Here is a 51,485-nt window from a genome sequence, read left to right as displayed (position 1 = left end):
TGGTGATTTTAAAGCAGTTATAGAGTGTAATGGCTGTGATATGGGAAAACTGAGGATTGATCAACAATATTGGAGTTACTCCACAATAATAACCTAATTGACAGAGTGAAAAGAAGGAAACCTCTACAGAATAAATTATTCCAAAACATGCATCCTGTTTGCAACAAGGCACCAAAGTAATATTGCCAAAAATGTGGCAAAGCAATTTACTTTTTGTCCTGAATACAAAGTGTTATGTTTGGGACAAATCCAATACAACACATTACTGTGTACCACTCTCCAGATTTTCAAACATAGTAGTGGCTGCATCATGTTATGTGTATGCTTGTAGTTGTTAAGGACTGGTGAGTTTTTCAGGATAAAAAAATTAACGGAATGGAACAAAGCACAGGCAAAATCCTAGAGGAAAACCTGGTTCAGTGTGCTTTCCACCAGACACTAGAAGATGAATTCACCTTTCAGCAGGACAATAACCTAAAACACAAGGCGAAATCTACACTGGAGTTGCTTACCAGAAAGACAGTGAATTTTCCTGAATGGCCGATTTACAGTTTTGACTAAAAAATGCTTGAAAATCTATGCAAAACTTGAAAATGGCTGTCTAGCAATGATCAAAAACCAAATTGACAGAGCTTCAAGAAATTTGAAAAGAATAATCAGCAAATATTGTGTGAATACTTTCTGATTGTCATGTTTAGAAGTTTAGTCGAGTTGGTTGAAACTAATCTTTTCCCACCCACTATGTGATCATTTGCCTTGAACAGAAGAGGTGCCATAGAAAGTGAATCTATCATAGAGATGAAGGATCATAATCTAGAATCCTGTCCCCCTTTGTCTTTTTAACCAGGCAAGTCAGTTAAGAACAAATTCTTATTTTCAATTACTTCAGTCGGTTAACTGCCTTGTTCAGGGGCAGAACAACAGATTTTTACCTTGTCAGCTCGGGGATTCAACCTTGCAGCCTTTCAGTTACTAGTCCAACACTAACCACTAAGCTACCTGCCACCCCTAGTCTTACATTGTGTCTCATTTGATAAAATTATCATCAATAAATTAATTTGTCAAAAACTGTCATATAAATAATTACATTTGAGATAACATATAAACAACACGGAGTATTTTTTTATTTGAAAAAAACCATCACATTTTACAAACAAGGTTAAACCCTTGAACACACATACAAACAGAGTAAAAATGTTCACTTCTAAAAAAAATGAACTGTTAAAAGATAAGACATAATAATGACAGCCATGCGTTAGGATTTTGATATGTTACAACAGAACAATGTTCATTCCTATAGCGGAGGTGTATAAAGATGGCGGCCCCCATGCACTTACAGTACCACACGTTCCTCATTTTGCTACATTTGCCATATTGTACATTGCTCTCTGTAATTTTTGTTGTGAGCAGAGCATACTATACATCATCTCAATCCCAGCATCAAAACATCGGCAATTTGAAAAACCAAAAATTTGTGCTGATTTATTGATTAATTGAACCATATCAAGCGCGGTAGTTAAAAAAACTCAGTTGACAGAGTGGTGTGTACTCATGGATGCCAAGGGAAGACAAGCTTCCCCAAAACACTTACCAATAAACATTTTACGTCTTTTGTCTCTCTGTGTTTCAGAATTTTCCTTCAATTTCGGAAGAGGCTGAATGAATCTCACGAAAGCATCTGAGAGAGTGAAACAGCTCCCCTCTTTCTTTAGTAGGTGTAGCCCAGCTGATGCTGTCTGGTCAAAAAGAGTATGACATTGTTGCCGCCTGTAGCATTGAACGCAAGGGAAGCCAGCAAGCATTTGGCCTCCCTTGATACATATTTAAAAATAAATTATAACCAATCTTCGTTGAGATAAACGAGCTCAACTGTGAATGGTCCTGGTGTACCAAAAAATGATTATAACAGTGATCCAGATCCAACCATAAATTCATACATTGTGCGTCTGGTCTGATAGGAAGTTCAATATGTAGCTAGATGTAGTAGGCCAACGTTAACTAGTTACCTATGAACGGAAGTTAGGCTAGCGAGCAAGAATTTTAGCCAGGTAGCCTAGGACAACAAAAACTAAAAGCGTGTACTGTATGACAGAGTCATAGAGCGTTTAGGCAACATGATAGAGAGGAGGATGTCATTGGCGTTTCTTGTTTTTGAAATCTTGTTTTTGAAATCTTTTAGAAATCTTTTAGTTGTCACTGTATTAAACTAAGCGGAGGTGATTTGATGATGTTGAAATGGTGCTGGAATAGTGGAGGCAGCTCCTGTTTTCTTTGCGACTTGCAGTAACTCTCTGTGGTTCTAAATCAATAGTTGTTAAGCAGTCCGAAAATGTGGGAAACATTAACTTGCTTGACCGTGCTGTAGGTCACGTAACTGTTTGTCACATGCAATATGCTTCGTGGACTCCGCCTTCGGCCTATATTGTCTCTGCCTATATATCATGGTGGGAAGGCATATAACTAACAGGTTATTGAGCAACCAACGCAATTATCACAAAACATAGGCTGTAATATGGCTTTTCCCCCCCTGGCTTGGCTTCCCCGGTGATTTTACCCACGCACCACTACCGAGTGGATAGTGCTGAAACAATGATGTAATATCTGAACCCTGTCACCGTTATGCACGTTTGTCACATCTTGAGTTATAAGATTTGTAGAACTACCTCAGGATTTCACTCAATTTACTGTAAGTGCTGCTTAACAAAATGAACGTTGTAAGTGCTGCTTAACAAAATGAACGTTGTAAGTGCTGCTTAACAAAATGAACGTTGTATGTGCTGCTTAACAAAATGAACGTTGTAAGTGCTGCTTAACAAAATGAACGTTGTAAGTGCTTCTTAACAAAATGAACGTTGTAAGTGCTGCTTAACAAAATGAACGTTGTAAGTGCTGCTTAACAAAATAACGTTATAAGTGCTGCTTAACAAAAATAACGTTTTAGAATCGATGCTCAGTCACTAGCATGAATGTTCACTACAAATGTAGTGGTCCCTTTTCCAGTTGTTGCACAACGACTCCGTCTGTTTATCTCAGCGTGACATCATTCGAACAAATTCTGTGAAAAGAGAGCGAAAGTGACAGAAAGAGGAAAAGGAAAAGGTATTATCCTATACACAAACCATCAAAAAAGCTGAAGCCACTGTTTCTGACAAACATAACTCAGTACTGAAACTTCACACACACACGCAAGCACACACACACACGCAAGCACACACACACGCGCGCATACACGCACACGCACGCATATGGGGATTTTAGGTCCCCACAAGGATAGAGGAATCAACCCACACACACCCTCAAAGTTGACCAGTCCATCCCCGTTGAGGTCCACATCCCGGAGGATCTCATCAATCTCTCTGTTTGTCAGCTGTTCTCCCATCAGTTTCTTCATGGCCTCCCTAAGCTCCATTATACTGATCTGACCATCGCCGTTAGTATCGAACTGAGAGAGGGAAAGAGAGAGACAGAGACAGAGAGACAGAGAAAGAGACAGAGACAGAGAGACAGAGAAAGAGACAGAAGAACAAAGAAAGAGAGAGAGCGCGAGAGAGAGAGAGAGAGAGAGAGAGAGAAAGAGACAAAGACAAAGAGAGAGACAGAGAAAGGGAGAGAGGAGAGAGGAGAGAGGATATAGTGACAGTTACTCACATTGAGAGAGACCGCGACCATTTCTGTCAGCTTTGAGCCCACACAATCTGAGAGAGAAAGACTGACCTCCTTGAATGCGTCTCGCAGTTCTTTCACTCCGATCATATCTGCTGTCTCTGCCAGCATCTTTGGGCCCATCAGCTCCACAAAGTCCTCAAAGTCTAGTTTGCCCCCACCTACAGACCAGAAGAAAAAAATATATGTATATATATTTTTTTTACATTTCTTTGAAATTTCTTAAACTTTTATTTAACTTGGCAAGTCAGTTAAAAACAAATTCTTATTTACAATGACGGCCTACACCAGCCAAACCTGGACGACGCTGGGCCAATTGTGCGCCGCCCTATGGGACTCCCAATCACAGCCGGATGTGATACAGCCTGGATTCGAACCAGGTACAGTATTGATGCCTCTTGCACTGAGATGCAGTGCCTTAGACCGCTGCGCCACTCGGGAGCCCTCGGGAACATGACTACTATTACTCACAGTTACATTATGGATACGGCTAATGTCTTTCTTTACTGACTCCGTGCTTCCTGGGTCCATCATTCGTTGTAATAACACCACTCTAGAGTTTCAGATATTCTATGATTCTGTGGCGTTTCCCCCGTCTCATGTTGATGATGACGTCAGACTCACAGATGGACTGGCCAAGCTCGATGAGCTCCATCTCTGTGGGCATGTAGCCCATGGTCCTCATGCACTCTCCTAGGTCCTTGTAGCTGATGTAGCCATTCTTCTTCTTATCAAACTCCAGAAACGCCTCGCGGAGCTCTGCGCGCGCACACAGGCACAGACATACAAGCGCACACACAGGGTAAGAATTGGATCATCTACACTGAAACACGTGTAGTGGTTTATGATTATGACTATGTCAGATAGAGGGGTGTAATCTACCTTCAATCTCCTCGGGTCGTAGGTCTCTGTCCTGTCGGAGGTAGCAGAGGGACACACATAAACAGACTGGTAGTTGCACATGAACACACACACACACACACACCACACCACACACTCACACATGTACATCACAAACACACAAGACTTATGACAACAGCACAGTCTGTTTACACACGTACCCACGATCAGACCAACGTACGCCGCATGCCTCTACGTTGACACAAACACCGCAGTCAAATGCACAGATGAAAATCTAAAGGTCGACAAAAGCACAAATGTCCAACCACTGATATCCTGAAATGCACAACGCACTTCAATCACAAAGACAATGGGAGCCAATTGGCCAAAGGCAGCAGGAGGATGAGAGGAAAGCCGGGGTAGAGAGACAGAAGGTCTGCCGTTTGGTTTCCTTTGATGAAAGAGAAGACTTTTTAAGGCAGGGCCGTACATGTGATTTGTAGCGGGCCAGTAGACACACATTAGTAGAAAGAGTAAACCAGGATGCTCTGCAAAGTCAGACTAAATACGATATCTATCTGGGACATTACGTCGAAAGGATGGGATATATCTGAATCTAAATGTATACAGATGACATTGTGAGAGACATTTGTTTGTGTTATGGAACGGGTAAAAAAATACTTTTACGTCTACGTAAATCACCATAGGGAGGGTTGCCCCTGGCAACAGCTGGAGATGAGGAGATTTGGGAGGTTTAGTATGAGTGAGTCCCTTGTACACATAATGTGCATTGTCGGTGCAACCACACACACACTGTAGGGGGTGCCTGTTCTGGTGTGGTACAGTGGAAGAGAAAATCCCTGTAGTTCTATTTTTCTTTATAGCCTTTACTACTGATGTTCGTCTTGGAGTCTCCCTGTATATGATCTGCTCTGTGTGTACAAAACATTAGGAACACCAGCTCTTTCCATGACATAGACTGACCAGGTAAATCCATGTGAAAGCTATGATCCCTTACTGATGTCACTTGTTAAATCCACTTCAATCAGTGTAGATGAAGGGGAGGAGATTTTTGTATTTTTAAGCCTTGAGACAAGTGAGACATGGATTGTGTGTGTGCCATTCAGAGGGTGAATGGGTAACACAAAATATTTAAGGGTCTTTGAACAGGGTATGGTAGTAGGTACCAGGCGCACCGGGTTGAGTGTGTTAACAACTGCAAAGCTGCTGGGTTTTTCACGCTCCACAGTTTACCCTGTGTTTCAAGAATGGTCCACCACTCAAAGGACATCCAGCCAACTTGACACAACTGTAGGAAGCACTGGAGTCAACATCGGCCAGCATCCCTGTGGAACGCTTTCGACACCTGGTAGAGTCCACGCCCCGACGAATTGAATATGTTCTGAGGGCAAAAGGGGGTACAATTCAATAGTAGGAAGGTGTTCCTAATGTTTTGTACACTCGGTGTACACAGTGTGCCAACACATCAAGGTTTGGTTCGCCTCCTCTCAGAATATTTTACACTATATCATTTATATAGCAAGTTTGATTGGTTGTCCCATGATGGTTATGAAAGTGAAATGACAACTTCATTGTGGAGAGAATATCACGTGGTGAAAATGAAGTGACATAACGATGATGACGTGTGTGTGTGTGTGTGTTAGTGGCGTTGTGTGCGTGAATGATTTAGTATGCATTTGTAAGTGTGTATGTGTGCGTGTGATGAGTGTGTCCGTGTTCACTAGTGCGTGTACGTACGATCTGGCTGCTTGCAAAGCCCTGTTTGAGGAAGATGCAGGCAGGGCCCACGATGCTGTGTAACACGGTGCAGTTCTGGACCAGCGCAGACAGGGGTGCCTTAAAATCCTTGTCTTCGCCCGATTCCTCCTCGCCCTCCGACCGTGGCCCCTCCTGGCCCCCTGTTCCCCGCTTGTCCCCCCGGGGCTCGACGGCCCCCTTAGAACCAGAATCATGCAGAACTAGTGAACCCAACAGTCGTTGGTTTCACACTCTGTTTCATTCTCTGTCTGCTGGGGTCTGACAGCCAGCTGTCCACAGCACTAGTCCTCAGGGAGATCAGATGTTGAAACAGCACACAGTACAGGAAAGGATTGGCAATCTCTTCTCTTTTAGGAAGTTTTACTCTGCCTGTCTACATGGTAAACCCTGTCAGCCAGTGGCTCATCAGCCTAATAAGTAGAACTCTCTGTCTGTTTACATGGCGGTATGTGTATTGGTTACAAGAAGCCATGCTTCCCGTCTCTCTCACTCTCTGTCCCGGTCCCTGTCGCTCTTCCTCTCTCTCTCGGTCCCGGTCCCTGTCTCTCTTCCTCTCTCTCTCTCTCTCTCTCTCTCTCTCTCTCTCTCTCTCTCTCTTTCTCTCTCTCTCTCTCTCTCTCTGTCCCGGTCCCTGTCTCCATTCTCTCTCTCTCTGTCCCGGTCCCTGTCTCTCTTCTCTCTCTCTCTCTCTCTCTCTGTCCCGGCCCCTGTCTCTCTTCCTCTCTCTCTCTCTCTCTCGCTCTCTCTCTCCCTCTCTCTCTCTGTCCCGGCCCCTGTCTCTCTTCCTCTCTCTCTCTCTCTCTCTCTCTCTCTCTCTCTCTCTCTCTCTGTGTGTGTCCTGGTCCCTGTCTCTCTTCCCCTCTCTCTCTCTCTGTCCCGGTCCCTGTCTCTCTTCCTCCCTCTCTCTCTCTCTCTCTCTGTCCCGGTCCCTGTCTCTCTTCCTCTCTCTCTCTCTCTCTGTGTCCCGGTCCCTGTCTCTCTTCCTCTCTCGCTCTGTTTTTCAAGGCTCAGTCTTGGCTCAGTGTTGGATTGGGGTGTTCATTCTGCTAAGTGTTCAGGCCACAGACACTCAGCTCACCTCAGGGACTTAGCACAATGTTACATAACACACTTACAGAGTACGTCTAGTCAATAACTACTCTACGCGTGACTTGAGTATTAAGTTGATAAAACCAGATACCATTGATCTGGTTCCCGGGGCCTGCCCTTTCAGGAAACACAAGTATAAAGAACTAATCAAAGAAAGGTCTCCACCGTACTAATACTGCCGATGCAGAAACAATATGCAGACAGGTGAAAAAGAAGTGTCATGGATTGCCTCTGCTGGAGTTGTTCAGAAGAATTACGTTAGATTGTTTCAGATCAATGTTGTGACAGTCCTTTAGATCAATAGCAAAGTTGTTTAGAAGCACACAGGACCTGTTCTGAATTGAGAACAAATATAGAGCAACTACATGTGGCCAATATCTTCATGATACTCCATGCATTAACACATAGGCAAGGAAATAGCAAGCAAGCAGAAGCTTCTCTCGTCCCATATCTTTGGAAAAGCAAAAGCAAATGGAACTGCTCTTACCTTTTTCGTTTTGTTTTTCATGGATGGCTTGGTACAATTCCCCATCCCCTATCCTCGAAGTGAAGTAACACTCTATCCTCCCTCTCTCGTCCCTCCCTCTCGCTTCTGTTTTCCTTCTTGCTCTATTTTCTGTCTTTCTCTCTCGCTCCACCCCTGTCGGTGGAGTTTTAAAGGTCCCACCCAACGTTGGAGCTCTGAGGTGGGGTCCAGGGCATCCTATCACCCATCGTGGTCTGAAGTGTGATGTTCATATCAGAGATGAAACTCCTGATGTGTGTTTTTCTTTTTTTTTTTACTAGGGTTGCCTATAAACAAACATAAACCTAGCCCACTTCTATGTCCGTACAGAAAAGAGCTGCATGACATTTTGTCCATGTGTGCATTACTCTGTCTCTCTCTCTCTCTCTCCTACCCTCAATTTTACCCCGTCTTTTAATCCCTTATCTCTCTCTCTCTCTCTCTCTCTCTCTCTCTCTCTCCCTCTCTGTCTCTCCCCCTATCTCTCCCCCTCTCTCTCTCCCTGGAGCAAGGCTTGTTATACCATAGAAATGACTACATATATGTAGGGTGATGAGAGGCAGACAGAGAGAGAGAGAGAGGGAGAGACAGAGAGAATTAGAGGAGGCAAACGCAAGGGATTTAATCCCTTTCCCTGCATTTTAGATTAAAGGGAGAGATGGAGGGGTAAGAAGAGAAACGGATAGAGTAAGGAGATTGAGGGGAAGAAGAAATTGAGTCCAGGGTGGAGAGAGGGGTGATGCAAGATGAAAAGAGATGGTGAGAAGGTAAAAGTGGAGGACTGATGGAGAGACAAGGATGGACTTTTCCCCAAGTGACAAGGAAAGAGGAAATGAAACTGGCCAAGGGATGAAAAGCAATGAGAAAGCCATAAGAGGACAAAACAGAGAGAAAGCAAAAGAAAGAGAAAATGAATGAGGAAGAAAAGAACCAAGAGTGAAACAGATGCTCAAACAGCCTGGGAGCTGCGGTCTTGGGCTACCATTGGATGAGTGTGTGTGTCTGTGTTAGAATTACACACACACACCTTTAACTGCATGTGTGTGTGTCTGTGTTAACCCTATCCAAACTAAATACACGCATTACAGTAGGCTGTTCTGATTGGTCTGTTTTAGCATTGATAAAGGCTTCAGAGGCTATCATTGGATGTCAAATGCAGTATTATCTCTGATTGGTGCACGATAACAACACTACAGAGCCTCTAATGCTCTAAATATAATATCAGACAAGCCAGGACAAGACCTCAACTGGGTTTCTGTGCCACAACACTGACTAAATACATACTATGACAAGTGATGGGAATGACATGCTGTATAAAGAAAGAGAGAGAGAGAGAGAGAGAGAGAGAGAGAGAGAGAGAGAGAGAGAGAGAGAGAGAGAGAGAGAGAGAGAGAGAGAGAGAGAGAGAGAGAGAGACCTATTGGATGTCTGTGTTGTCAGATGTTTAACATACTGTAGCTTGCCTTTGTACATCTTAAAACAAATGCATACTGTTCTATGCCATTGTCCTTCTGATGAACCTCAGGTTTTGGGTAGAAGGCTAAGGCAAGGGTCCATAGACGCTGGTTTAAGGTCAGATTTGTGTTTCACCCCCATATGGCTAAGCTTAGGACTAGCAAAAGGTAAGCCAGATCTATGCCCATTGGTGCTTACCGGGACCCAACCACTATCCAGAGAGTTCCATACCCTCAGAGGTCAGGGCAGAGGTCAACAGAGGGGTGAACTCTAGGATAGGCCTGGTCCTCCAGCTGGGACTTGGTATGACGCACAGCTGTGAACTAAGTACTTTGGCAACTTCCAGGCTATTTGGTAACGTGTGTATGTGCATGTGTTTTACAACAGATATACATTGTGTGACATTCCGTGAACACTCGAAGACGAGGATTATCCGATTGTAACTTGGCTTCAAATTCTGCCAAATATTCATTCAATATTTGGTTATACAGTACTGTAGATTGGTAATGTTCCTTTTTACTCCCTATGACCCTCTCCCTCTCTCTCGCTCTCTCTTCCACGGCCACACAAACCCGGACGTATGGCAATAGTAGTAGAAAAGAAGTCAGAGTGCTAAGATTGACTGGGTGACAGATGTCTGTTACGAGATCAACTGACCACAGTTCCTCTGTACTTTTGGGGACAGATTTGAGCTTAGACCAAGTGAACATTTTGGATAAATCCTCAGCAAGTACTAGTGTCTAACTCTAACAAGTATATGTCTTGTATCCAAGTATTGCTTTGTTTTGTTTTTGTTTTTTGCGCTGACACACTAACTCTAATTACAATGAAATGTACCAATCAATCAAATGTATTTCTACGTGAGCAGTGACAGGGTGCCTAGTCAGGGGCATGTTGAGGTCAGTTATATGCTGCAGTGTCAGTTTATTACCACTAGAGGGCAGCTTCTGCAGGGCAGTACTTATCCCTTAAGTATTTGGCAGAATTTAAAGCCAAATTAAAGCTGGTAATCCCCTCATCTTTAAGTGTTCATGGGGAATATATCCTGCTAAGAATGCTATTTATATACCCCCCTCACACACACACACACACATCAAAGATTATGCTAATATGGTGCTTCATTCAAACTCTTAGCCGGCCTAGTTAGTAAACATCATTTGGTCCCGGTTCAAGTGATGAGTCGCTCTCATTGGACAGAGACCAGTGGTTGCAGAAGGACCCGTAACTGCATCTATCTCCTAGACATGATAAGAGTTATTGCCGAAGAGGTTGGGTCTAGTACTGAAGGTTAATCAGGTCTAGGCCCAGGGCTAAATCCCAGGATTACTGTTATTCATTATTCACTGTGTATTATTCCTCGTGTCACTATTTCTATTTTCATTATATTTTTTATATTTCACTCTGCATTTGTTGGGAAAGGACCTGTGAGTAAAAATTTCACTGTTAGTCTATACCTGTTGTTTACAACGCACGTGACAAATCAAATTTGGGGACTAGTCACTGATACAACCAATGCCCAAGACTGATTATCTATCTAGTTGTTATTTAAGTATTGATAGTGTCAATTAATCATGTGACTGTTGGGGTTTCTGGTTCTGTGTGTTCTCAACATGATCTGATCTCAATCAGGTGTCTCACACGCACGCATGCACGCACACACGCACGCACGGACACACACATACACACACACACACACACACACACACACACACACACACACACACACACACACACACACACACACACACACACACACACACACACACACACACACACACACACACACACACACACACACACACATACATTGTGACAGACTCAGGTAGACATGCGTCATGCAACATTACTCTAATCCTTAACTGGAAGTAAGACTCTGGTCACTATGGCGATATGCGTGTAGGAGCCGGTAATTATGTTGAGCTATTGTGTTCTGATCAGGTCTTAGATACTGACACTAGTATCCAGTAACTCAAGCTGTCTATCAGAAATTGAGAAAGAGAAAGAGTGGAAAAGTGAGGAAGGAGAGGGAGTGAAAGACTGAGAGGGAGGATGGAGAGGGAGTGAAAGACAGAGGAAGGATGGAGAGGGAGTGAAAGACTGAGAGGGGGATGGAGAGGGAGTGAAAGACTGAGAGGGAGGATGGAGAGGGAGTGAAAGACTGAGGGAGGATGGAGAGGGAGTGAAAGACTGAGGGAGGATGGAGAGGGAGTGAAAGACTGAGAGGGAGGATGGAGAGGGAGTGAAAGACAGAGGAAGGATGGAGAGGGAGTGAAAGACTGAGAGGGGGATGGAGAGGGAGTGAAAGACTGAGAGGGAGGATGGAGAGGGAGTGAAAGTCAGAGGAAGGATGGAGAGGGAGTGAAAGACAGAGAGGGGGATGGAGAGGGAGTGAAAGACTGAGAGGGAGGATGGAGAGGGAGTGAAAGACTGAGGGAGGATGGAGAGGGAGTGAAAGACTGAGGGAGGATGGAGAGGGAGTGAAAGACAGAGGGAGGATGGAGAGGGAGTGAAAGACAGAGAGGGAGGATGGAGAGGGAGTGAAAGACAGAGGGAGGATGGAGAGGGAGTGAAAGACAGAGGGAGGATGGAGAGGAAGTGAAAGACTGAGAGGGAGGATGGAGAGGGAGTGAAAGACTGAGAGGGAGGATGGAGAGGGAGTTAAAGACAGAGGGAGGAAGGAGAGGGAGTTAGACTGAGAGGGAGGATGGAGAGGGAGTGAAAGACTGAGAGGGAGGATGGAGAGGGAGTGAAAGACAGAGGGAGGAAGGAGAGGGAGTTAGACTGAGAGGGAGGATGGAGAGGGAGTGAAAGACTGAGAGGGAGGATGAAGAGGGAGGGAGTGAAAGTCAGAGGGAGGATGGAGAGGGAGTGAAAGACTGAGAGGGAGGATGGAGAGGGAGTGAAAGACAGAGGGAGGATGGATAGGGAGGGAGTGAAAGTCAAAGGGAGGATGGAGAGGGAGTGAAAGACAGAGGGAGGATGGAGAGGGAGGGAGTGAAAGACAGAGGGAGGATGGAGAGGGAGGGATTGAAAGACAGAGGGAGGGAGTGAAATCCAGAGGGGGTATGGAGAGGGAGGGAGTGAAAGACAGAGGGGGTATGGAGAGGGAGGGAGTGAACGACAGAGGGAGGATGGAGAGGGAGGGAGTGAACGACAGAGGGAGGATGGAGAGGGAGGGAGTGAAAGACTGAGGGAGGATGGAGAGGGAGGGAGTGAAAGACTGAGAGGGAGGATGGAGAGGGAGTGAAAGACTGACGGAGGATGGAGAGGGAGTGAAAGACTGGGGGAGGATGGAGAGGGAGTGAAAGACAGAGAGGGAGGATGGAGAGGGAGTGAAAGACAGAGGGAGGATGGAGAGGAAGTGAAAGACTGAGAGGGAGGATGGAGAGGGAGTGAAAGACTGAGAGGGAGAATGGAGAGGGAGGGAGTGAAAGTCAGAGGGAGGATGGAGAGGGAGTGAAAGACAGAGGGAGGATGGAGAGGGAGTGAAAGACTGAGAGGGAGGATGGAGAGGGAGGGTGTGAAAGTCAGAGGGAGGATGGTGAGGGAGTGAACGACAGAGGGAGGATGGAGAGGGAGTGAAAGACTGAGAGGGAGGATGGAGAGGGAGGGAGTGAAAGTCAGAGGGGGGATGGAGAGGGAGTGAAAGACAGGAGGAGGAAGGAGAGGGAGTTAAAGACAGAGGGAGGATGGAGAGGGAGTGAAAGACTGAGAGGGAGGATGGAGAGGGAGTGAAAGACAGAGGGAGGAAGGAGAGGGAGTTAGACTGAGAGGGAGGATGGAGAGGGAGTGAAAGACAGAGGGAGGATGGAGAGAGAGGGAGTGAAAGACTGAGAGGGAGGATGGAGAGGGAGGCAGTGAAAGACAGAGGGTGGATGGAGAGGGACGGAGTGAACAACAGAGGGAGGATGGAGAGGGAGGGAGTGAAAGACAGAGGGGGATGGAGAGGGAGGGAACAACAGAGGGAGGATGGAGAGGGAGGGAATGAAAGACTGAGAGGGAGGATGGAGAGAGAGGGAGTGAACGACGGAGAGGTAGGAAGGAGAGGGAGTGAAAGATGGAAAGGGAGGATGGAGAGGGAGTGAAAGACAGAGGGAGGATGGAGAGGGAGTGAAAGACAGAGGGAGGATGGAGAGGGATTGAAAGACTGAGAGGGAGGATGGAGAGGGAGGGAGGGAGTGAGAGGGGGATGGAGAGGGAGTGAAAGACTGAGAGGGAGGATGGAGAGGGAGTGAAAGACTGAGAGGGAGGATGGAGAGGGAGTGAAAGACTGAGAGGGAGGATGGAGATGGAGTGAAAGACAGAGGGAGGATGGAGAGGGAGTGAAAGACTGAGAGGGAGGATGGAGAGGGAGGGAGTGAAAGTCAGAGGGAGGATGGAGAGGGAGTGAAAGACAGAGGGAGGATGGAGAGAGAGGGAGTGAATGACAGAGGGAGGATGGAGAGAGAGGGAGTGAAAGACAGAAGGAGGATGGAGAGGGAGGGAGTGAAAGACTGAGAGGAAGGATGGAGAGGGAGGGAGTGAAAGACAGAGGGGGGATGGAGAGGGAGGGAGTGAACAACAGAGGGAGGATGGAGAGGGAGGGAGTGAAAGACTGAGAGGGAGGATGGAGAGGGAGGGAGTGAAAGACAGAGGGAGGATGGAGAGGGAGGGAGTGAAGGACAGAGGGAGGATGGAGAGGGAGGGAGGGAAAGACTGAGAGGGAGGATGGAGAGAGAGGGAGTGAAATACAGAGGGAGGATGGAGAGGGAGGGAGTGAAATACAGAGGGAGGATGGAGAGGGAGGGAGTGAATGACAGAGGGAGGATGGAGAGGGAGGGAGTGAAGGACAGAGGGAGGATGGAGAGGGAGGGAGGGAAAGACTGAGAGGGAGGATGGAGAGAGAGGGAGTGAACGACGGAGAGGGAGGAAGGAGAGGGAGTGAAAGATGGAAAGGGAGGATGGAGAGGGAGTGAAAGACAGAGGTTAGGATGGAGAGGGAGGGAGTGAAAATCAGAGGGAGGATGGAGAGGGAGTGAAATACTGAGAGGGAGGATGGAGAGGGAGGGAGTGAAAGACAGAGGGAGGAAGGAGAGGGAGTTAGACTGAGAGGGAGGATGGAGAGGGAGTGAAAGACTGAGAGGGAGGATGAAGAGGGAGGGAGTGAAAGTCAGAGGGAGGATGGAGAGGGAGTGAAAGACTGAGAGGGAGGATGGAGAGGGAGTGAAAGACTGAGAGGGAGGATGGAGAGGGAGGGAGTGAAAGTCAGAGGGAGGATGGAGAGGGAGTGAAAGACAGAGGGAGGATGGAGAGGGAGGGAGTGAAAGACAGAGGGAGGATGGAGAGAGAGGGAGTGAAAGACTGAGAGGGAGGATGGAGAGGGAGGCAGTGAAAGACAGAGGGTGGATGGAGAGGGACGGAGTGAACAACAGAGGGAGGATGGAGAGGGAGGGAGTGAAAGACTGAGAGGGAGGATGGAGAGAGAGGGAGTGAACGACGGAGAGGTAGGAAGGAGAGGGAGTGAAAGATGGAAAGGGATGATGGAGAGGGAGTGAAAGACAGAGGGAGGATGGAGAGGGAGTGAAAGACTGAGAGGGAGGATGGAGAGGGAGGGAGGGAGTGAGAGGGGGATGGAGAGGGAGTGAAAGACTGAGAGGGAGGATGGAGAGGGAGTGAAAGACTGAGAGGGGAGGATGGAGAGGGAGTGAAAGACTGAGAGGGAGGATGAGAGAGGGAGTGAAAGACAGACTGGGGGAGGATGGAGAGGGAGGGAGTGAAAGACAGAGGGAGGATGGAGAGGGAGGGAGAAAGACTGAGAGGGAGGATGACAGAGGGAGAGGGAGGGAGGAAAGACAGAGGGGGGATGGAGAGGGAGGGAGTGAAAGACAGAGGGAGGATGGAGAGGGAGGGAGTGAAAGACTGAGAGGGAGGATGGAGAGGGAGGGAGTGAAAGACTGAGGGAGGATGGAGAGGGAGGGAGTGAAAGACAGAGGGGGATGGAGAGGGAGGGAGGGAAAGACTGAGAGGGAGGATGGAGAGGGAGGGAGTGAAAGACTGAGAGGGAGGATGGAGAGGGAGGGAGGAAAGACAGAGGGAGGATGGAGAGGGAGGGAGTGAAATACAGAGGGAGGATGGAGAGGGAGGGAGTGAAAGACTGAGAGGGAGGATGGAGAGGGAGAGAGGAAATACAGAGGGAGGAGGATGGAGAGGGAGGGAGTGAAATACAGAGGGAGGATGGAGAGGGAGGGAGGGAAAGACTGAGAGGGAGGATGGAGAGAGAGAGAGTGAAATACAGAGGGAGGATGGAGAGGAGGGAGGAAAGACTGAGAGGGAGGATGGAGAGGGAGAGAGGGGGATGAAAGACAGAGGGAGGATGGAGAGGGAGGGAGTGAAAGGAGGGAGGATGGAGAGGGAGTGAAAGACTGAGAGGGAGGATGGAGAGGGAGGGAGATGGAAAGACTGAGAGGGAGGATGGAGATGGGAGGGAGGAAAGACTGGAGAGGGAGGATGGAGAGGGAGTGAAAGACAGAGGGAGGATGGAGAGGGAGTGAAAGACTGAGAGGGAGGATGGAGAGGGAGGAAGGGGGACTGAGAGGGAGGATGGAGAGGGAGTGAAAGACTGAGAGGGAGGATGGAGAGGGAATTGAAAGACAGAGAGGGAGGATGGAGAGGGAGTGAAAGACAGAGGGAGGATGGAGAGGGAGTGAAAGACAGAGGGAGGATGGAGAGGGAGTGAAAGACTGAGAGGGAGGATGGAGAGGGAGGGAGTGAAAGTCAGAGGGAGGATGGAGAGGGAGGAAAGACAGAGGGAGGATGGAGAGAGGGAGTGAAAGACAGAGGGAGGATGGAGAGGGAGGGAGTGAAAGACAGAGGGAGGATGGAGAGGGGAGGAAAGACAGAGGGAGGATGGAGAGGGGAGTGAAAGACAGAGGGAGGATGGAGAGGGAGGGAGGAAAGTCAGAGGGAGGATGGAGAGGGAGTGAAAGACAGAGGGAGGATGGAGAGGGAGGGAGGAAAGACTGAGAGGGGAGAGATGGAGAGGGAGGGAGATGGAGAAAGTCAGAGGGAGGATGGAGAGGGAGTGAAAGACAGAGGGAGGATGGAGAGGGAGTGAAAGACAGAGGTTAGGATGGAGAGGGAGAGGGAGAGGAGATGAAAATCAGAGGGAGGATGGAGAGGGGGAGGGAGGGAAAGACTGAGAGGGAGGATGGAGAGAGAGGGAGGGAGTGAAATACAGAGGGAGGATGGAGAGGGAGGGAGATGAAATACAGAGGGAGGATGGAGAGGGAGGGACTGAGAGGGAGGATGGAATGAGAGAGGGAGGATGGAGAGGGAGGGAGATGAAGGACAGAGGGAGGATGGAGAGGGAGGGAGGGAAAGACTGAGAGGGAGGATGGAGAGAGGGAGATGAACGATGGAGAGGGAGGAAAGGAAGGAGAGGGAGTGAAAGATGGAAAGGGAGGATGGAGAGGGAGTCAGAGGGAAAGACAGAGGTTAGGATGGAGAGGGAGGGAGTGAAAATCAGAGGGAGGATGGAGAGGGAGGGAGGGAAAGACTGAGAGGGAGGATGGAGAGAGAGGGAGTGAAATACAGAGGGAGGATGGAGAGGGAGGGAGTGAAATACAGAGGGAGGATGGAGAGGGAGGGAGTGAATGACAGAGGGAGGATGGAGAGGGAGGGAGTGAAGGACAGAGGGAGGATGGAGAGGGAGGGAGGGAAAGACTGAGAGGGAGGATGGAGAGAGAGGGAGTGAACGACGGAGAGGGAGGAAGGAGAGGGAGTGAAAGATGGAAAGGGAGGATGGAGAGGGAGTGAAAGACAGAGGTTAGGATGGAGAGGGAGGGAGGAAAATCAGAGGGAGGATGGAGAGGAGGGAGTGAAAGACAGAGAGGAGGAAGGAGAGGGAGTTAAAGACAGAGGGAGGATGGAGAGGGAGTGAAATACAGAGGGACTGAGAGGGAGGATGGAGAGGGAGGGAGGGAGGGAAAGACAGAGGGAGGGAGGGACTGAGAGGAGGATGGGAGTTAGACTGAGAGAGAGGGAGGATGGAGAGGGAGTGAAAGATGGAGAGGGAGGATGAAGAGGGAGGGGAGGAAAGTCAGAGGGAGGATGGAGAGGGAGTGAAAGACTGAGAGGGAGGATGGAGAGGGAGTGAAAGACTGAGAGGGAGGATGAGAGGGAGGGAGGAAAGTCAGAGGGAGGATGGAGAGGGAGTGAAAGACAGAGGGAGGATGGAGAGGGAGGGAGTGAAAGACAGAGGGAGGATGGAGAGAGAGGGAGTGAAAGACTGAGAGGGAGGATGGAGAGGGAGGCAGTGAAAGACAGAGGGTGGATGGAGAGGGACGGAGTGAACAACAGAGGGAGGATGGAGAGGGAGGGAGTGAAAGACAGAGGGGGGATGGAGAGGGAGGGAGGGAACAACAGAGGGAGGATGGAGAGGGAGGGAGTGAAAGACTGAGAGGGAGGATGGAGAGAGAGGGAGTGAACGACGGAGAGGTAGGAAGGAGAGGGAGTGAAAGATGGAAAGGGATGATGGAGAGGGAGTGAAAGACAGAGGGAGGATGGAGAGGGAGTGAAAGACAGAGGGAGGATGGAGAGGGAGTGAAAGACTGAGAGGGAGGATGGAGAGGGAGGGAGGGAGGAGAGGGGGATGGAGAGGGAGTGAAAGACTGAGAGGGAGGATGGAGAGGGAGTGAAAGACTGAGAGGGAGGATGGAGAGGGAGTGAAAGACTGAGAGGGAGGATGGAGATGGAGTGAAAGACAGAGGGAGGATGGAGAGGGAGTGAAAGACTGAGAGGGAGGATGGAGAGGGAGGGAGTGAAAGTCAGAGGGAGGATGGAGAGGGAGTGAATGACAGAGGGAGGATGGAGAGAGAGGGATTGAAAGACAGAAGGAGGATGGAGAGGGAGGGAGTGAAAGACTGAGAGGAAGGATGGAGAGGGAGGGAGTGAAAGACAGAGGGGGATGGAGAGGGAGGGAGTGAACAACAGAGGGAGGATGGAGAGGGAGGGAGTGAAAGACTGAGAGGGAGGATGGAGAGGGAGGGAGTGAAAGACAGAGGGGGATGGAGAGGGAGGGAGTGAACAACAGAGGGAGGATGGAGAGGGAAGGAGTGAAAGACTGAGAGGGAGGATGGAGAGGGAGAGAGTGAAATACAGAGGGAGGATGGAGAGGGAGGGAGTGAAATACAGAGGGAGGATGGAGAGGGAGGGAGGGAAAGACTGAGAGGGAGGATGGAGAGAGAGAGAGTGAAATACAGAGGGAGGATGGAGAGGGAGGGAGGGAAAGACTGAGAGGGAGGATGGAGAGAGAGAGAGTGAAATACAGAGGGAGGATGGAGAGGGAGGGAGTGAAATACAGAGGGAGGATGGAGAGGGAGGGAGGGAAAGACTGAGAGGGAGGATGGAGAGAGAGAGAGTGAAATACAGAGGGAGGATGGAGAGGGAGGGAGGGAAAGACTGAGAGGGAGGATGGAGAGAGAGAGAGTGAAATACAGAGGGAGGATGGAGAGGGAGGGAGTGAAATACAGAGGGAGGATGGAGAGGGAGGGAGTGAAAGACTGAGAGGGAGGATGGAGAGGGTGGGAGTGAAAGACTGAGAGGGAGGATGGAGAGGGAGGGAGTGAAAGACTGAGAGGGAGGATGGAGAGGGAGGGAGTGAAAGACTGAGAGGGAGGATGGAGAGGGAGGAAGGACTGAGGGAGGATGGAGAGGGAGTGAAAGACTGAGGGAGGATGAAGAGGGAGTGAAAGACTGAGAGGGAGGATGGAGAGGGAGTGAAAGACAGAGGGAGGATGGAGAGGGAATTGAAAGACAGAGAGGGAGGATGGAGAGGGAGTGAAAGACAGAGGTTAGGATGGAGAGGGAGGGGGTGAAAATCAGAGGGAGGATGGAGAGGGAATTGAAAGACAGAGAGGGAGGATGGAGAGGGAGTGAAAGACAGAGGTTAGGATGGAGAGGGAGGGAGTGAAAGTCAGAGGGAGGATGGAGAGGGAGGAAAGACAGAGGGAGGATGGAGAGGGAGGGAGTGAAAGACAGAGGGAGGATGGAGAGAGAGGGAGTGAAAGACTGAGAGGGAGGATGGAGAGGGAGGCAGTGAAAGACAGAGGGTGGATGGAGAGGGACGGAGTGAACAACAGAGGGAGGATGGAGAGGGAGGGAGGAAAGACAGAGGGGGGGATGGAGAGGGAGGGAGGGAACAACAGAGGGAGGATGGAGAGGGAGGGAGGAAAGACTGAGAGGGAGGATGGAGAGAGAGGGAGTGAACGACAGAGAGGTAGGAAGGAGAGGGAGTGAAAGATGGAAAGGGATGATGGAGAGGGAGTGAAAGACAGAGGGAGGATGGAGAGGGAGTGAAAGACAGAGGGAGGATGGAGAGGGAGTGAAAGACTGAGAGGGAGGATGGAGGGATGGGGAGGGAGTGAAAGACAGAGGGGGATGGAGAGGGAGTGAAAGACTGAGAGGGAGGATGGAGAGGGAGGGAGTGAAAGAGGATGGAGAGGGAGGATGGAGGGATGGAGAGGGGTGAAAGACTGAGAGGGAGGATGGAGAGGGAGTGAAAGACTGGAGAGGGAGGATGGAGAGGGAGGGAGGGAAAGTCAGAGGGAGGATGAGAGAGGGAGTGAAATGACAGAGGGAGGATGGAGAGGGAGGGAGGGATTGAAAGACAGAAGGAGGATGGAGAGGGAGGGAGTGAAAGACTGAGAGGAAGGATGGAGAGGGAGGGAGTGAAAGACAGAGGGAGGATGGAGAGGGAGGGAGGAAAGAACAGAGGGAGGATGGAGAGGGAGGGAGTGAAAGACTGAGAGGGAGGATGGAGAGGGAGGGAGTGAAAGACAGAGGGGGTGGATGGAGAGGGAGGGAGTGAACAACAGAGGGAGGATGGAGAGGGAGGGAGTGAAAGACTGAGAGGGAGGATGGAGAGGGAGAGAGTGAAATACAGAGGGAGGATGGAGAGGGAGGGAGTGAAATACAGAGGGAGGATGGAGAGGGAGGGAGGGAAAGACTGAGAGGGAGGATGGAGAGAGAGAGAGTGAAATACAGAGGGAGGATGGAGAGGGAGGGAGGGAAAGACTGAGAGGGAGGATGGAGAGAGAGAGAGTGAAATACAGAGGGAGGATGGAGAGGGAGGGAGTGAAATACAGAGGGAGGATGGAGAGGGAGGGAGGGGGAAAGACTGAGAGGGAGGATGGAGAGAGAGAGAGTGAAATACAGAGGGAGGATGGAGAGGGAGGGAGGGAAAGACTGAGAGGGAGGATGGAGAGAGAGAGAGTGAAATACAGAGGGAGGATGGAGAGGGAGGGAGTGAAATACAGAGGGAGGATGGAGAGGGAGGGAGTGAAAGACTGAGAGGGAGGATGGAGAGGGTGGGAGTGAAAGACTGAGAGGGAGGATGGAGAGGGAGGGAGTGAAAGACTGAGAGGGAGGATGGAGAGGGAGGGAGTGAAAGACTGAGAGGGAGGATGGAGAGGGAGTGAAGGACTGAGGGAGGATGGAGAGGGAGTGAAAGACTGAGGGAGGATGAAGAGGGAGTGAAAGACTGAGAGGGAGGATGGAGAGGGAGTGAAAGACAGAGGGAGGATGGAGAGGGAATTGAAAGACAGAGAGGGAGGATGGAGAGGGAGTGAAAGACAGAGGGAGGATGGAGAGGAAGTGAAAGACTGAGAGGGAGGATGGAGAGGGAGTGAAAGACTGAGAGGGAGGATGGAGAGGGAGGGAGTGAAAGTCAGAGGGAGGATGGAGAGGGAGTGAAAGACAGAGGGAGGATGGAGAGGGAGTGAAAGACTGAGAGGGAGGATGGAGAGGGAGGGAGTGAAAGTCAGAGGGAGGATGGAGAGGGAGTGAACGACAAGGGAGGATGGAGAGGGAGTGAAAGACTGAGAGGGAGGATGGAGAGGGAGGGAGTGAAAGTCAGAGGGAGGATGGAGAGGGAGTGAAAGACAGAGGGAGGATGGAGAGGGAGTGAAAGACTGAGAGGGAGGATGGAGAGGGAGGGAGTGAAAGTCAGAGGGAGGATGGAGAGGGAGTGAAAGACAGAGGGAGGATGGAGAGGGAGTGAAAGACAGAGGTTAGGATGGAGAGGGAGGGAGTGAAAATCAGAGGGAGGATGGAGAGGGAGTGAAAGACATAAGGAGGAAGGAGAGGGAGTTAAAGACAGAGGGAGGAAGGAGAGGGAGTGAAAGACAGAGGGAGGATGGAGAGGGAGTGAAAGACAGAGGGAGGAAGGAGAGGGAATTAGACTGAGAGGGAGGATGGAGAGGGAGTGAAAGACTGAGAGGGAGGATGGAGAGGGAGGGAGTGAAAGTCAGAGGGGGATGGAGAGGGAGTGAAAGACAGGAGGAGGAAGGAGAGGGAGTTAAAGACAGAGGGAGGATGGAGAGGGAGTGAAAGACTGAGAGGGAGGATGGAGAGGGAGTGAAAGACAGAGGGAGGAAGGAGAGGGAGTTAGACTGAGAGGGAGGATGGAGAGGGAGTGAAAGACTGAGAGGGAGGATGAAGAGGGAGGGAGTGAAAGTCAGAGGGAGGATGGAGAGGGAGTGAAAGACTGAGAGGGAGGATGGAGAGGGAGTGAAAGACTGAGAGGGAGGATGGAGAGGGAGGGAGTGAAAGTCAGAGGGAGGATGGAGAGGGAGTGAAAGACAGAGGGAGGATGGAGAGGGAGTGAAAGACAGAGGTTAGGATGGAGAGGGAGGGAGTGAAAATCAGAGGGAGGATGGAGAGGGAGTGAAAGACATAAGGAGGAAGGAGAGGGAGTTAAAGACAGAGGGAGGAAGGAGAGGGAGTGAAAGACTGAGAGGGAGGATGGAGAGGGAGTGAAAGACAGAGGGAGGAAGGAGAGGGAATTAGACTGAGAGGGAGGATGGAGAGGGAGTGAAAGACTGAGAGGGAGGATGAAGAGGGAGGGAGTGAAAGTCAGAGGGAGGATGGAGAGGGAGTGAAAGACTGAGAGGGAGGATGGAGAGGGAGTGAAAGACTGAGAGGAAGGATGGAGAGGGAGGGAGTGAAAGACAGAGGGAGGATGGAGAGAGAGGCAGTGAAAGACAGAGGGTGGATGGAGAGGGAGGGAGTGAACAACAGAGGGAGGATGGAGAGGGAGGGAGTGAAAGACAGAGGGGGATGGAGAGGGTGTGAAAGACTGAGAGGGAGGATGGAGAGGGAGTGAAAGACTGAGAGGGAGGATGGAGAGGGAGTGAAAGACTGAGAGGGAGGATGGAGAGGGAGGGAGTGAAAGTCAGAGGGAGGATGGAGAGGGAGTGAAAGGCAGAGGGAGGATGGAGAGGGAGGGAGTGAAAGACAGAGGGAGGATGGAGAGAGAGGCAGTGAAAGACAGAGGGTGGATGGAGAGGGAGGGAGTGAACAACAGAGGGAGGATGGAGAGGGAGGGAGTGAAAGACAGAGGGGGGATGGAGAGGGAGGGAGTGAACAACAGAGGGAGGATGGAGAGGGAGGGAGTGAAAGACTGAGAGGGAGGATGGAGAGAGAGGAAGTGAACGACGGAGAGGGAGGAAGGAGAGGGAGTGAAAGATGGAAAGGGAGGATGGAGAGGGAGTGAAAGACTGAGAGGGAGGATGAAGAGGGAGGGAGTGAAAGTCAGAGGGAGGATGGAGAGGGAGTGAAAGACTGAGAGGGAGGATGGAGAGGGAGTGAAAGACTGAGAGGGAGGATGGAGAGGGAGGGAGTGAAAGTCAGAGGGAGGATGGAGAGGGAGTGAAAGACAGAGGGAGGATGGAGAGGGAGGGAGTGAAAGACAGAGGGAGGATGGAGAGAGAGGCAGTGAAAGACAGAGGGTGGATGGAGAGGGAGGGAGTGAACAACATAGGGAGGATGGAGAGGGAGGGAGTGAAAGACAGAGGGAGGATGGAGAGGGAGGGAGTGAAAGACTGAGAGGGAGGATGGAGAGAGAGGGAGTGAACGACGGAGAGGGAGGAAGGAGAGGGAGTGAAAGATGGAAAGGGAGGATGGAGAGGGAGTGAAAGACAGAGGGAGGATGGAGAGGGAGTGAAAGACAGAGGGAGGATGGAGAGGGAGTGAAAGACTGAGAGGGAGGATGTAGAGGGAGGGAGGGATTGAGAGGGGGGTGGAGAGGGAGTGAAAGACTGAGAGGGAGGATGGAGAGGGAGTGAAAGACTGAGAGGGAGGATGGAGAGGGAGTGAAAGACTGAGAGGGAGGATGGAGATGGAGTGAAAGACTGAGAGGGAGGATGGAGAGGGAGTGAAAGACTGAGAGGGAGGATGGAGAGGGAGGGAGTGAAAGTCAGAGGGAGGATGGAGAGGGAGTGAAAGACAGAGGGAGGATGGAGAGAGAGGGAGTGAACGACAGATGGAGGATGGAGAGAGAGGGAGTGAAAGACAGAAGCAGGATGGAGAGGGAGGGAGTGAAGGACAGAGGGAGGATGGAGAGAGAGGGAGTGAAAGACTGAGCGGGAGGATGGAGAGACAGGAAGTGAACGACGGAGAGGTAGGAAGGAGAGGGAGTGAAAGATGGAAAGGGAGGATGGAGAGGGAGTGAAAGATGGAAAGGGAGGGTGGAGAGAGAGTGAAAGACAAAGACGGAGTGAAAGATGGAGAAAGATACAAAATAAAAGGTACAGTAGAAATTAGTGGAGGCTGGAGGGATGAGCTATAAGAGGACGGGCTCATTGTGGCTGTAATGGGATAAATGGAACGGTATCAAATGGAAGCCACATGTTTGACTTAATTCCATTTATTCCATTCCAGCCTCCACTGGTAGAAAGATAAAAAAGAGGGAGAACTTGAGAGGATGAGTATGGATATTACTGTATTACTGTGTATGTATTTGAAGGGAATTATAGACTTTATATGTTTGTATGTGATCCTCTCCTCTCCTCTCCTCTCCTCTCCTCTCCTCTCCTCTCTCTCCTCTCCTCTCCTCTCCTCTCCTCTCCTCTCCTCTCCTCTCCTCTCCTCTCCTCTCCTCTCCCTCTCCCTCTCCTCTCCTCTCCTCTCCTCTCCTCCACCCTTCGGCTTCTCTCCCTCTCTCAAACACTCACCATATTGCTTCACTGCTACTACCAATGACCTCTTTACCATTTTCCATTTCCATTGATTTCCTAGCTCTCTTTATCTTTCCTAGCTCTCTTTATCTTTCCTAACTCTCTTTATCTTTCCTAACTCTCTTTATCTTTCCTAGCTCTCTTTATCTTTCCTAACTCTCTTTATCTTTCCTAGCTCTCTTTATCTTTCCTAACTATCTTTATCTTTCCTAACTCTCTTTATCTTTCCTAACTCTCTTTATCTTTCCTAGCTCTCTTTATCTTTCCTAACTCTCTTTATCTTTCCTAACTCTCTTTATCTTTCCTAGGTCTCTCTATCTTTCCTAACTCTCTTTATCTTTCCTAGCTCTCTCTATCTTTCCTAACTCTCTTTATCTTTCCTAACTATCTTTATCTTTCCTAACTCTCTTTATCTTTCCTAACTCTCTTTATCTTTCCTAACTATCTTTATCTTTCCTAACTCTCTTTGTCTATCCTAGCTCTCTTTATCTTTCCAACAGAATCAATCTCTTTTCTCCAACAAAATCAATGAGTTGACCTATCATGGGGTATGAGTCTTTACTATTAGGTGTGAGTCATTGTCTTTGATGTTTCAGACTACAGGAAGTCTGCAGTAACTCAGTGAGTCAGAACCAGTGCCGAGTAGAGAGCAGGCCAGGATGTGGCGGGCAGGGCAGGGCAGGGCAGGGCAGGGCAGGGCAGGGCAGGGCAGGGCAGGGAGGAAGAACTGGACCCCTGAGGGCAAACCTACGGTTCTCCTTCCCCCAAGACTCTGAAGCCATGGGTATGTTGTGTTGTGTAGTGAGTCGTGTCATGCTTTTATCGTGTGGTGGGTGGTGCTAGCCCAGTGGGTGGGGATGAGAACAGTTTGGTGTTCATAAGTCCTGGGGCGTAACATGATATCTGTTACGGATTACACTTTCATAATGTAGCGGATGGCAACGAAAGAGCTTAAATGCTCATGCTGCTACCACATGAACCCTGAACACATAGCTAAACAACACAACTCTGTTAGCATCAAGGCTAACATTAGATCAAGGTCCAGTCTGACTATTAGCATGAGCGCTAAACAAAATACACACCATAAACTGTCCAGTTTGTGTGGCTTAGGTCAGAAAATACCATGGGACATAGGATATAGCAGAAGCAGCTACCGTAGAGTATTGGGACAGTGTCAGCATTTACATTTGGAGCAGAGGGGCTTAGAATTTCAATTGGGACCTGGGTAGATTTCAATCATGCCTTGGTGGATGGGCATGGATGGACACACACACACACACACACACACACACACACACACACACACACACACACACACACTCACTCACTCACTCACACACAGATACTCACACTCACGGCTAAAGCAGGTCTATCCCAGGTCATCCTGGTTCTTACCGGTCCGAAAGCTGGGTCCATTATAGGCAGCAGGTCTATCGGCTCCTTCTCTTGCTGCTTCCGACCACCCGTCCTCATCATATCTGCCACCTTGTCCTCCACATCCAGATCCTCCTCTTCATCCCCTGTACCCCTCTCTTTGTCCCTCGCTGACACGGGGAAGGGGGTGGGGTTCTGGCTGCACCACCTACCATGGGGGGGCTTGACTCCAGCCGCTGAGACCTCAGGGACTCCACTCTGCTCACTGGAACGCCTCCTCTGCTTATTCTGCTGTTTCTGGACCTTCTTACTGATCGCTGCTTTTACCTGCGTGGGGAAAGTACAGGGTGAAAGATTCCTTCGAGCCACATTGATACTAATAGTCAGGAGCGGAGTCAAATTCCATACTAAAGTTTCATAGAAACTATTAAACTGATAAGATGTTATTTCACATTGAATAATGAAGAGTAATGGAATAATGAATACATTTGTGTCTGAGGTTAAATTTGCGGGTTAAATTCTCCCCAAAATTATTTCATCCCATAACCTCTGACGAAACCCTTAAGATTCCCTGGTTTCATACATCTGAAACAAAGTCCCTACCCCCGCCCCATTATACACTGCTCAAAAAAATAAAGGGAACACTTAAACAATACAATGTAACTCCAAGTCAATCACACTTCTGTGAAATCAAACTGTCCACTTAGGAAGCAACACTGATTGACAATACATTTCACATGCTGTTGTGCAAATGGAATAGACAACAGGGGGAAATTATAGGCAATTAGCAAGACACCCCCAATAAAGGAGTGGTTCAGCAGGTGGGGACCACAGACCACTTCTCAGTTCTTATGCTTCCTAGCTGATGTTTTGGTCACTTTTGAATGCTGGCGGTGCTTTCACTCTAGTGGTAGCATGAGACGGAGTCTACAACCCACACAAGTGGCTCAGGTAGTGCAGCTCATCCAGGATGGCACATCAATGGAAGCTGTGGCAAGAAGGTTTGCTGTGTCTGTCAGCGTAGTGTCCAGAATATGGAGGCGCTACTAGGAGACAGGCCAGTACATCAGGAGACGTGGAGGAGGCCGTAGGAGGGCAACAACCCAGCAGCAGGACCGCTACCTCCGCCTTTGTGCAAGGAGGAGCAGGAGGAGCACTGCCAGAGCCCTGCAAAATGACCTCCAGCAGGCCACAAATATGCATGTGTCTGCTCAAACGGTCAGAAACAGACTCCATGAGGGTGGTATGAGGGCCCGACGTCCACAGGTGGGGGTTGTGCTTACAGCCCAACACCGTGCAGGACGTTTTTCATTTGCCAGAGAACACCAAGATTGGCAAATTCGCCACTGGCGCCCTGTGCTCTTCACAGATGAAAGCAGGTTCACACTGAGCACATGTGACAGATGTGACAGTCTGGAGACGCCGTGGAGAACGTTCTGCTGCCTGCAATATCCTCCAGCATGACCGGTTTGGCGGTGGGTCAGTCATGGTGTGGGGTGGCATTTCTTTGGGGGGCCGCACAGCCCTCCATGTGCTCGCCAGAGGTAGCCTGACTGCCATTAGGTACCGAGATGGGATCCTCAGACCCATTGTGAGACCATATGCTGGTGCGGTTGGCCCTGGGTTCCTCCTAATGCAAGACAATGCTAGACCTCATGTGGCTGGAGTGTGTCAGCAGTTCCTGCAAGAGGAAGGCATTGATGCTATGGACTGGCCCGCCCGTTCCCCAGACCTGAATCCAATTGAGCACATCTGGGACATCATGTCTCGCTCCATCCACTAACGCCACGTTGCACCACAGACTGTCCAGGAGTTGGCGGATGCTTTAGTCCAGGTCTGGGAGGAGATCCCTCAAGAGACCATCCGCCACCTCATCAGGAGCATGCCCAGGCGTTGTAGGGAGGTCATACAGGCACGTGGAGACCACACACACTACTGAGCCTCATTTTGACTTGTTTTAAGGACATTACATCAAAGTTGGATCAGCCTGTAGTGTGTTTTTCCACTTTAATTTTGAGTGTGACTCCAAATCCAGACCTCCATGGGTTGATAAATTTGATTTCCATTGATAATTTTTGTGTGATTTTGTTGTCAGCACATTCAACTATGTAAAGAAAAAAGTATTCAATCAGAATATTTCATTCATTCAGATCTAGGATGTGTTATTTTAGTGTTCCCTTTATTTTTTTGAGCAGTGTATATCAGTCCTTCCATCTTCTTACCCTCATCTCCCCCTTATACACAGCAGTGAGCCCCTCACACACACACACACACACAAACAGACACAAACAGACATATAGGCACATAATATAATCAGAAAAACAAAAAGATGCTAAAGCATCTAAGTTTGTTTATTAGAGGTAGAGAGAACATTCTAAAAAATATTCTAAACATTCTAAAAATATTCTAAACATTCTAAAAACATTCTAAATATTCTAAAAACATTCTAAAAACATTGTGTAATTAACTGTAAATTAAGCATTCACACAAAACAAACAAACACACACACCTGTTTTGCTGTTTTCTCCTGCGGCGTGCTCATCCCTTCTGTAACGCCTCCTCCAGCGGAAGATTCCTTCTGAATGATCATGAACATCTCGGTGTCGTTTGCTTACGCCTCCCTCCCTCCCTCCCTCCCTTTCTCTATCTATCTATCTATCTATCTATCTATCTATCTATCTATCTATCTATCTATCTATCTATCTATCTATCTATCTATCTATCTATCTATCTATCTATCTATCTATCTATCTATCTATCTATCTATCTATCTATCTATCTATCTATCTATCTATCTATCTATCTATCTATCTATCTATCTATCTATCTATCTATCTATCTATCTATCTATCTATCTATCTATCTATCTATCTATCCCACTCCTCTCTAGTTTTCCTGGTGGATTTATTTTAGAGATACCTCAAACTGACTTGATTAGTTCTATATTTACTAGTTCTAATTCCTGCCTTGACTTGCTTTCTTATCCATCCAATGCTATAGACCTCTCTCCAAAGTTTAAAATCAGAAAAAATGGCTAAATATTTCGAAATAAAATCGTCCACCTTTTTTACTTCCTCGGTTTCCCTCCCCTATTCTCATCCCCTTTTCCCCCGGTCTCCATCTATCCCCCTGTTCAGTGGATGTTAGCGCGTGGCTCTCTCCATCTCTTGTCCTGTGTCCAGGTGAGTGGGTTTTATCATCAGGTGTCCTGTAGCTCAGGGATTGAGTTCCTGCACCTCTGCCCTTCTCGCTGTCTCTGAGTCCCTCAGGTGACACAGTATCTCTCTCTCTCTACCTACCAATTTCTCCATTGCTCCCCCAACCTGTCCCTATTTTCACCTCTCTCTCTCTCACACACACACACACTCTCTCTCTTTCCCCTTTTTCCAGTATCTCTATCATGTTGCCTGTCTGTTTCCTGTTTTGTGCAGTGATATGTTGTCTACCCCGGTTGACATGTGTTTAACCTACTCACTTCCTCCATCCTCGCTCTGTCCTTTTTCTTGCCTCCATCCCTCTCTATTGTGACCCTCTGTGTCTCGCCCTGACAATAATCCTCTGCGTTTACTCTCTCTCCCCCTTTTTTTCTGTCGCTCAATCTGTCCCCAATCCTCTGCCCCGTCATATTCCAGGCCTTTGTTTGAACGCAAATTGGATTCTCAGTGAGGTGTTCAGGTCAGCCTTTCATTTGCTAAGGGAGGAGGAGGAGGAGGAGGAGGGAAGGGGGGCTGCGTACAGATTCAAAGAATGATTTGCTGCATAGGAGATAAAAACATGACGTGGCATCCCCATCAAAAACGAACATGCATGAATAAATGCATCATGTAGGCATGACTAAACACACACACACACATCCTGGCTACTGAGGGTATAGTGTTTCAGCACGCACACACACATCCTGGCTACTGAGGGTATAGTGTTTCAGCACGCACACACACAGCTTGCCTACTGAGGGTATAGTGTTTCAAAACACATACTCACACACACAGCTTGCCTCCGTTTCATTTTTAGACACTACAGTGTAACTATAAGCTCGTCCTTACACGGACATGTCTGACGGCTCCACAGATATGTAATTCCGCTAAAAGCATCTATAAATAACACTACCTCTCTGCTCTTCCTCTCCAACTCTTCTTCCCACTCCAATTCCAGTGGGGGCTGGTGGGAGGAGCTACAGGAGGACGGGCTCATTGTAAAGGCTGAAATGTGAAGGAACGGATCGGAGTCAAACATGTAGTTTCCATATGTTTGAAGTGTTTGATACCATTCCGTGTATTCTATTCCAACCATTACCACGAGCACGTCCTCCTGTAGCTCCTCCCACCAGCTTCCATTGGCTTAGGCCTCATAGATCGATGGTGAAGGCGCACAAATGAAGTAGTTCATGGATAAATGGTGAGCATCACTCTCTCTCACTCTATCAATCATTTTCAGTTCACTAAACAAGGACTATAAAATACAACCTAGCCTTACACGGCTTGTTCTACTTCCTACATCTAAGTGTATGCACAGTTGAAGTCAGAAGTTTACATACACTTAGGTTGGAGTCATTAAAACTTGTTTTTCAACCACTCCACAAATTTCTTGTTAACAAACTATAGTTTTGGCAAGTTGGTTAGGACATCTACTTTTGTGCATGACACAAGTAATTTTTCCAACAATTGTTTACAGACAGATTATTTCACTTATAATTCACTGTATCACAATTCCAGTGGGTCAGAAGTTTACATACACTAAGTTGACTGTGCCTTTAAACAGCTTGGAAAATGACAGAAAATTATGTCATGGCTTTAGAAGCTTATGATAGGGTAATTGACATAATTTGAGTCAATTGGAGGTGTACCTGTGGATGTATTTCAAGGCCTACCTTCAAACTCAGTGCCTCTTTGCTTGTTATCATGGGAAAATCAAAAGAAATCAGCCAAGACCTCAGACAAAATATTGTAGACCTCCTTGGGAACAATTTCCAAATGCCTGAAGGTACCATGTTCATCTGTACAAACAATAGTACGCAAGTATAAACACCATGGGTCGTCATACCGCTCTGGAGATGAACGTACTTTGGTGCGAAAATGCAAATCAATCCCAGAACAACAGCAAAGGACCTTGTGAAGATGCTGGAGGAAACAGGTACAAAAGTATCTGTATTCACAGTAAAACGAGTCCTATACCGACATAACCTGAAAGGCCGCTCAGCAAGGAAGAAGCCACTGCTCCAAAACCACCATAAAAAATCCAGACTATGGTTTGCAACTGCACATGGGGACAAAGATCGTACTTTCTGGAGAAATGTCCTCTGGTCTGATGAAACAAAAATAGAACTGTTTGGCCATAATGGCCATCGATATGTTTGGAGGAAAAAGGGGGAGGCTTGCAAGCCGAAGAACACCATCCCAACCTTGAAGCATGGGGGTGGCAGCATCATGTTGTGGGGGTGCTTTGCTGCAGGAGGGACTGGTGCACTTCACAAAATAGATTGCATCATGAGGAGAAAAATTATGTGGATATATTTAAGCAACACCTCAAGACATCAGTCAGGAAGTTAAAGCTTGGTCGCAAATGGGTCTTCCAAATGGACAATGACCCCAAGCATACTTCCAAAGTTGTGGCAAAAGGACAACAAAGTCAAGGTATTGGAGTGGCCATCACAAAGCCGTAACCACAATCCTATTCAAAATTTCTGGGCAGAACTGAAAAAGCGTGTGCGAGCAAGGAGGCCTACAAACCTGACTCAGTTACACCACCTCTGTCAGGAGGAATGGGCCAAATCCACCCAACTTATTGTGGGAAGCTTGTGGAAGGCTACCCGAAACATTTGACCCAAGTTAAACTATTTAAAGGCAATGCTACCAAATACTAATTGAGTGTATGTAAACTTCTGACCCACTGGGAATGTGATGAAAGAAATAAAAACTGAAATAAATCATTCTCTCTACTATTATTCTGACATTTCACATTCTTAAAATAAAGTGTTGATCCTAACATTGTGTGGTGATCCAAATTTTTACTAGGATTAAATGTCAGGAATTGAGAAAAACTGAGTTTAAATGTATTTGGCTCATGTAATGTCTTTATGTTAGTTGTGTCTGCATGCTTAATCACGCATGGAACATTTCCTAACAGATTATAAAGTATTCTATTTTATTGGCCCCACTGCTTTCTTGACCTCTGACCCCTCCATTCACCCCTCCTTTCTTAGCCATTATTAAACCCTTTCCGGCTGTAAGAGAAGTTGATAGTATGCAAGCCGAAGGCTAAGCGTATGTTGCCAAACATTTCGCCAGTTCCTAATGAGGTTTCCATTAATCACTTTAAGTCTATCTTTCTCCCTCGTGCAGTCATTCATTATTGATGGGGGGAGCACAAACTCAGACTGGGGGAGAAAAGAGATCAATTATGGTAAAAACAACCAGAGAGACACTGGGGGTTAAAAATAGAGGGAAGTAGTTTAAGGTGTCAGGGGCCTCGAGAAAATAATTATGAGAGTTAGACAGATAGTTCAAGGTGGTGGTGGTGGTGGGGGGGGTAGGACCAAGTAGTAGGACCAAATTCAGGAGTATCCAGAGGTGAGGTGATTTGGGCCTGATTTGGGCCTCTCTGATGGTTATGAGTGTTTAGTGGTGTGAGGCTCTGAATGACATTTATTAAACAATGGAAATGTCTCTGAAATGATACCCAAGGTTGTTTATTCTTCCAATCATAAAACAATGTCCTCTCATTGATCCCAGAGATCTACCTGTAAGCCTATGACAAGATCTCATTTTACAGAGAATGAGAGATAGAGGGAAGAAAGGAGAGAGGGAGGTGAGGGATGGATGGATGGATAAACAGTCATGCAAAACGGAAGGCTCGTGTTACTGCATGTAGATTAGCCTCGGAGTGATATCTCATTACAGATACTATAGACAGAGGAACTAGATGAACCTTAATAATTAATTTGTTTGTTAATTAAAGAAGGGATAGACAAGGAAGTCACGATGGGCCCGATACAGACTTCAGATAAGTAAACTTAACATGGACTAAGTCGATAAAAATAGTTTAGTGCCCCTTCTGAGGATACAATAGTCCCTTTTCCAGTACACAACACACTGACATCACGCACATAAACTCAAACAAAAAGTCCATTTTTCAGGACCCTGTCTTTCAAAGATAATTCGTAAAAATCTAAATAAGTTCACAGATCTTCGTTGTAAAGTGTTTAAACACTGTTTCCCGTGCTTGTTCAATGAACCATAAACAATTCATGAACATGCACATGTGGAACGGTTGTTAAGACACTAACAGCATAAAGACGGTGGGCAATTAAGGTCACGGTCTGGGGCGGTGTGTCACAGGATCATTGGACTGAGCTTGTTGTCATTGCAGGCAATCTCAACGCTGTGCGTTACAGGGAAGACATCCTCCTCCCTCATGTGGTACCCTTCCTACAGGCTCATCCAGACATGACCCTCCAGCATGACAATGCCACCAGCCATACTGCTCGTTCTGTGTGTGATATCCTGCAAGACAGGAATGTCAGTGTTCTGCCATGGCCAGCGAAGAGCCCGGATCTCAATCCCATTGAGCACGTCTGGTACCTGTTGGTTCAGAGGGTGAGGGCTAGGGCCATTGCAGGTGTCTTGGTGGAAGAGAGGGGGTAACATCTCACAGCAAGAACTGGCATATCTGGTGCAGTCCATGAGGAGGAGATGCACAGCAGTACTTAATGCAGCTGGTGGCAACCAGATACTGACTGTTACTTTTGACCGCCCTATGTTCAGGGACATATTATTCCATTTCAGTTAGTCACGTGTCTGTGGAACATGTTCAGTTTATGTCTCAGTTGTTGAATCTTGTTCTGTTCATACAAATATTTACACATGTTAAGTTTGCTGAAAATGAACACAGTTGACAGTGAGAGGACGTTTATTTTTTTTGCTGAGTTTATGTGCGCGAATCTTTGCGGCAGAAAGAAAGTCATCGCCATCTGCACCCATTCAACATAGTCTAGATTGATGTTTTTATTACTTCTAAATAAAATAACTTTTTAGGGTTCTCATATGCTTACATTGATGTTTTGATTTTTGCTTAAACCGTCGCTAAGATTATATTCGGTTGAGATTTTTGCAAAATAACTATTTTGGATGCAACAGTTGTTAGCTAGAATGCTAATGCTAATTGATATATGCTGTAGCAAAAGCTAGAATGCTAACGCTAATTGATATAGGCTATAGCAAAAGCTAGAATGCTAACGCTAATTGATATAGGCTGTAGCAAAAGCTAGAATGCTAACGCTAATTGATATAGGCTGTAGCAAAAGCTAGAATGCTAACGCTAATTGATATAGGCTGTAGCAAAAGCTAGAATGCTAACGCTAATTGATATAGGCTGTAGCAAAAGCTAGAATGCTAACGCTAATTGATATAGGCTGTAGCAAAAGCTAGCCAAAGAGCCATTTTGCTGGTTGAAGTTGAAGTGTTTTTAAGTATAATGCAGTTGATTTACAATGACACAAACATTAAGCATGACATTCAAACGAGCCATAAAATCGAATTATAATCCATAAGAACTCCTGCTTGTTCTGCCACCAACTTGCGCACATCGCCCCTTGTGCAGCAATGTTTGAAAATAGTAATAGACTTGTAATACCACATGTGTAAATTATGTAATTCACAAGCGTATACATATCCAGCACCAAATATTGAAAGTATTTAACAGATTTCTTATTTTTTCATATCGTACTGTGGTATAGGCTGGTAGCTCCTCACGTATCAAGCTTAAAGTGTCAGAGATAGAAGGCTGAAACAATGTCTGGGTTATAATCCTAACACATAACACACACTTCCCGCAAATACACACCACACTCACTTGTTCCTGCTCACACACACAGAGACACACATGATCAGGTGGTGCTCACTCAGTAACTCAGCCCCAACTTGACCCTCTGCTCTCATCTGAACCCCTATCTGACCTGTTAGTTCTACAAAAAATTATTGATCAGGGATTATGGATTTTAATCTTAATCTTTTAAAGCTCATTCTCCTTTGTGGTCACCATCGTGAGAATGAAGTGCAGGGTGGACATTGTTTGAACACCCTCCAGTGGACTGAAGGAGAACGACAGTCTTAATGCACCAGAGTCAAGTTCCAACAGCGGCCAGACAGTTCAATATCTGCATGTTCACAAACAGCAATTTGTACGATCGATCTGTAGAACCACTGTGGAGGTAATGCAACACATTTTTATTATAGGTGACACAAGATGACGCCGACAGACACAGTCACCCTGTTACTCGCTCCTAGCCAACGTTATCAGTCATAACTAGCCAGCCTCCGGCCCAGGGCCCTGCCATGAACCTAAGACACTGTTATTAGCTGGCTACCATCCGGTACTCTACCCTGCACCTTAGAGACGGCTGCCCTATGTACAAAGAGTCATTGAACATTGGTCACTTTAATAATATTTACAAACTGTTGAACCCATTTTACTTGTATGCTGAACAAAAATATAAATGCAACATGCAACAATTTCAAAAATGTTGCTGAGTTACAGTTCATATCAGGAAATCAGTCAATTAAAATAAATTCATTAGGTCCTAATCTATGGATTTCACATGACTGGGCAGGGGAGCAGCCATGGGTAGGCCTGGTGTGTCTATACACACCATTATACTGTATATAATGGTGTGTATAGACTGTATGGACAGTATATGAATAGAAAAGGTGTGTACAGAAGTAGTTATATAGGATGAGCCATGACTAGAATACAGTATATACATATATAAAGTGGGTAAAACAGTATGAAAACATTATTAAAGGGACCAGTGTTGAATGACTCTATGTACATAGGGCAGCAGTCTCCAAGGTGCAGGGTGGAGTACCGGGTGGTAGTTGACTAGAACAGTGACTAAGGCTAATGGTGACTGTTTAACAGTCTGATGGCCTGGAGATAAAAGCTGTTTACCAGTCTCTCGGTCCCAGCTTTAATCCACCTGTACAGTCTCCACCTTCTAGATGGCAGCGGGGTGAACAGGCTGTGGCTCAGGTGGCGGAGGTCCTCGATGATCTTCTTGGCCTTCCCGTGACACCCGGTGCTGTAGATGTCCCGGAGGGCAGGCAGTGTGAACCCTGGTGATGTGCTGGGTTGTCTGCATCACCCTCTAGAGAGCCCTGGGGTTGCGGGTAGTACAGTACTATGCATCTGTAGAAGTTCTTGAGGGTCTTTGGGGCCAAGCTGAATTTCTTCAGTCTCCTGAGGATGATATTATATTGTTATTGTATTGCTACACTCTTAGAAAATAAGTGTAGTAAAAGGGTTTTTCAACTGTCCCTATAGGAGAACCCATTTTGGTTCCATGTAGAACGCTCTGTGGGACGATTTTTTTTCTTGAGTGTATGGTCAGGGGGCCGCAACATAATTACAAATCATTTGTAGACTGCAAATTGACCGTAAGAAGCCCAAACAGAATTGGACTAAAACACAATCATTTCAAACCTTGCTTACATTTGTATACTGTCACATATATCTCCCTATTATGTGTGGGAATACTTTGGAAGAGATTTACAGAATTAAAATCACTCTCGGATTTGCCGGTGTTTTTAAAATCACACTCGGATTTGCCGGTGTTTTTACAGTCTTAAAAATAAAAAGTAATATTGTAAGAAAACATGGGGGGGCGGAGGTGTTGTTGCCTACCTTCAGCACCTGGGGGTCGGCCCGTCAGGAAGTCCAGGATCCAATTGCACGGGGGGGACCCAGGGCCCTGAGCTTAGTGATGAGCTTGGAGGGCATTATGATGTTGAAGCCTGAGCTGTAGTCGATGAACAGCCTTCTTACATAGGTATTTCTCTCGTCCAGGGCTGTATGCAGTATAATGGCGATTGCGTCGTCCGTCGACCTGTTGGGGCTGTATGCGAATTGTAGTGGGTCTAGGGTGCCGGGTAAGGTGATATGATCCTTACCCAGCCTCTCAAAGCATTTCACAATGACAGAAGTGAGTGCTCCGGGGCGACAGTCATTTAATTAGTTCAGTTACCTTCACTTTCTTGGGTACAGGAACAAGGGTAGACATCTTGAAGAGAGTGGAGACAAGAGACTGGGATATGGAGAGATGTAATATGTCCGTAAACACTCCAGCCAGTTTGTCTGCACATGCTCTGAGGACGCGGCTTGGGATGCCGTCTGGGCCGGCAACGCTTAAATGTCTTACGCACATCGGCCACGGAGAACGAGAGCACACAGTCCCCGTGAGCGTCAAGGGCCTGTGTCGGTGGCTCGATGTTGTTGTCCTGGAAGCGGGCGAAGGTGTTCCGCTTGTCCGAAGGCGGGGATGTCGGTGTCGGCGACATGGCTGGCTTTCCCTTTGTCATTTGTGATTATCATCTCATGTTTGAGCTGTTGAATTGCAACCACAGCTGGTCTCTTTATACACGTCCATGTTCCCAGTCACCTTGTCGTGGTTCGCGCCTTTCAGTTTTGTGCGATTGCTGCCATCTATCCACGGTTTTGGTTTGGATAAGTTCCAATCGTCACAGTGGGAACAACATCCTTAATGCACATTCTGATGAAGCCAGTCACCGATGTGTATACGTAGATACTATTCTCAAAGGCGACCGGGGACATTTTCCAGTCTGCGTGATCAAAACAATCTAGAAGCATAGATTCTGATTGGTCACACCAACAGACCTTACCAAGGGGTGCTTCCTGCTTCCTGGAGGAGCAGAATGGAGGCGTGATCTGATTTGCCCATGTATATACTCCGCTATTAAAATGTAAAATACACTGTAAAACACTGTCATCTTACTATATACACACTTTAGATAAATATAGTAGGAAATTGTCATTTCAGTCTTTGGCCATGTCCATTTGTAAGGGAAAGAATGTCATGTTTAAGGTGCTTTTCAATTCGCTTTTCCATGTGGCTTCCTTCAGAGTCCTCTGGCATGTGCTCTCTTTAAACACAAAACACCCACATATGGAAGCATATTTACAGGAAATGTTCATAAACGACAAAACCGTGAACAATAGTCAAGTGTTAGTGAATAGGATGATGACATTGCAGTTTCTCTCACAGGTTTTCTACATTGTTCCACTTTCTTGCGTTTGGTTCTCAGTGTTCTCTGACAGTTCTTACCGGGTCTCTCATACCTCCGGGTCGGGGCTAATAATGATAAGAGGCTCACGGTTTCTCCCTTTGATGATTGGCCAGGGGTTGAAGTAGGGGAACACCGGCTCTGTGAACGTGGCGTCGGAGAAAGTGAACAGGTGACTCATATCCCCTGCGTCGTAAAACGCCACCACACCCCTCCCGTAGTCAAGGTACACCCCTACTCTCCTGGGGGGTCGAGGGGGGTGCAACAGGCTCTCCTCGTGGTTGGTGCAGGCCTCGTACTCGCTCCCTCCCGGCCCCTCTCTTAACACCAGGGTCCAGAAGCCGTCGTCGGGACACAGGCTAATCTCATCCTTCCTGTTGACCGAGGCGGTCGCCACCCCCAGCCCCCAGGCCGTCTTGGTGCCCACCTCAACCACCCAGTAGTGTTGCCCTGAGGCGAGGGCTTGGCTTCCCAGGACAATGTTGTAGCGGGTGAACCGCTCAGGGTTGTTGGGCAGGTTGGGCTGGATGTCCCCCACACTGACCTGGGTGCAGCACGGGGACACCCACAGCCTGGGGTAGGCGGTGTCTGGGTTTAGAGTCACCGCTGTCACACCTGGGAAGAGACAGAGGATTTGGAATACGATAGAAAGGACAGGCTGTATGCGGTCAACATATTGGTGTGTTTGGATACTGTCGTGTGACAGTCAGGTTTGATAGAATGCAATCAGATGGATCCTGTGGTGGAATGTTGTCAGATATGTGAGCGCTGTCGTCTAATGGAGTCTAGTGTGGACTATATGTGGTCAGGTGCGGTCTAACTACATTTTGCTGTGGTTGTACCTGGCTGAAGGACAGCGCTCATCCTCCTCCAGGTGCGGTACTGCAGTGGTCCCAGGAACTCCCCCTCCGGCAGATCCACACACACCTCCGGGGGTCGCTCAAACCTAATCTCCGCTCTGAGAGAGAGAGAGACGGATGAAGAGAGAGAGAGTTTTTTTCCCAGAGTTCCCAGTGGTTCTGAACACGGCCTTTGTCTCGGCGGAGGGAGGGAGAGAGCAGCAGAGGGTCCGCCTCTCCCGGTCCCTGCTCCCTCCTTCCTTTCCTCCAGTGAGACTGACCAGAGAGGGGACACCGTCATCCACCTGATGGCAAAACTCGAGTTGCACCACATCTGCCTCAATCGTGCACAAATCCATGTTGTTCCTAACATCAGAGAACGTGAAATATTCCTCGACGTTAAAATAGACAGACGAGCTGCTACTAATAATACAAATGCAGGGCTATCAATAGGCCTTCACTTGACTACTCACTCATTGCAGCTGCAGCGCAAGTGGAAGTGCGGAAAATCATTGTTTTATCTTTTGTCATAGCGTTGAATAAAACCAGTGACAGGGCTGAATAATTTATTTGACATGAACTCACTCATAAAAACAGCAGCTGTTTGCTGTATTCTTTGACAGTCTCTCCCTGGTTATGGTTTTAAAAGTTATTGAATCTTATGTAGGCTAGTATCAAACTTTGCTGTGCCCGGAGTCATGGACATTCTGTAGGTCATGGAAGTTCTGCGAGGTATCCGATTGGCCAACGCAGTAGCCGTATTCAATTTAGCCACAGATCTCCCGGTCTGGCAGGTAGGCCAAGTTTGTATTTTCAGACCAATGAAATGGTTCAAAATGGGAAGACTTTGCCTCCCCGGTGCGCAGGGCTTCTGAATCAAGTGGAACTACCGCCAACAGCGCAACACGAATAGGAAAAAAAAGGAGCGCAACCCTTTATCGTGGGCTTTTCTACAGAAATGTTTGGTGACCGACTAGGAATGCCTTGAAGATCGTCCGGTTGACGACCACTGCCTTACAGTATGAATAAATAATGTTGAAAAAGTGTGAGGAACATTGGGTTACTGTTTTTTAAAAAAAAATGTGAAGTCATGTGGATATGACACAGATCTATGAACTGTAGCATCAGATAAGAACTATGGATTCTTTCACTTACCCTCCGATAAAATCCTTGATTCCCTGAAAGAAAGAATGACAGCGATGAGGCCCTGCTGAGACATCCACACACTCTTCTCCTCAAAAACCCTCAACTATATTCTGGATTTTACTTTAACCCTTTCTGTTTTCGTTTTCACTCTCCCTCTATTTCTTAACCCCCCCCACCCCCCACCCTTAACCCCTCTCCCTTCCTCCTCTACAATCTATTTTCTCTCTTTGTTCCTATATCCATTACAGTCCCTTTCTCTTTCCCCCTCTCTCCACTCCTTTTATTTCCCCTTCCTCCCTCCTCTCCTCTCTCATCTCACCCGGAGTTGTGCCGGGTTCTCATTCTCTCGGAGTTTGACGCGGAGCTGGTCGGCAGTTTGCTCTAACTGGCCGATTTGCTCTGTGGTGTGTTTGAGGACCTCCTCCAATTGGTTGAGCCTATTTTCCTTCTCCCGCCGCAGACTCGCCTTCACTCTCTCCTCCTCCTGGAGAAGGAACTCCCTCAGACGTCCAAACTCTGCACTCACCTGCTCCTCTATGTCCCCAGCTCGCTCCTGCCGTAGGGAAGGACAGAGAAAATGTTACAGACTGGGTTGGAATCCATCTTTGGAGACTGTGTTGGACCACTGAGCTTCAGTCAGGAGGTTAGCTCTGGGAGCTAACACGAGCTTGTTTCATTTTATTTCAACTTCAAAGGATACAACTAAGTCAATTAAGAGGAAATTCTTACTTACAGTGACAGGCTGTCAAGAGGTGGCGACAGCAGTGATATAAAACGATGCAAAAAAAAACAAAGACATCACGAAACACAATGAGACAGACACACGGCAACAGCACATTCAGTGATAACAGAGGCAGGAGATAAACACATATTGATTCAAATCTCATGATTCAAATCTCATGATTCAAATCACTTGATTCAAATCTCATGATTCGAATCTCAGTTCTCAGAAACGGTCACTCGTCACATGAACACCTAACCACCTCCGCTGCATAGACACACACACACACACACACACACACACACACACACACACAAACATTTGCCACATCGGTCACGTGGTAGCTAGATCGTTGACACACATCCTTGCTCATACCCACTTCCTGTTCCCCACAGAGAGACAGAGGGAAGTGAAAGAACAAGTGATTGGAGGAGAGAAAGTGTTTCAGTGTGTAACAGACAGACACAGGGCATGCCTCCTTAATGGGGTCCCGATGTCTGTGCTGTGCTCATCTTCAACGCAGGCCTCCACCGACATCGTACACATTCGGTATCTACCTCACACACACACACACACACACACACACACACACACACACACACACACACACACACACACACACACACACACACACACACACACACACACACACACACACACACACACACACACACACACACACACACACACAGTAGAGCCTGAACATTTCTCTTTTACTTCACAAAGCCTTGTGAGGTGAAGCCTGTGTCAGAACAGAGAGGGAGAGACCTGGGAAAATCCTACATGTTATGATTGATCTTATCGGTACGAACTAAGGCGTGTATTTTACCTAATTCTGTGTGTGTTTACATTAAGGGTGTGATAATGTGTGTGTGTGTGTGTGTGTGTGTGTGTGTGTGTGTGTGTGTGTCTGTGTGTCTGTGTGTGTGTCTGCACAGTGTGTGAGAGAAAGAATGGGTAATCCCCTAATCAGAGTCATAATCCCAGCTTCATTGTGCATTAGACATTCACAACTGTCCAATAACGACGTTACCACCTGTAACAACATAATCACATTGACAAACTCTGTATAATTAAACTCATTAGAATGTGCCTGGGTGAGACAACGCACTAGAGTGTTGACTGGCCACTAGAAACGTTTCAAGGATGATGGGCACTGTAAATGAGAAGCCTCTCACTGACAGCACACGCACGCACACACACACACACACACACACACACACACACACACACACACACACACACACACACACACACACACACACACACACACACACACACACACACACACACACACACACACACACAGTCAGTCAGTCAGTCAGTATACCTTGATGAGCATGATCTTGTTGTTGGTCTGGACCTGACAGAGAGAAGCCTGTTCAGTCTGGATCATTACTCTCTCCAGGGCTATAGACAGCTTGTCCTGCAGAAGAGAAAGAAGAAAAACAGGTCACACACACACACACACACACACAGCTTGAAGTTATGCGAGTTGAACTGGTAAACAGTGTTTTCCGTTATACAGAGATTCATTGAATTAGGCCTAACTCTCTTGTCAATTTAAGATGTACTGTTTTGGATCCTTTGTAGTCTGACAACAAGCTCAATGTGACTCATATGACCAGAGGGCCTTTCCAACTAACTGGCTTCATTTCAACAAGTTGCCCAAATGAATCCCCCCTTCCCAAAAGTTACAATGTAGATGGATAAGATTTGTGAAAACAGTGTAGTGACTGAGGTATGTCACCAAATATCCAAAGCAAATATAAAAGGTTAAATATGTCAGGGAACTAAGCCTTGACACCAGCACGCCGAATTCCTCTCGAGCTCCAAATAAAGGCTACATCAACACTGACTTGTGTCTGCTTATGTCTCGCGCTCTAGCATGTTAAAGACTCAATTATCTTGGGTCCACATTTATCTTACAAGACTTAAAATATATGACTGAATAGCAACTTTGTGAACTTGGCTCAGTTTGAGATTTGTGGACAGATTCTGCCACAATTTATGCATTCCAATGCGTCAGGTCCCTGTGTCATGATGTTACGAACCCGGCTAACTTATATGTATTCCAAACACCTACACAGATAGATAGTAAAATAGTGTTCTAAAAGTGTTACCTTGTAGTTCTCGAACGCCTCGTTGATGGGGATGACATTGTGCGTCTTGTGATCTCGGGACATCCCGCACACCAGGCAGATCGCGAGCTGATCATCCTCACAGAATAGCTTCAACTTCTCCTCGTGCTCCTCGCACCGGTCCGACTCGAGGCGAGGAGAGAAATCGGTGAAACTGAACCCGGAGCTGGGCATAATGCCCCCCCGTTGCCGTTCTTCAGTATCCTCCTGTGAGCTCTCCTGGTCTCCGGGTTTCCCATCCATGGCTCGAGCTCTCCTCACGCTGTCCACGACGTTACACAGAAGCGAGTTGGGGCGCAGCTTCGGAGCGCATGTCTTTCGGCACTTCGGGCAGGTCGGGTGTTCATCGTACTTGGCCTCCCAGCACTGCGTAATGCACACGCGACAGAAGTGGTGTCCGCACTCGAGGATCACCGGCTCACGGAAGAGCCCGAGGCACACTGGACAGGTGAGCTCGCTATGTAGCTCCTCAAGCGTGCTGGCGTCAGTAGCCATTCCGAGCCGTCTGCATACTGAAAGGATAGGGGGTTGCGCTCAGAAAGTAGCTGACTGCAGCACGGGAAAAGTTCACTCTTCCGTATGTGAGAGGGCGACAAGGGTGCGGTCTGTCTGAGACAGTAGACTCCTCTGTTTTCACGGAAGAGGGTGAAGAAGTGCAAATCAAATCAACGTTTATTTGTCGTGTACACAGTTTTGTGTGTGCAGCGAAATGTTTGTTTCGAGATCCAACAATGCAGAAACTTCTATCAATACAATAACAACACACACATAATCCAAAATAAAGGAAGATATATCAGAATGAGCAATGTCAGAGTCCGGAATATAAATACATTTATACTCAGTTTATGAGGTACACCCCCCTGTAGCCATGAAGGGATGCACCTGGTCAACAACAATGCTCATATACCCTGTGGCATTCCCCACACCATGACACCACTGCCACCAGCCTGTATCGTTGACACCAGGCAGGATGGGGCCATGGACTGCCATCAGCATGACGAACTGGGATTTGTTGGACCAGGCAATGTTTTTCCCCTCAGTTGTCCAGTGTTGGTGATTGCCTGCCCACTGGAGCCGCTTGTTTTTAGCTGATAGGAGTGGACCCCATTACGGTCTTCTGCTGGAATAGGCCATCCGTGACAAAGACTGACGAGTTCCCGAGTGACACCTGGTGTGTCGATGTCCAGGAGGGCAGGCATTGTGTCCCCGATAATGTGTTGTGTTGACCGCACCACCCTCTGGAGAGCCCTGCCGTTGTGGACGGTGCAGTTGCAGTACCAGGCGGTGATACAGCCTGACAGGATGCTTTCAATGCTGCATCTGTTGAAGTTTGTGAGGGTCTTCGGGGGCCAAGCCTAATTTCCTCAGCCTCCTGAGGTTAAAAAGGTGCTGCTGCAGCCTTCCTCGCCATGCTGTCAGTGTGAAGGGACCATTTCAGGTCCTCGGTGATGTGCACGCTGGGGAACTTGAAGCTTTTGACCCTCTCCACTGCGGCTCCGTCGATGTGGATGGGAGTCGGGGGCGTGCTCCCTCTGCTGGCTCCAGTAGTCCATGATCAGCACCTTTGTTTTGTTGACGTTGAAGGAGAGGTTATTTTCCTGGCACCTCTCCACCAGGTCTGTCACCTCCACCAGGTCTGTCACCTCCACCAGGTCTGTCACCTCCTTTCTGTAGGCGGTCTTGTCATTGCTGGTAATCAGGCCTACCACTTGGTCGGCAAACATGATGATTGAGTTGGAGACGTGCATGGCCACGCAGTCATGGGTGAACAGGGAGTACAGGAAGGGGAAGTCTAAGACCCAGTTGCACAGGGAGGGAGTTCAGACCCAGGGCTTAGTGATGAGATTGGAGGCCACTATGGTGTTGAATGCTGAGCTGTAGTCGATGAAAAGCATTATTACATAGGTATTCCTCTTGTCCAGGTGGGATAGGGCCGTGTGCGCGATTGCGTTGTCCTGGATCTGTTGGGGCAGTATGTACGAGCCTCACCTTTTCAAGGCAGTGTTCTGGAACATTGCATTTACATGTCCACAGAGCCCCGTGGGCAGAGGCGTAGAGAACCAGGTATTGCTCTGGCCCAGTTCCATTTAGGTTCCTGGCTCCTACTTTTATGCACCCCCTGAAGCACTGTTTATTATCTATGCATAGTCACTTTACCGCTACCTACATGTACATATTACCTCAACTAACCGGTGCCACTGGACATTGACTCTACTGGTACCCCCTGTATATAGCCTCCACATTGACTCTACTGGTACCCCCTGTATATAGCCTCCACATTGACTCTACTGGTACCCCCTGTATATAGCCTCCACATTGACTCTACTGGTACCCCTGTATATAGCCTCCACATTGACTCTACTGGTACCCCTGTATATAGCCTCCACATTGACTCTACTGGTACCCCCTGTATATAGCCTCCACATTGACTTTACTGGTACCCCTGTATATAGCCTCCACATTGACTCTACTGGTACCCCTGTATATAGCCTCCACATTGACTCTACTGGTACCCCTGTATATAGCCTCCACATTGACTCTACTGGTACCCCCTGTATATAGCCTCCACATTGACTCTACTGGTACCCCCTGTATATAGCCTCCACATTGACTCTACTGGTACCCCTGTATATAGCCTCCACATTGACTCTACTGGTACCCCTGTATATAGCCTCCACATTGACTCTACTGGTACCCCTGTATATAGCCTCCACATTGACTCTACTGGTACCCCTGTATATAGCCTCCACATTGACTCTACTGGTACCCCTGTATATAGCCTCCACATTGACTCTACTGGTACCCCTGTATATAGCCTCCACATTGACTCTACTGGTACCCCTGTATATAGCCTCCACATTGACTCTACTGGTACCCCTGCATATAGCCTCCACATTGACTCTACTGGTACCCCTGTATATAGCCTCCACATTGACTCTACTGGTACCCCTGTATATAGCCTCCACATTGACTCTACTGGTACCCCTGTATATAGCCTCCACATTGACTCTACTGGTACCCCTGTATATAGCCTCCACATTGACTCTACTGGTACCCCCTGTATATAGCCTCCACATTGACTCTACTGGTACCCCCTGTATATAGCCTCCACATTGACTCTACTGGTACTCCCCGTACACAGCCTCTCTACTGTTATTTTATTGTTTTAGAATCTATCTTTTTTTTTCAATTTCCTTAAATTGTATTTAAATAGTTGAACACTTATTTTTCTTAAAACTGCATTGTTGGTTCAGGGCTTGTAAGTAAGCATTTCACTTTAAGGTTTACACCTGTTGTATTCGGCACATGTGACAAATAACATTTGATTTGGTTTGGAATCTAAATGGACTGGATAGGTGAAATCAAATGTGTGTGCTTGAATTTGAATGAAGTTGTATTTGAGGGATGGGTGGTGCCATAGTGTTATAGGAGCTGCATAAATGTAGTGTAGGCCCAACTGTAATAATGTAATGTAAGTGTGTTAGAGGGGTCTGTGACAAGGCTTTAAACCAGGTGTCATCCTGAGGGTTTGAAACTCGTACATGAGCCAGAACTCAGATGAGCCAGATTAAAGGCTTAAAACTTAAAGGCCCAGTGCAGTCAAAAACATGATTTCCCGTGTTTTATATACACTGATTATACCAAACATTAGGAACACCTTCCTAATATTGAGCTGCAACCCCCCTTTTTGCCATCAGAACAGCCTCAATTCGTCAGGGCATGGACTCTGGAAGGTTTTGAAAGCCTTCCACAGGGATGCTGGCCCATGTTGCAGTGCTTCCCACCATTGTGTCAAGTTGGCTGGATGTCTGTTGGGTGGTGAACCATTCTTGATACACACAGGAAACTGTGGATTTTAACAAGTGATATCAATAAGGATCATGACTTTCACCTGGATTCCCCTGGACAGTCTATGTCATGGAAAGAGCATGTATTCTTCATGTTTTGTATACTCAGTGTATATTTTCACACTATGATGTTGGAATAATACTGTGAAATTGTTAAAATGATGATAATGCCCTTTTAGAGTAAAAGCACCTGAAATTTCAGCCTGTTTTGGTGGGAGTTGTGACCTGCCTGGTGCCATCACCAGGTGGTAAATTAGTTTATAGACCTATACGAAAGAGAGTTCCAAACCTCCCTGGCAATAACAGCTGTTTTTCAGTTTCCCCCTCCCCACTCAGACCACTCCCCGACAGTCCTAGCTGAATTCTTGCATGAGAAATCGCTCTCAACTAAAGAAGCAATTTTTGTTTATTTTTGACCATTCTAATTGAAAACAATCACAGTAAGGTACTTCATTGTTACCCAGAAATGATTTGATATGGAGATAAAAACGGCTGCATTGTACCTCTAACCAATCCATCAGTTGGAAGTCAGCAGCTTCCATTCCACCAAGGGGGAACGGGGAAATACCTATGGGTCTCCAAATTAAACCTGTTATCTGTCACATTTTGGGTTATTCTATGGTCAGCTTCTGGGCAGTGCTTGTCCCCCAGTCAGCCATCAGTGTCAGCTATGATATGACACCTTGAGTTTGAAAAAAAAATACTTTTGGTTATTGAACTACAGTAGGTGAAATGGATTTACATCCGGTAATGGAATTATGGAAACGGAGTAACATCATTGGTCCCTGATCTGTACTACACTAGAAATGCACAATTATGGATAATAATATCATTCTGTTCATGGTGGTGTATCCTGAATAACTACAAAAAGGTAGAAATATGCAATAATCCTTATTTGCATATTTGGGTATTATTCTACACACTGGCTATTATTTGAATGAGCTCCGCCCACAAACAAGACCACTTTGGTTGGTCCACACCGGTCCCAATCTGAACCAATCTTAGACGTCTATGTTTCAGGAGTTTGGACATCACAGTAGAGTAAAGTTCAGTACAGTACAGTAAAGTAGATATGTTCAGCACAGTATAGTACAATCCAGTACATTATAAAGTGGGTGGTTTGAGCCCTGAATGTTGATTGACTGACAGTCGTGGTATACCACTTGTATGACAAAACGTTTATTTTTACTGTTCTAATTACGTTGGTAACCAGTTTATAATAGCAACAAGGCACCTCGGGGGTTTGTGGTATATGGGCAATAAGGACTGTGTCCAGGAACTTTGTGTTGCATCATGCCTAAGAACAGCCCTTAGCTGTTGATATATATGATATATTGGCCATACAGTGCATTCGAAAGTGTTCAGACCCCTTCCCCTTTTCGTTACGTTACAGGCTTATTCTAAACCGGATGAAATAAATTGTACTCATCAATCTACACGCAATTCCCCATAATGACAAAGCGAAAACAGGTTTTAAGAAAGGTTTGCAAATGTATTAAACATTAAAAACAGAAATACCTTCTTTACATAAGTATTCAGACCCTTTGCTATGAGACTCAACATTTTGCTCAGGTGCATCCTGTTTCCATTGATCATCCTTGAGATGTTTCTACAGCTTGATTGGAGTCCACCTGTGGTAAATTCAATTGATTGGACATGATTTGGAAAGGCACACATCTGACTACATAAGGTCCCACAGTCGAAGGAATTGTCCGTAGAGCTCTGAGACAGGATTGTGTCGAGGCACAGATCTGGGGAAGGGTACCAAAACATTTCTGCAGCATTGAAGGTCCCCAAGAACACAGTGCCCTCCATCATTCTTTAATGGAAGAAGTTTGGAACCACTAAGACTCTTCCAACAGCTGGCCGCATGGCCAAACTGAGCAATCGGGGGAGCAGGGCGGTGACCACGAACCCGATGGTCACTCTGTCAGAGGTCCAGAGTTCCTCTGTGGAGATGGGAGAACCTTCCAGAAGGACAACCAACTCTCAAGATTGAACTCTTTGGCCTGAATGCCAAGTGTCACGTCTGAAGGAAACCTGGCACCATCCTTACGGTGAAGCATGGTGGTGGCAGCATCATGCTGTGGGGATGTTTTTCAGTGGCTGGGACTGGGAGACTAGTCAGGATTGAGGGAAAGATGAAGGGAGCAAAGTACAGAGAGATCCTTGATGAAAACCTGCTTCAGAGCTCTCAGGACCTCAGACTGGGGCGAAGGTTCACCTTCCAACAGGACAACGACCCTAAGCACACAGCCAAGACAACAAAGAAGTGACTTCGGGACAAGTCTCAATGTCCTTGAGTGGCCCAGCCAGAGCCCGGACTTGAACACGATCGACCATCTCTGGAGAGACCTGAAAATAGCTGTGTAGCAACGCTCCACATCCAACCTGGCAGAGCTTGAGAGGATGTGCAGAGAAGAATGGGAGAAACTCCCCAAATAAAGGTGTGCCAAGCTTGTAGCGTGATACCCAAGAAGACTCAAGGCTGTAATCGTTTCCAAAGGTGCTTCAACAAAGTGCTGGGTAAAGTGTCTGAATACTTATGAAAATGTGATATTAAATGTGTTTTACAAGTTTTGTACATTTGCAAAAATGTCAATTATGGGGTATTGTGTATATGTGGAAAAAGTCAAGGGGTCTGAATACTTTCCAAATGCACTGTATACCACACCCCCTCGGGCCGTATTGCTTAATTATACTGCACTCGTGTGCTTTACTGAACTCTAGTTTACAGTACTGTACTCTATTTGACAGTACTGTTCTGTACTGTGCTGTCCAATCTTGTGAAACATAGACGTCTATGATTGGTTCAGATTTGGTCCTACCAGGGTGGACTGACCAAATGAACACTACTTTTCAATGTCCATGGACGTCCGGTGTCGGTAGGTGCTCAGTGGGTGAGGAAACTTGTTACAGTAAATGGAAAGAGGGTAGGTGGTAGGTGTCATGGTAGGAGTCATTAAGAGCCGGGAGACGTGACATTAACTGGAGAGAGAGAGAAGAGAGAGAGAGAGAGCGGCAGAGAGAGAGAGGAAGAGGGGTGTGTTGTCCAGACTGTTTTCACAGTCTTGCTTTGACTACCAGATGATGGAAAGAGAAAGAAAGCAGTTATGAGCTGAACATAACAGTATGCCAGTATTTCTCGTTGTAGCCAATTCAATTGCAGTAATTACGTTAAAGACTTTTCAGTAATTACGTTACCGATTTGGTAACAGAATTACGAGTTTTAATCACTTAATAACTTTAAACAATCTTTAAAATCACTATAACTAATTGATAGGTCTACCATTACTTGTTGCTTCTGTGAACTTTCCTTATCCTCCCCCCTCATGAGGGAGAGACATTATAAATTATCTCCAAGATATGTGGGTTTTTGGAAATGGAATTACAAGGCTAAAGTCAATGTTTCTTAAACTTACAGAAGGCAAATAATTTATCCAAAAGTAGAGAGGGGCTCTGCCCTAGCTTCTAGCCAGTCTTGGACGTCTACTCTGGGGGAGGTGGGTGACTTCACCCCCTGCCTCTGGTTCTTCTACATGAAGACTCCCCCAAAAGCCGTAGGGGGAGAGGGGTACCAGCCCATCTGCCAGTGCAACAGGAACCAGTAGCATTTTGCCAGGCTTTACCAACGCCAGAGCCGTGCTCCCCTCTGCTCCTCCTACATACTTACCCCTGGCGGAGGCAAACGGCCCAGAGACAAGTGGATGTGTGAACCACAGGTGAGTATACTGTCTGTCTGTGAGTAACTGTGTATTACATTCAGGGTCAATTCCATTTGATTCTACTCGATTCAAGAAAAAAACTTTATTTGTGGTGTTTGTGTGAAGCCAGCAGTTCTTAGAAAAGTGCTTAAGCAGTGTGACTTCTCTCACCCAAAGCAATTCAAACAAAGTAATGTCATTATTATGTAATCTGGGAAATATTCTGTTTCTTTTTCCCTTTTTAAAGTGGAAATGACAGCGTTTTAGCAACATGACATTTTATTAAAACCTGTTCATATCCACTCCAAGAATAGTATGTTTGGGAATTAACCTCTACACGATCAGTGTGTCCCCCGCAGTACGTTTGAGCTACAGCAGGCTAATGTGATTAGCATGGGGTTGTAAGTAACAAGAACATTTCCCAGGACATAGACATATCTGATATTGTCAGAAAGTTTAAATTCTTGTTAATCATCAAATCAAATCAAATGTATTTATATAGCCCTTCTTAGATCAGCTGATACCTCAAAGTGCTGTACAGAAACCCAGCCTAAAACCCCAAACAGCAAGCAATGCAGGTGTAGAAGCACGGTGGCTAGGAAAAACTCCCTAGAAAGGCCAAAACCTAGGAAGAAACCTAGAGAGGAACCAGGCTATGAGGGGTGGCCAGTCCTCTTCTGGCTGTGCCGGGTGGAGATTATGTTCATAAATGTTCATAAATGACCAGCATGGTCAAATAATAATAATCACAGTAGTTGTCGAGGGTGCAACAAGTCAGCACCTCAGGAGTAAATGTCAGTTGGCTTTCCATAGCCGACCATTGAGAGTATCTCCACCTCTCCTGCTGTCTCTAGAGTTGAAAACAGCAGGTCTGGGACAGGTAGCACGTCCGGTGAACAGGTCAAAGATCCATAGCCGCAGGCAGAACAGTTGAAACTGGAGCAGCAGCACGGCCAGGTGGACTGGGGACAGCAAGGAGTCATCATGACAGGTAGTCCTGAGGCATGGTCATAAGGCTCAGGTCCTCCGAGAGAGAGAAAGAAAGAGAGAAAGAGAGAATTAGAGAGAGCATACTTAATTTCACACAGGACAACGGATAACACAGGAGAAATACTCCAGATATAACAGGCTGACCCTAGCACCCCGACACATAAACTACTGCAGCATAAATACTGGAGGCTGAGACAGAAGGGGTCAGAATACACTGTGGCCCCATCCGATGATACCCCCGGACAGGGCCAAACAGGCAGGATATAACCCCACCCACTTTGCCAAAGCACAGCCCCCACACCACTAGAGGGATATCTTCAACCACCA

General features: G+C 47.3%; 2 protein-coding genes across 2 annotated transcripts; both read right to left on the bottom strand.

Moving 5' to 3' along the window:
* Positions 1-948: 948 nt before the first annotated feature.
* LOC112255702 (calcium-binding protein 2-like) lies at positions 949-28,307 on the bottom strand. Its single transcript, XM_042325664.1, has 7 exons — positions 28,208-28,307; positions 25,720-26,025; positions 4,546-4,576; positions 4,288-4,422; positions 3,715-3,824; positions 3,295-3,442; positions 949-3,055 (listed from the first exon to the last, which is right to left on the bottom strand). Exons 1-7 carry the CDS (start codon positions 28,292-28,294, stop codon positions 3,030-3,032), a joined length of 843 nt encoding a protein of 280 aa, XP_042181598.1. The 5' UTR covers positions 28,295-28,307; the 3' UTR covers positions 949-3,029.
* Positions 28,308-35,537: 7,230 nt separating this feature from the next.
* LOC112255703 (zinc-binding protein A33) lies at positions 35,538-43,218 on the bottom strand. Its single transcript, XM_042325663.1, has 7 exons — positions 42,599-43,218; positions 41,806-41,901; positions 40,074-40,307; positions 39,764-39,786; positions 38,612-38,727; positions 36,373-38,384; positions 35,538-35,928 (listed from the first exon to the last, which is right to left on the bottom strand). The coding sequence occupies exons 1-6, from the start codon at positions 43,109-43,111 to the stop codon at positions 37,819-37,821; spliced, it is 1,548 nt and encodes a 515-aa protein (XP_042181597.1). The 5' UTR covers positions 43,112-43,218; the 3' UTR covers positions 35,538-35,928; positions 36,373-37,818.
* Between the last annotated feature and the right edge of the window lie 8,267 nt (positions 43,219-51,485).

Source organism: Oncorhynchus tshawytscha, linkage group LG08 (genome assembly GCF_018296145.1).
Source record: "Oncorhynchus tshawytscha isolate Ot180627B linkage group LG08, Otsh_v2.0, whole genome shotgun sequence".
Lineage (NCBI taxonomy): Eukaryota > Metazoa > Chordata > Actinopteri > Salmoniformes > Salmonidae > Oncorhynchus > Oncorhynchus tshawytscha.
This window is presented reverse-complemented; position numbering and strand designations above follow the sequence as displayed.

What these genes read in the sequence shown, in the direction of transcription:
- LOC112255703 (XM_042325663.1), bottom strand. Translation starts at nt 43,111, where the DNA reads ATGGCTACTGACGCCAGCACGCTTGAGGAGCTACATAGCGAGCTCACC. An exon ending in AGAACCCGGCACAACTCCGG is followed by an intron (nt 39,787 to 40,073) that starts GTGAGATGAGAG and finishes TCTTTCTTTCAG; the next exon opens with GGAATCAAGGATTTTATCGG. An exon ending in ATCAAGGATTTTATCGGAGG is followed by an intron (nt 38,728 to 39,763) that starts GTAAGTGAAAGA and finishes TCTCTCTCTCAG; the next exon opens with AGCGGAGATTAGGTTTGAGC.
- LOC112255702 (XM_042325664.1), bottom strand. Translation starts at nt 28,294, where the DNA reads ATGTTCATGATCATTCAGAAGGAATCTTCCGCTGGAGGAGGCGTTACA. An exon ending in AGGAGAAAACAGCAAAACAG is followed by an intron (nt 26,026 to 28,207) that starts GTGTGTGTGTTT and finishes TTCCCCACGCAG; the next exon opens with GTAAAAGCAGCGATCAGTAA. An exon ending in TGCGAGACGCATTCAAGGAG is followed by an intron (nt 3,443 to 3,714) that starts GTCAGTCTTTCT and finishes TCCCTCTCTCAG; the next exon opens with TTCGATACTAACGGCGATGG.